Raw genomic sequence first — 72,089 nt, 5'->3', positions numbered from 1 at the left:
ATAATAATTTCTGATGCATTGATGCGGAAGAGTGAGGGGGTGGACAATCAGCCGAACCGAAATCTAACATCTTAAACACTTAATATAAACAATTTTTCACACACGCGTCATGGTATGAAAATAAAAAAATATTTATAATTCATATTTATACCGATTTTATATATCTCAATATTATTTATTAGTCAACGATATCTTTGCTCAGAATCGTTTTTCGTTTGTTCGTTTTGTATTTTAATAATTTATGCGTGGATATATTATTATTACTAATAATTATAGTAGTTGTGTTTGTTTTATTTCATTAATTTTTTTAGTATTATACCAATAAATTATATATTAATTAATAATTTTTAAATCATTGTGTTCAAAAAAATAAAAAAAAAATGTGATTTTAATTAGAGTCTTGTAATGTACCTACCTACATTTAAAAAATAAATAAATATTATAATAACTGTTGAACTTTTAGGGACATAATAGGTAACACATTCGTGTATGTAGTATTACACTATTTATATAGGTATATTTATATACCTCTATACGAGTATATGAGTAGGTACCTATATTATTCATAAGTGCGCACACGTCATCAGGATAGGCAGTTGACCATTCCGTGAATATACTTTTATGTGTACATGGTTATACATCCATAATCCCTAAGATATAGAATATAGATATTAGGTGAACAATAGAAGTTAAGTATGTGACACTAAATTAATAGTTACCTATAACTTATAACGTTGTATTTGGAAAAAAAATTACCAGTTATTAATTAAAATTGTATCTTATGACTATTATCAGTTATAAGTCATAAGTCATAACATATATTTCTATAAATTAAACCAAAATATTTATAGATTTATATTAAGTACCATGTATAGGTATGCACCTATTAATTATAATTATTCTACAAACAGGGACTGGATAAACGACGACGGCGTTTATATCTCGCGTATTTTATACATTTCTAGTCCGGAACTAAAATATGCGCCTACAACACTTGGATAGCACATTTTTCGTGACATTAAATATTTGTTTTAAGTCTTAAAAGTAAATTTAAGCCCCAAAAGAATATAAAAACAAACTTACTTTAATTATCGACTCCTTCGGCGGAATCCGTGACGTGTGTGAACTGCGACGCCCATGAGGAAACGCTCCAGAATACAGCCAGAACTTAGAATATTCTGATTTATGAAAAATAAAATTATACGAAACGCAGTAAGTTTTTTGCTCATATCTTCTTTGCTTATTGAAATTTTAGAATTTTTAATCGACTGTGTCTTCTGCAACGACTTTGAGATTTGCCATAGATTAAATAAATAAATGATAGATATTATACTAGGTATACGTCAATATGATGAATCCACGGATATAATATAATGCAACTTTTTATTTCAAAGAGTTCTGTGTTAAGGACCAATTTGTTCATTGAAATTTGATATGACAATAAACCAAAATAGTTTATAATTTTGAATTTGAATTATAATAATATGATATAGGTATTATTTAAATTATTATTTTCGTTTATCAATTTAATTATTGATTAAGGTGGTGAATAGCTATCAGAAGCACAAGAATATTTTTATAAGAGCATATTGTATTTTATGAATTATTAAATAAAATGTAATTACTGGATTTTAGAGTTAACATAAAGCCATAACGTATACATTAAATTCATCAAATACTATAATACCAACTATATTTTTACAATGATGTGTGTTTTTTTTTAAAAATATTTTTAATTATTTTTTCTTGTGGTCTGTGTAAACGATAAGTATTCGTAATAAAGATTCAATTTTCATATATAATATTATATTATAGGCACTCAGTATGTAATCATATGTTTATCTTTAGTTTAATTTAATTGTAGGTATTTAGTAAATAATAATAGGTATACGAAATTGTGTTTTCGAATAGCAATTTATTGTTTGTATTAATACCTACACCATAATAGGGAACTAAAATTTTGTAAATTATGTACAAATGTATTTTTGGTGTTTTAAGGCTGCTGTAAGATCAATTCATGAGAATCCTTGCATTAAATTGTTAGGATTATTTGATATGAATAATTATTTTATTACATATTGGTTTATTACATATTGGTAAGTCGATCAGAAACTATATTTACACTGAACGTTAATAGTAAAAAGCTATTAAAAAATCTATTATTTGTATTTATTTGTTAATAATTAAGACTTAAATATTAGCAGTAATCTTGTTCCTTTCACAAAATGTTTTTTAATTATTTTTAATTTAATTTACATTTATCCCAAAGTGATCTCTGAATAATCATTCAATGATGAATTTAATAGTTACATTCTCGGTTACATTAATTGGATTATAAATTTAAATAAACTACAGTTTCCAGCTTCTACTACAACATTATTTTATATTTTATTTTATGTTTTTAATTTTTTAAACGCAGTCTGCACCTTGTGTTGGTGATTTTACACGTAATATAATAAAATTGATACTAGTGATGAGTAGGTAAGTACCTTATTGTTTAATCAAATTACACAATTATTAACTAAAAAAATATCTATGAAGTATAAACATCCGCATTTCCATTAACTATAAATTCATAATTGTATGAGCTATACATGTTACATATATTTTTCAAAAAAACAAGAATAATTCCTATTTGATGTCACACGGGTTGAACTAGCAACTGACTGCTACGACAACTGTGCAATTTTTTTTAAGCATAATACGTCCAGAAAAGAGTTTGTTTTAAGACTGTCTGTCTTGATAGCAACTAATTTAATTTAGAGTATTGTTATATTATATTATAATGCAATTAATAATTATAGTAAAATATATAATTGCAAGACATTTAATACCTATATCTATAGCCATCTAGGGTATAAACTACACTAAAAAAGGTGTAAGTATGCTAATAAAATATATGAGGTGTATAATGTATTTATGTATATAAAAATATAAAATATAAAGATTAATAACATTATATTGTTTTAAATACTTCGCGCAAACCTAAGGTGATACCCGGCGTATAGTATAACATGCAAAACGGTGCGTATTAAACTTGGCGTGGTGAAACGAAGACGGTCTCGCGTATTTTATACATTGCGCTTTAAACTTATAAATGCTTCTACGTCACCTAGTTAACAGATTGTCCTCGGCAATAAATATTTAATTTAAGTCTAAAAAGTAATTGTAAAATAGTAGGTAATAATATGAAAACAAACTTACTCGTAAACATCTACTCTTCCGGTGAAACGTAGCTAGATCGCCGCCATCGCCGAAGAAACAGCTATCTTCATCCATCTTCATCTAATCATCTCACTCCGATGAGCTGAAACTTGAAAGTATCGAAATATTTTATGAAAATAACCTGATCAAACGAAATTTGCGAGTTTGTGTTACAACTTAGCCGGTTTAACGAACTGTCCGTTTATATTTTGTGGCCTATTATTTTTTTGTTCACTGAAATCAAAATATACAATATATTATATTTATAATACAATAGTATTTCTGAAACTATTAGAATTGTTAACCGTCGCCGACGAATTTCGACAATTGACGATTGCCATAGATATTATAAAATATATCATGCCATAGATATTATAAAATATATTATTTACAATGATAAATCCAAAGAATTTATATATTATTATATAAGTACTCAGTATACCTATACGGTATATTTATAAATCGTATGTTCTTTTACAGAAATCTTTGTGATCTGCAATGCACTTATTCTGGTTTTCTATTTCAATTAATACAGTTACGTTATAACTATAATATAATATAATATAGTTCGCATGCCAAATTTAACTAAACAAACTGGTCCGAAAGTTTATAAACATTCTAATACATTCTCCCGCCAGTTCCAATAGACAAAGTGTTTGAGAAGTTATATTTTTTTGGTACCTAATTAATTTACAATATGAATTATTATAAGTTACCTATGTAGGTACTTGTACAAAACTCGACTACCTGCAAATCATTGGTTTTTATGGTATAGCCTTACGAAGTTCACGATTTTCGGTGTTATACGCACCCGTACAACGCTTAAAGTTTACCGAGCTTAAGTATTACAAATTAATTTTTTTTTTAATCTAGGTAAATCAACGTTTTAAAATTGATGATGCAAAAATAAATCTGACACCCACCCATGGTGGTTTTACATAACAAGTCGAGGGATGTTTTTGATTTTAATTATTCGAGCAAGCGCAGTGTGGTACACCGGGTACATATGAAAATACCAAAAATTTCAATTAGTTATAATACATATAACTTAAAAATAAGACTGACCGTCAAGTTCAGACTTCCCTGTCGTTTTCAGTTAAAAACTAATGATTTCCGGCAATTATTTTTTGCAATATCGTTCTTAATTCGTTGTTACTTGTAATATATACATATGCCTATTTTAAAAATATTATTCGTCGGTAATTGAAACGTCTAAAATATATTATCATATACAAATACGATAATAAACAAATAATAATAATTCAACTTAACCGGCTACGGTATTAATAATATTTAATAATATCAATTTAAATAAAGGTGGATAAGTGGATGTCGCTCTGCTGTACAGTAGGTTACAAGTGGGTCACTGTAATGGATGGTGTTAAATTTGAATTCAATGATATAATATCATTGTATAAGAAAAACGATTCTGAGCGAAAACGGTCAGTCAGCCTATGATATTACCAAGTATATTTGATGATATTATTGTGAATAAAGTAATTTATATATAACCTATTTACGTGGAGCCTTGTTTTAAATTTTCAATCCTTAGCCATAGAAGTTAAAAATTTATAAAAAATTTATAAATTTTTAACCACAAAATAATTAATAAATTATACATTTGTCAATGGCCGTAAACAGCTCAAAAAGGTTTCAAAACGTTTGGCGTGGTCAGAAGTTCAAATTTCGAAAGTGGGGGAGCCATTGAAATGGACCTATCAAGTATTTTATTATATTGTTATTACCTAGTCCTAGTGGATGCCAAATAGGCATCTCACATTTATATATTATATTATTTAAGCTGTATTATTCTTGAACCATATTATTATCATTATTTCATTACCTACCATTACTTATCATTACAATAAAATCAATCATTAAATATATTAATTGCTCGGGTTATCTATTTTAATATCTTCTTTATTATTATAAGGTCGTTAGTGAAATATTTATATTGACCTTGCCTATTCACCTTGCCGTGAAGGCATCCTTAACTTTAATTATAAGATATTATTTTTGTTAAGAGCTGAACGCGACAGATGATATCCGTTTACTCCTACGCACATCAAATAATAAAGCGTAGATAGTTAACAGACAGATATAATAAATGGTAAGGAATAAGAAATAATGTTTTGTATATGTATATATATTATATGTATATCAATAATGATATATCAATTGTCAAATACCCAAATACACGACTAAGATGACGAAGGGGTCAACTGTCTATAGCGTTATTGTAAACCGACAATCACGTTATTTCATGAGTAATATTTGAAAGGACCACATCATATTATATGCGAGTTGTCAATCACATAGGTATAAAACAATGGGAAATGGGCATATATATAACGCGTACATAAATATATATATACAAGTTTATAGATATATTTATACGACGCATAAATAGAAACAGGAAAGTAGTATCTAATAAATGATTGACAACCATGGACACAGTGATAGGACTTTTTGCACAACTAAGCATGCAGGATATAGATAGCACTCTTTGTGCAATACGGATAAGTCAATAGGCAAGGGGCGAGGTAGGAGAGTAGGAGACCCTTATAAAAGCAGACCTAAAACGGCTTGTATTCTGACGTGTTCACAGTCACCCATTTCCATCACAAGCATCTTCACGACACTAAGCACCAGAATTATATAATTTGGACTTACAATTAATACATCAGAGTAAAATATTTTACAATTCAACGAGTTAAATTGTATTCAATCAACAAGAAGAAATCCTCATCACAACGGTCTTGCTACCCCTGCAACCCGGTAAACCGATCCGATTGTCAGTTTACCACAATATTAAACAAATTATTAAAAGAAAAAAAAGATTCGTGAATTTGAATCCAAAAGAATTTGGCAACATAACAATCGTATTCGTAACGATTTAGATTACATTTACTAAGTTATAGCTAATAACAAAATAGTACCTAATGTCAGCCTACGCTAGGGCTGTTCGATTATTTTGATTAATCAAAATTTCCTCCGATTAATCGACTTAATCGATTATTTTACGTATTAAAAAAAAAAACGATTAATCTAGTTTTGATTAATCGGTTAATCGCCATTCCAATTAATCAACCGATTAATCATTTTTCAATTAATCGTGCATAATCATAATCGATTTCCCCCAAAAATAATCGAACAGCCCTAGGCGTACCTAACTCCATTTTTTGGAATTTCGAGATTATTAGTGATTTAAATTAAGATAAAAACGGCATCGTATGATAAAGTCGTGATTGAAAATGTATCATTTATCCACCATGAAATTGATAACTAGAAATCGTCGTATCTCCGATGTAATGATTTTAAGAATTGTAATAAATGATGTAGATACGACCTTTGCAAATTATGGAATTAGGCCGACGAAATATTTAAAATGTTTTTTTCCTATCCTGAAAAATGTGTAATGTGTTTATGTTGTCTCGGCACAATATTTACTTCTCGGCCCTACTGATGTTAGTGACTAGCGAGTACTGAGAATTTAGGATATATTCTGAAATAATGGGGATATCATAATTCTGTTTTATTTTTAAGACTCACCAGGTCAAGACAAGACGAAGGACAACAAAATATATTTAATATTTTTATTTTATTTTAATTTTGGTAAAAAAGTTTAAAAAAATTATTTTGATTTTTTAACATTTTGTTTTTATTTATCTTATGAATTTTAAGTTTTTTTTAGTTTCGAGAAAAATTACGAATATTATTTATATTAATACCATAATATTATAATATAATAGTTAATATTAATGTTTTGATATTATCTCGTCTCGTTTTCTGATAAGACGTCTTATTTAACCATAATAAATAATACAAAATTGTTCTCAAAACTAAAAGAATTATTAAAAATCATGATGTTAATGAAAATAAATTGTTGAAACGTCAACATTTTAAAAAAAATGAACTCTACAAAATAGCTATCTTCAATTTTTTTAAAAAATTAATTAAGAAATTATTTTTTTAACTTCTTTGCCAAAACATTAAATTAAATTAAAATATAAAATATTAGTCCTTGCTCCCGTGAGTCTTATAAAAAAAAAATTATCCTAAAATAAAGGAGATATCGGAAAGGGTAAATACTCATGGGAAACTCGATTTATAATATATTATTATATTATATTATAGGAATGTTAATGACCGTCTATATAATAAATAATAATATACGGGAGGCGTTCTAAATCCCGACAATGATAATCCCGAATGGTCAAAAACCCGAAACCAAAATCCCGACAGTCTAAAATACCGACAGTTCAAAATAATGACCATTTGAAATATCGACAAAATAAAATAATTTTATCTTATCTTATAAAAGTTTAGTTTAGTACCTATATTATCTAAAACGCTCAATTATTTGTCCCAATACTTCGATAGTACATAATATACCAAATAAAACAAAACAGGCACATAGTTAAAATAAATCAATATTATAGGTACAATTTTGTCATTTAGTCTCTGTTTTGTTTATAATATTTCCAGTTCCGCAACACTCTACCCTACCGGAAAACACCTCCCCGTCTTTTTTTAATTTTTTTTTATTTAAAGATTTACAGGCTTCAAGAGCTATGGTTATTAGCCGACAGTGACAAAACAAAATAAAATAAAAATAAAAAGAATAACATTATTAGATTAGATTACAGTAGTTATAGGTTGAATTAACATATTTGATTAAAGGTTATTTAAGTAAGTTTACAATTATATATGGGCTTAATTTATATTTTATTAATAAGTTTGTCTTTGGTGATGAATTGGATGGTTTTTTGAGTAGATTCTTCATTGAGGGCTTCTTTGATGTTGGGAGGGAGGTTGAGGAGTGTGCGAGTTGGCTCGTATATTGGGCATTCTTCGAAAATATGTCTTATAGTGATGCGAGTTTGGCATGTGTTGCATATAGGGGGTTGGTCATTGCTGATAAGGAAGGAGTGTGTTAGAAACGTGTGACCGATTCTAATGCGAGTGATGGCAATATTTTGACGTCGGCTGAGGTTCAGGGGAGTACACCATTGTTTAATTGAACTTTTTATGTACTTTAGTTTGTTTGTTGGGGGATGGAGTCCCAGATGTGTTGCCATGACTTGAGGGTTTTGTGTCTAATTGATGTGAAAATGTCGTTGGAAGATATTTTATCAATGGTGATGTCGTGTACGTTTTGACTAGCTAAGGAGGCTGCTTCGTCGGCCATTTCGTTTCCTTTTATGCCTACATGTGGAGGTACCCACATGAAGTAAATATTTTTTTGGGTGTTTATTAGTTCCGATTGAGTTGTTTGGGTTAGGTTAGTCTTTTATTATCTCTTAAATATCATAGGTTAACCTAGTTTTATAATATGTCGTTACATAATTATCGGTTTTAGTTCAATAAAATGTACTGACTAAGATTCCTTATAATCAAAGACCGGATTTATATGCATTTAAAATGTTAAAATATGCATGCAAATATGCACTTAAAAAGTTCTGAATATGCACTTAAAAATCATAAAACATGCAAAATAATTTTTGATTATTACAGCTTTTTATTTATGGTAAAATCAAAACATTTATGACGAAAATATGCACTTAAATATCACAAAACATGCAAAATAAATTTTTATTACCTATTACAGCTTTTTATTTATGGAAAATTTATAAAATCAAAACATTTATGATGAAAAAAAAATAATAAACTACAATATTATATACAATATATTTTATGAATTTATGATTGTGATAAAAAATATATAATTTATTTGTTATTGGAAAAACAATAAGTAACAATAATATGTTCCATATTGATCTCAGTTAAATTATGACGGCGATTTGTGACAATATGTTTGTATGCAGAAAAACTTCGTTCCACATCAACACTTGTTATGGGTGCATATTTAAAACTTGACAACATTTCCGGGGAAAAGTGTTTGATAGAAGAACTTAAGTCAACATTCTCACCTTGGTGTATTTTAGAAATTTCTTTTAAAATTAGCAGGCCTTTGTTTTTTTTAATAATGTCGGAACATTTTTTTTTAATTAATACGCTATTTTCATTTTCTGAAAGATTATTGATAGCATTTGTAACTTGTTCAAATATTTCTAAAGCATTTATGAGTAGCAAACCTGAAGTCTCAAGCTTTTTAATACTTTCAACAATAACCGAAAAATTTGTTTTAATATAAGTTAAATCGTTAATTATATTTGATTTAGTTAGAATTTGCTTACAGTTTTTAATGCTTTTTACATCGTCTTCTGGTAGGCTTTGTATAACATTTTTAAAATTTTCGAAATTATCTGCATAAAATATTGCTGATTCTAACCAAGCACCCCATCGTGTTATTATAGGTTGGGGCGGTAATGGTTTATTAGGTAGCATTTCATGATATAATTGAATTCTATAAGGAGCTTTCAAAAAAATCTTTTTTCCGTTGTTAATTAAATCGTTTATTTCATGAAAAATATCCATAATATTTTCTGCAATCCGATGAATCCCGTGAGCAGCACAAGTCACATGAATAAGATTGGAATAAAATGGTTTTAAATTTTTGGCAGCCTTAACCATATATGGGGCTGCATCGGATAACATTAACAAAACTTTTTCGTCATTACCTCCCTCTGGCCATAATATTCTAAGACAATCATTTACAAATTTTGCTATAGTATTATTGTTTGTTTTTTCAAGAACTTTAGATGCTAAAAGATAAGATTTTGATGGTGAATCAACATTTAACTTTCCAACAATAAAATTCGCAACATATTTGCCTCGTGGGTCAGTAGTTTCATCGATACAAAAATATATGAATGAACTTCCTATGTTTTCTCGTATTTTTGTTAAAATATCTGTGTAACATTTGATTACATAATTCTTTCTTAGGGTACTTTCATCAGGTATATGTAGATGAGTATATTTCTCCAAAAAAGACCTAAAATTGGTATTTTGTAATTTATGCAGTGGTATGTTAGAAGAAATCATTGCTGAACAAAGTTCTTGGAAAAATACTGATTGATTTTCACTTGAAGTTGACTGTTGGTTAACGAATGTTTGTTTAGAAGTTGGAGTTTTTGAATATTTTTCGTGTGAAAATGACTTAACATGCTGATCAATTTGAAACTTTTTTTCTACTACGACTACTTTATTACAATACTGACAAAAAACTGAATTATTATTTAAGGTTTTGAAAACCTCACCTGATTTATTATACGGTTCAATCCATTTTCTAAGTGATGGTAATTTTGAACTTGGAAACTTTGGCATTGTAATTTAAAAACACAAACAATGTTATATAAAATTAAAATGTGTTTATTTAGAACTACGTTGACGTCGTTGACTATTGCCGAATGTACACTTCGAACTACAGTCGTTAGTCTGTCAGTCTGTGTTCTGTAGTATAAATAAACGATAGTCGATAACTTGATAATGTTAGATAAGATAAAACTATACGACGGGAAAATCAGTATACAATCTGCCTATTATATTTTTAAAAATATTTTCAATTTTTGTGTTTTGAACAAATTTGTGTATAATAATGGTACATACAGTTATAAAATTAAATAAAATATTTAAATATATACGTAATATGCAAAAACATGCATTTTTATGGAAAATATGCACTTGTACCCGAAATATGCAAAAATATGCAAAATAAAAATTTGTAACATTATTTATTTAACTATGATTGATGAAAATCCATTTACTGCATGTAATAGCTTATAAAAATATGAATATGCATAATATGCTAAATCCGGTCTTTACTTATAATAATAAACTTATACTATAAATGTTGACATGTTGTTCTATATTACATAAATATTTTCTTAACCTAGTTTTAAATTTTAATAATGTTGCAGTATGTATGGAAGCAAGTAAGCAACATACTACATACCTACATGTTTCTACTTCTTAAATTCTTAAATCAATATATTATACATTTATACAACATTGAACGAATGCTTTATACAACAGTTTCTATCGATATAAACCTTGTATGCCCAAAATAAATTAATAAATAGTAAATATTTAATGAAACGTACTTTTACGGAGCGTTTTCTCTTCAAAATATAATTTGAAAATGATGTGCCCATATAATTTACCTGACCTTCATATTAATTTTTATATAATATTAATCCTTACAATTTATTAATCTGAACAAATAAATAGTAAAATTAAAATTATTTTTATTTTTATAATTTTCTGGACACACGTACATATATTATACATGTACGTGTGTCCAGAAATTCATATTATGAATTATTAAATTATCTCATAATTGATTAAACAATACTAGTAAAACTATATTAAATAATATAAACAATGATAAAAGTTATCTGTAATAATAGAAAATATTTATACCCACATAATTTATGAAATTGATACATTTTTAAACAAACATACTACTATAGTGAATACTTAGTTAAACGACCTAGTGAAATCATTGATTCCAATTTACAATGTATAAATTATATTGAACATATTGCAGATATATGAAATTTACTACTTTAAGAAAAAACCTAATACATAATATAATATTTACTTGGGTAAGAACGTAACATTTTTTTTTTCGATTTGATATTTTTATGCTCATGGTGTCCTACCTACTTTCTTAGCACTCTAAACTATACATTTACTGTAGTTATTGACTATTTGTTGGTATCGTTGCAGTACATTTCAACAACAATGTATTCGACAATCGACATCAGTAAAAATTATCAGCATCATATAAAAACTTTTTTTTATAAATTATCACATGAATATTACCTGTGAAAGTTAATACTAGGTAATATAAATAGGTATGAATGAAAAAGCTAAAAATTATTAATTTTTTTTATAGCTTTCGACATTCAACTTGATAGTTACAAACTTTAATAATTTAACTATTACAACAACATAATATACAAGATGATATATTTAAGTGTTAACACTTATGATTTTGAAAAGTTTTAACTTTTTAATAAATTAATAATAGATTTATTTTTTTAGCCCCTAACGGATAGCTCAAACATGAATTTTTTTTAGCTCACGAATGAAAATATTTTTTTGTTCATTTAAATGGTTGGTGGTTTCCATTGGTTATCTGTATAATATATTATAATTATAATTAGTAGAAATATTACATAAACATATTTGGTATCAAAAAACAAATTTTGGCACGGGCATCGCAGACGGGACAGCTATATTTAATATAAACACTATATATAAAATAATGTATTGTAAAACTCGTATGTGTGAGTGGTGTGAAGGTTGAGCGGTTGTCCAGAGCGGACTACGGTAGATGCGACTTCTACGTCCTGTTTTTTAGACGCCCTTATTGTTTTCGTATTTTTATTTAAATATATCCTGTCAAGTGTAACTATTAACTAACAAGGCCGTATTTTCGGTGCGATTCTAGGAATAACAAAATTAATTCTGTTCCAAACTATTTATTAATTATACTTCTAAATAATTAGCATAATAATCGATGAACATGATGGCGTCGTGTTTAACCATTACTCTGAGCTGCCGGACATTAATCATTTAGTATATTAGTATAGTTCCTACCTTCAAGGAATTCTTGACCTGTAACAACGCCTAGGCGTTTGACACACTATTCATTTTTTAGTCAAAATTATTATTGCCCTTGTTGATTGATATTCTTCGAAATTGCGATAATTACGCATTTGGTATGCAGTTAAAGAAAACAACTGACTAGTTCTTATATTGATATAGATTTACAAATGATGCAGAAATACCTAAAGCCTAACTGGCTACTAATACACTATAGCCAAATCCTCAGCCGAATAAGATCTCATACACTTTTGAGTGCAGAACATGTTAATTGTTATTATTAATTAATAATTGTCTGTATTAATTTTAAAATAAATAATTTGATTAACTAACCAAAAAAATTAAGATTAATTGATTAATATAAAAACTATAATGTATACTTCATCAGCATAATTCATAACTAGTAAACCGAATGGTTCAAGTTTTGATTTTCGACATTATTTTTAGAGTAAATTATAATAATATTTGCATCTGAACATACAGTGTAGATATTAACTAAACAATACAAATTGCCAAATTATTAATAAATATATAAATAATTACCTAAATACCTACATTAATTTTAGGTTTTAGACTGACGGTTTTACTTTTACTTCACCCATTGTAGCTTCCTTGAGATTTGTATAGCTAATAGAATCGGGCCTGCTGAATACGATAAAAAACGGCTGATTCGTAGACATCTCGGAGGGGGGACTTTGATTAGGAACATTACATAAAAACAAACGTTTTTTGGTATAATAAATGATAATAGGTTATAATATGTATACCTATAAACGGGTCTTTTTAACAGCTGTAAGTCATAACACAAGAAAGAGGCGTACCCAATTATAAAATAAAAATTTTTATAGCTTTATTATTATAATTATATAGGTACTATAATAATTGTATTTATTATTGACTATTCAATACGAGCACGTATCATAATAATTTATGAGCTGAAATTATTTTATCTAGTTATTTATATAAGTTAAACTCAACATGAATGAGATTAGCCACATTGACGAGCGATACGACGAAATCAATTCACAACGTTAGTTAATTTACCTATGCGGCTACGTCTGTGCAGTGCAGTGTATTTATTATAAATATCATTTTTAGTCTTTACCTACCAATTTAAAATTCACAAATGTAATGATGCACTGAAAATGAAACGTGGCGAAAAGACTTTAGTTGATTTTTATAAATTTCTACCAGATACACAACATCCAAATTAAAAAAAAAAATGCTATTGATTATATATCTGTATTTGCTACAACTTATTTGTGCGAACAAACTTTTTCCAAAATGAATTCTCTTAATGAAAAAATAATTTCAAAAATGTATTTATACTATATTATATTTATATTTATTTTTATTTAAGTATATTGTAAAGTAAACAATATTTTATAAAAAAAATGTAAAGTAAACATATTTATATGCCTATATTTTCTTTTGGCCTACTTTCACCACAAAGTAATTTACTGTTAATGGAAATATTATAAGACTTTAATTATTTAAATTATTAAACACACGCACTAGTGAATTTTTATTCAAAATAATTAATTTTAATAAGTACTGTTGATTTTTCTGCCAACACTCAATTAGGAACTTCACTTTTTTTAATACTTACATATGGATATTGGTGAAAAATGTAACAGTAACAATAAACTAACGTTAGAATAGTGGCAATAAATATACAAACCATTCAAGTAATTTTAAATAAATTAAATTGACACTTCATTTGCGCTTAAGCTGTTGTAAAGTATAGTGGCCTGTATATATGTATATTATAGGTTATAAGTTAAAACTATGGTGCTTGGAAGTTATAGGAGCTAAAAAAATAAAATAATGCATGTAGGTAAATATGCACAAAAATTGTAAAATATGCATGAAAAAAATGTCAAATAGCAATAATATCCAAAAAAGCCATTTTCTGTTATTAAATTGTATTAAAAGAAATGCAAAATTTGGAAAAATAAGTTTATAATATTTAAAATGTGACAAAAAAACTGTATGTAATTTAGACATTTTATTGAACTGAAAAAAACAGTTAAGAAATTACATTCAAAAAGATAGTACATCGGAATACTCCACGGGGAGGCGCCGTCGGCATTTGCTGTCATTATACCCGAAAACGCGGCTGATGTTATTTTGGCGGCGTTCAGCGCTCTACTGCGCAAGGCTGTGGAGACGCACGCGATCTCCGGCGGCGAAAGGCCGCGGGATGGATATCGATTTTCTCGCTATCTGACGGAACCAAACGGCGTGTGCATGTGTACAACAATATTGTTTCCGATGTCGTCGTAACGTTAAACAATATCATCCGTCGTTCTCCCAGACGATAAATGAACGAATAAAAGTTCTCGCGGACGAGAGTACGGAACGTTTCCCCGAGAAAACCACTCGGACTTGTGTCTTTATTATTATACAGTTGAGTGATTGATAACTTTACGTTTGTAGACTAGTGGGAACAACGCTGCCGTATGATATGGCTTGGAAATTGTTGATAACCGTTCACAATTTCATTGTATTGGCGCAGTGCGGTGAGTACATATAATAATATAATTATGTGTGATATACCGTTGATACCAGCTTGTATACGCGTGATAATGTGATATTTTGCGTAAATATATAATTAGTAGGTATATATACATATAATATTATCTAAAGCCTTTAGAGTTTAAGCTATAGGCATTGGGTATATATTATATATAAATCTAATTAGTGGTGTATTTCAGTATTTGGTAAGTAAATGTATAGGTAAACCACCCCTTAATAATATTTATTTCCCTCAAGGGGCCTTACTACTGCCGTCAATTTCAGTTCAAAAGACCATAAGTTTTGACAAAACTAAAGTTAGTTTACGTTGTCCGATTTTTATTTGAACTCGTCGGAAAATTGTCTATAGATCGTACGAAACTCTTTGAAAAAATGTAATCTTATATTATTGTGAACTGTAAATTAAAACTAGAAAATATACATTTTTTCAAATTATAATTAAAATTAAAAACGGAAAGTGTTTCGTACGATCTTCGTACATTTTTCTGCTGAATTCAATTGATATTTTACGTACGTGAGTGGTATCCGCATCGCATTTCCCTCACACTAATAATCGTATACTACAACTAACGCATATAGATCCCGGGCGGCTAATACGAGATTGGAAATGGCCCAAATGTAGCCCCTTAAATAATAGCTGTAGCGAGGCCCCGTTTTCCGGCTTAGGTATATACCTAATATATCAATATAAAAATGTATACATATAATAATTATTTTTAATTTTTTAATTTTTGTGTTCGCTTTTGTCATAGTGGACTGGTCAGGAAAAATCTACCAGACAAACGCGGCTTTAGAAAAAGAAAACCTCATGTTTTGTTACGAGTGCAATACAATGGTAAACGGGAAAAGCTGCAGTGATTTCACAGACAAGGACGAGTATTTGAGATTCTCTACGAAATGTACAGGAGATAGAAAAACATGCATGGTAAACAACTACAATAATATTAGAATAATGACCTTAAATATTATTATCGGGTGATAACACTGAGCCGTGTAAAAACAATTGAGACAGCCTGTGTCTGCTGCAGCTGATGGATATCAATATGATAATACAATGGAACAATAGGTACACACCAAGTACACGTCATATTAGGAGTTATGACATATTATATAAGGGTATCAATATACCTATTGATTAGCAGTGCTTTACTGAAATTATTTTTAAAGTGTTTTGGTTCGTAAATATTTTTCAAACGCTTTTTATACGTGCCATACCCCGTGTAGTTACCAGCTGTGTCCGACGTAATAGCTAACAATAATAACAATCGACGAAACCACTCTGTAGATAATTATCATCAAGGATATAAAATAAACAGACGAGCAGTGAACATACAGGATTACGAATAAGTAATAATTATTGGGAAAATACGTTTCCAACAACGGGTATAGAACCGGAAACCTAATGTGCGAATGCAACTAAAATATACGTATAACTTTACTAAATTAGGTATCATGTTTCGTTAATCGTTAAGCACAACGTAGTATCTATAATATTAAAATTACACACATTTTTTATATTTTAAACTAACGATAATGCGTAATAAAATAATGTGGTGTATAGTACATATCGAATTATTCAAATTATAATATACTACTCAACCGATAAACCAATAGAATTCTCACTGCATTTTTTATACACTATACAATTTTCGAAATATTTTGATTTATTTTGAACTGTCTAAAGACATTTATAGTTTCCAATTTTTTTAGTTTTTTTTCTATGAATGTAAATAAAATTTTAATTGTTGGATAAAACAGCTTGAAAATTTAATACAAACCTCCTAATATGTTGTTACATTGTTACAATGACATTTAAAAAATATTAAAAATCCATAGTCACAATTTTTTTATAAGCATTTAAAGTTCAAATCTCGACAAAATACATACAGATCATGAAAATGTGCAAATTATTTTGAGTTAGAAATTCATAAATATTTTTCTTTTTAAAAATGTAATACAAGATTCCTCATAAGTTTGTCTACCTTTATCAAAAAAAAAAAAAAAATATCTACAAGAAAGTCAAATTAATTTTTGATGAGCGTTTGAAGTTCATATTTTTACAACATTGGATATTCATTCGATTTCTCATGTAGCCATTTTCTTATTTTGTTGTAATTCAAAAACGAATAACTGTAGATACATGAAAATAGACCATATCATTTTGAAAATATTTTGATTCATTTTGAGCTGTTGACAAATATTTTCAGCTTTCAAATTTTTTAGTTTTTTTTTCTATAATAAATTGTCAATAAAATATATACTATAGGTAATATTTCATACAAACATTTCTGTTTTTTTCTTAAAAATAGAGTCTACAATCATTAAAGAAGTGCATTATTACTAATCAAGTGTTTTAAAGTCGCTGAACTAAGTTCAATTATTTTTCCGACTATTTTAACATAAATTACATCTATAGTTCAAAGACTTATTTATAAAATTATATCACAACTTTTAGAGCAGTTTTTTTTATACGTTTTTTTACATAGATTTTGGTGAACTGTAGGCATGGATATATATATTTTAGTAGATTAGATATGCATGATGGTATATGACCTTAAATTGATATTTGATATAAAAAAATTAATATTTGTTAAATTATTAATTGAGATGTGAAGGTATAATATAGTTTAAATATTTAATAATCATGTAAAGTAAAATAGGTATTTACATGGTATGTTGCGATAAAAATTCAATAAAATTGTTTATTAACAATTTAGGAAATCAGAAAGAATGTCAGTCACGTACTGACATGCTGATTTACATATTAGGGGGATTCCATATACCGTTATTTTCTGTTTTTGTCTAACACACGCGTGACATAGGATTTTTGACGGATTCTTTGCCAAACATTGATCTAATGAAGTGATGAAAATTCTGAAAACAGATTTTAATTCGTCGTCAATTCTACTTAAAATCGACTTTCCCACATTTTTGATTTTTTGATTTTAACTTCTCCAAAAATTAAAATATGAACATTTTTAAATACTTTTTTTAATATGACATTTTTAGGAATTTGGGGAATAATATCAAATATGTGGGAAAGTTGATTTCAAGTAGACTTGACGAAAAATTCAAATCTGTTTTCAGAATTCTTATCGCTTCAATATATCAATTGGAATATTTGGCAAAAAACACGTCTAAAATACTATGTCGCACGTGTGTTAGACAAAAACAGAAAATCACAGTATCAAATCCCCCTAAGTTAATATTTTTTCCATATTAACTTTTAACTAATCGAGTTAAATGTATGGTTTGTTAACTGTTAACTTTAGACTTATCGATCTTGTGTTCTCTTAACTTAACTTGAGTTCATTATTTTCATTAACTTGCCCTCCATTGCGTAACATATAGGCGCAACTAGGGTTAAAATTCTGAGGGGGGGTGGGTTAGAGCTCACCTAACAAAACTATTTATTAATAATAATATCCCATAGAAGGCTTCTATCTAAATCGATAAGGGATATTTTTGGGGGAGCTCAATCATATTAAGAGTGGCAGGGGGGGCATTAGTTGTGCCACTGTTGCGTAAACGTACACATAACCAGCGTATGCTCTTCTGGCCATCCGTAAATACGACATAATATTATTATTACTGTTAATGAGATAAATGTATTAGGTACCTAATTGTAATGTAACACTTCGGTGATACACTATTGTATCCCGATATCCGAAAGCCATCTAAATATCGGGCGATTAATGTCCACGACCAGTCCCATCACCCCCCACGATCACGAAACGATCTCGTTTGGCGGTATGCTGCACGTTTTCGACGGCGTCTCGTTTCCGCCCCGGCCGATTCCATTATCCATATTGATGATTAATCATATACTTCAGCATGAATGATAAATGTTTTCCTTCTCTTAGATATTTTTAAGCACAACATCTGTTTTCAAATTATTTGGAGTTCGATCCGTCGAAATGTGAGCATCTAGAAAGGTGCCACGCAAGTGCGCAACACATGTTTTTCTACCATCCCGAAACACTTGTTGCGTCCGGTGATATTGAATTGACTCCATGCTACTTTTATGTGTTTGAATTGAGTCAATCTTATTATATTAATATCTTTGAATTGAGTCCGTATATAGATTAAATCTCATAACTACCTATAAGCCGGTGGTGACCTTGAACCTGGCACATTATATTACACATACCTAATTATTATTATTTTAAATGAATTGTCTCTTCATACTTACTATTATTACGATTAAAAAAAAAATGTATACAATCACACATAATTATTATTTTTAATATTTTAAATTTTTTAATTAATTGACTCTTTATACTTATTATTACGTTGCGTCCGATCTGCCAGAGATTCAGATGACGGTGTTTTTGAGTTCGTGATATTATGTCATGATCTTACCCCTCTACTCTACTTGTCTCTTACGAATAGTGTTGCCGCTCCCACGGTCCGTGTATGGTCGATGGCCTGAGTTAGCTACAGTATTCGCTATACCCACGGTCCTGCATGTGTGGCCATGGATTTTCAGCTGTATCCGCAGCAGGTCTATATGATAAACGCGGGTTTCGTCTTGTCATAGTGCCAAATTAGACTATTGAGATCCACCAAACCCGATGACTTTCCCACTGTATGTATTCTACTCTTGTCTCTTGCATCATATTATATAGTTTTCTGCGGTTGGCCCTTTTGCCATATGCAGTATATGTTAAATTGTTATAACTCTTAATTGCTTTCCCAGGGTATAGTCATAATGCTAAGACGATCCTGAATACAATTATATTATTATGTAATAAAATATTGCCGAGTCCTAGCGTACAGCGAAGCGTAGGACGACTTGATATATTTAATATTATAATTCTCAGAATACATCGACGAGGAGTTATACTTATGACATTAACAGTTGTATTATGATTGATTAGTAATAAGGAGAGATTCATTTTTAAGAAAGGGGTACGATGAAAGACAAAGGTTAACAATGTTAATATAGTAATATACGTACAACTAAGACGTGCGTATACGTATAAGCAAGATTAATATAATATACTGTAGTAAGCAAGCTACTACTTAATAGTAAAACAAATCCCACGGGTACATAATCATACTATACTATAATTTAGATACTGTAATTCGGCATATATCGGATAATAGAAACGGAAATAAGGGTTCCTTCTGTTTATTAAATAATATTACATTTTAATGTCTTGTTTGAGAAACGGATATTAGGAACTCATTGAACCATATAATTGCTCTGTATACCACAATGTTCAAAATATAAAAATATGAAACAGTAGAATGATTATTTTGATTACAACACTGTACGCAACGATAGTCATTATAAAAAATATTAAAATTATATTAAAAACGATTATATCAAATCGAATACACAGAATTATACTGGAAGTCATAAAATGCGTGGGCCGGAACGATGGTCACACACATCACATCCGTGAGTCGAGATACAGTAGCTATAGGCAAGGGGTACGGGGAACTGCATATAAAAGGGAGCCCGAATCGGCCTGTTTTCAGACGTGTACTACCACCCATTAGTGCAAGCACCTTCACGCCACTCTGTACGAGCATTATTTTGGACTTAGAAAATTATCAACAATATAATAAAATTCACAATAAACAACAACTGTCTTTTATTTATTATCAACCACGACTACAACATCAAACAAATTGTCTGCGACCTGCAACTATAATATCTTGGCAGCCACTTATCTACTATTAGAACTACGATAGTAGGTACCAAGTTACCGAGAATATTACAATACCTTTGGAACGACGAAATGTTATTATAATATTGTACGCATTTGTAATAGAATATAATATATTAATAATCAATCATGCTAATAAATAGCACTGCGTGGTTCATAATCAAAATGCAGCTACACGGGATGAGCGTGGGCCGTAATATTATAAGCATTTCCGAGAAGATTGTGGATGTACCTAACCGCATCCGTAGATAGGTACTCTTATCGATAGGCTGGGGGAGAGAGGTAGGACTATGTATAGGAGACCCCGAAACGGCCGGTTTTCAGACGTGTTTTACCCAAACTGAAACGAGCACCTCTTAACACGACAGTCAGTTTAATAAAACAATAATTTGGACTTGGAATATTTCGAACAGAATTAATTTGGACTTAAAAAAATATACGAGTGAACCGAATATTTTTCTGAACGATTAGGATTATTGTGTGCGAAATATTATAACTACGGTCATAATCGCACCAATTTTTGAAGTGGTTTATCCGAATGATAAAATTATTACAACATAAATTATTCAAATAAGACTACACAATTATTTTACACCCGAGTTCATCCTATTTCCCATTGTACGTCAACTGGTACGAGTTGCCTTACAATACAATACCATGATATTATGCGTACGGCCGGAGTTGTAGGCGTAGCATATTTATTAATATGCGAAAGGAGCACTATTTCATGGGTAAGTCGAATATAATATTGTGGCTATAACCCTGGGATGTTGTTCTATGGTCGTTTCCAGGAATGCGTAAAGGTTAACCCACACACTGCATCGGTGGCGGCAAAACGAGTCCGCACCACAATTATTTACCACCACCTCGTCGGTACAGTCAAGATAAAAGAATTTTACCGCCACCGCTGCAATGTGTGGCGACTTAACACATGTCTTAGGTCTTATAAAATTATATTATGTATTATCAAACTATAGGAAATTTAGTTTGTATAGCCATCTGCAGCACCGCATATTATTCTAAAACCGTATTTTATATTATGATACCTATATAGGCTATAATCACATCGAAATAATATACCAACGTGCTGAGTGCGGGTTAACATTTTAATGATATACGCCTATCACATTATATTGATATTTACCTAAACTCAAATAAAAACGTTATTGTATCTGTGTAGTTTTGTAATGAACCCAATAATACGCATGATATATTATTGTGATCGTTTCGCCTTCGGCTACATTAGGCAACATAAAGACTAGATAAATATTAGCACATAGAAATGCGACTAAATAAATCAAAGTCATATATCCTTTAGAAAGCCTATGGGAATATAACGAGAGGGCAATGCGATCTTAAAACCGCATTTAAATAGGTCCTACAACTTCACTTGAATCATAAATCATAAATATATGAATATAATATTTAGATATTGTTATGAAATATACATATATATAATATATATATATATATATATAATGCATAGTATCTAAATATTGACGGATGGCTAGACGTGTTACACCATAGTACAGACGAACTGAAAGAACGTGAAGGTTCACGAGGGACAACATAACAACTTTGTCAATTTGGACGAGTATTTTATGCAGAAGAAATTTAATAAACAACTTAACTTTTCAACAAAGTCTAATTATTTTGTCAAACCTACCTGAGAAATCCTTTACCAACGGTCTTGCTACCTGCAACCTATAAACTAAGTAGTTAATTCAATTGCTAGTTTATAACAGTATTATACTTCCATTAAAATCAAAATACACTAAACTTAACAGCACACTTCATTTTCATCAAGTATAATATTATTATTAATGAATAGTGTAACGGATAATATCCGTTAACTACTATTAAATAATGAGCATAGGTAATTAACAGACAGGTATAATGAATAATAAAAAGGTGGGTAAGTGGATGTCGATCTGCTGTACAGTATGTGACAAGTGAGTCACTGTAATGGATGGTGTTACATTTGAATTCAATGATATAATATCATTGTATTAGAAAAACGATTCTGAGCGAAAACGGTCAGTCAGCCTATGATATTACCAAGTATACCTATTTGATGATATTATTGTGAATAAAGTAATATTTATATATAACCTATTTACGTAAAACCTTTTTTTAAATTTTCAATCCTTAGCTATAAAAATTGATCATTTTATACATTTTTAACTACAAAATAATTAATAAATTATAAATTTGATAAATGTTGTCAAAATTTGAACATTAAATGCTTATAAAAAAAATTGTGCCTATGTATTGTAATATACTCGGGAGCTTGGTACCTACTATCGTAGTACTGATAGTAGATAAGTGGCTGCCAAGATATTATAGATGCAGGTCGCAGACAATTTGTTTGATGTTGTAGTCGTGGTTGATAATAATTAAAAGACAGTTGTTGTTTATTGTGAATTTTATTATATTGTTGATAATTTTCTAAGTCCAAAATAATGCTCGTACAGAGTGGCGTGAAGGTGCTTGCACTAATGGGTGGTAGTACACGTCTGAAAACAGGCCGATTCGGGCTCCCTTTTATATGCAGTTCCCCATACCCCTTGCCTATAGATACTGTATCTCGGCTCACGGATGTGGTTGGTGTAAACATCGTTCCAGCCCACGCATATTATGACTTCCAGTATAATTCTGTGTATTAAATTTGAAATAATCTTTTTAATATGATTTTAATATTTTTATAATGACTATCGTCGCGTACAGCGTACAGCGTTGTAATCAAAATAATCATATGGTATATATTTTTTATATTTGAACATCTGTCGTATACAGAGCAAATTATGGTTCAGTGAGTTCCTAATATCTACCGTCTCTTACCCAAGACATTAAAATGTAATATACAGAAAGAACCCTTACCTCCGTTTCTATTATCCGATTTATGCCGAATTACAGTATCTAAATTATAGTATAGTATAATTTATGTACCTGTGTAATTTGTTTTATTGTTAAGTAGTAACTTGCTTACTACAGTATTTTTAATATTTTTCAACTGCTATTATAACGATATATCAGGAGCCTTATATTAAATTTTCAAGCTTTTTTACCCAACAAAAAAAAAAACCTAACCAAATAAAAAAATTGAAAACTGACAATGTCCGTAAACCGCTCAAAAAGGTCAAAATATTTTCAAAATTTTATCGTGTATATAAAATGCTAATATAAACATTCAAAGAAATTTTCAAGTGTCTATAGTCATTCGTTTTTTAATTACAATAAAATAAGAAAATTGTTACATGAGAAATCGAGTGAATATCAAATGTTGTAAAAATATAAATTTCAGACGCTCATAAAAATTTAATTTAAGTTTCTTGTGGACATTTTTTTTTTTGATTAAGGTAGACAAACTTATGAGTAATGTTATATTACATTTTCAAATCTTATTTTCGTCATTTTTACGTATTTTGTCAAGATTTGAACAAAAAAATTGTAACTATGGATTTTTAATATTTTTCAAATATCATTGTAGCAATATATTAGGAGATTTGCATTAAATTTTCAAACTTTTTTACCTATCAAATAACATTTTATTCACATTAATAGAAAAAAAAAACTAAAAAAATTTGAATATGAAAATGTCCGTAAACAGTTCAAAACAAATAGAAATGTTTTGAAAATTGTATCGTGTATAGAAAATACGAATATAAACAACCAGTGAAAATTACATGTATCTGTAACGGTCATACGTTTTAGAGTTACACCAAAAACCAAAATCGGTTTTGTTGAAAACCAATTTTGCGTTAAAATTCCCGTTTTTCCTCAATTTTTATTTTGTTTTTCCCCGCGCTTTTGAAAAGTATTGGGAATTTTTTACTTTTACCTCCCAAAGTATCAAATAGATTCACATTTTCCTATCAGAAAAGATAATGTTCTAAAAAGAGATGACAGGTGCAAAAAAAAATAAAATACACACATCGTTGTAAAATCCATTCATTCATCGCTCCGCTCATAATCTAAAACCAAGATAAAATGAGGTGTATAAAAATAAGAAAACAGAAATTACGCAGTTACGTCAGATGGTACCAACAAGAACATAAAATAGAAGAAGGGGGGGGGGGGGGTACCGCATATAGTATGTATTTATGCGTATAATTATATATATTACAAGGCCATAAGAAGTCCCGAAATAAACCTGAAACCAATGTATAGATGTGTTCTGGATTCAGTACGAGACCGTCGGTTTGCGTCGATTAAATTTTTTTGAATGTTAACGGAGTACTGTACTAGGTACCTACCCAAGTTATAAATTAAATAAACGTATTTAATAAAGATACAACTATACAAGTCGTTTCGTTCGACTTCAATATTGGCGATTTTCAGTTATTGTTGACACCCACCCGTAGGCCGTAACTACTTTTCGAATGGGTGTCGACTTAGGTACATTAAATTCACGTAATGAGTGCCACTGATATATACACACATATTATACAGACACGCGTCGTTTTCTTATATTACGTTTCCGTCCTGAATGTACAACTTGTCTTCTGAGGGTTTTGAGTATTCAATCATGAAGAATGTAACTTGTAATATTATATACTGCGTGGAAAGTATAATATAATATAATACATAATATTATTATATAATATATATATATATGATCAACCCAGGTGTGACGTCTCGTACCGTTTACTGTATATTATACGAGCAGGTTATAATATATAGGTATCTACCTACGTAATAATATAATATTAATTGCAGAAATACAGTGTACACTGGACGCCTTGGAGTACTCTATAATATTATAACATGATATGATTATGATAAATTATTAATAACTGAAGTAATAGTAAATAATGCACAGGTTTCATATAATTTTCAATTTGATGGTAGTGGTGTACCGACACAGTTTTGCATCTGTCTTCCTATTAATTAATTCCAACATTATAAAGGCTTCGTTAATAAATGATTTTATAATATGTGGGTATAGGTACCTACTAAATGAGAAACGCGTATTGTATTGTAACAGTTACAATTTAATTAAAAAAAAGAAAATTTCACTCTTGATATATTTCAATGAAATTATGAAAAATATTTTCTCTTCTTTTAAACGTGTTTGATTATAGATGATTAGAAATAATATATTGATTACACACTTAGAAATAAAGAGAAACATATTATTTTTATTGATTTATTATCTCATATTTGTATATTCTATATGTAGTGCTGAAAAATATTCCTATCATTATTTTGAGAGTAAAAACATTTTTTTTTATGAGTTTTAAAATATTGTTGTATTGTCAGTGATCCAAAAGATAATAGTTTGAAATAATGTTGAAGCCAATTTCAACCAGTAAATAAAATAATAGTGTATATTTTCAGTAATTATTAGGTGTACAAAAGTCGTATATGTGTGTGTATGTGACTGAGTGATGTGATTATGTGAAGGTGCTATGGACTCTTTTATTTAATACTTAGAATATAATATAATATAGTATAATATGCATTCGCAGAGCCATGGCTCTCAACAATATGTCATGATGTTGAGTTGGTTTATAAGTTTGTAACTTAAGAGATAAAGGAATTGTTTAAATTTGATATATTATATATTTGTTAAAGGAATTCGATACCGTGATTTTCTGTTTTTGTCTAACGCACACGTGACATAGGATTTTAGACGTGTTTTTTGCCAAACATACCAATTGATCTAATGAAGTGATAAGAATTCCAAAAACAGATTTGAATTTGTCGTCAAGTCTACTTGAAATCGACGATCCCACATTTTTGATTTTAGATTCTGAGTGGAACGATGGATGTATTGATTTTACAATGATGTGTGTTTTTAAGATTATGAGCGAAGCGATGAATGTATTGATTTTACAATGATATGTGTTTTTTTTTATTATTTTTTAAATTTAAATTTTTATTTTTGTGTCTGTCATCACCTTTTAGGACAGTAAAAGTTCTTGGATTTTCTTCAACAGTAACTTTTCTGATAGGAAAGTGAATCTAGTTGGTACTTTGGGGGGTCAAAAGTAAAAATTTCCCAGTAGTTTTCACAAGCGACGTGAAAAACAAAAGAAAAATTAAGGAAAAACGGGAATTTTTACGCAAAATCTGTTTTCGAGAAAATCGATTTTGGTTTTTGGTGTAACTCTAAAACAAATGACCGTAGGGACATGAAATTTTCACTGAATGTTTATATTAGCATTTTCTATACACCATAAAATGTTGAAAATATTTTGACTCTTTTTGAGCTGTTGACGGTCATTGTCAGTTTTCAATTTTTTTAGTTTTTTTTTCTATAAATATCAATAAAATTTTATCTGTTGAGTAAAAAAGCTTGAAAATTTAATAGAAGGCTCCTAGGTTATTTTTTCAAAGGCAGATGAAAAAAATTAAAAATCCTTAGTCACAGTTTTTATTTATAAGCATTTAAAGTTCAAATTTTGACAAAATACGGAAAAATCACGAAAATTAGCAAATTATTTTGAGTTGAGAATTCATAAAAATTTTTCTTTTTAAATCTAAGATTTGAAAATGTAATATAACATTACTCATAAGTTTGTCTACCTTAATCAAAAAAAAAAATGTCTACAAGAAACTTAAATTAAATTTTTATGAGCGTCTGAAATTTATATTTTTACAACATTTGATATTCACTCGATTTCTCATGTAACAATTTTCTTATTTTATTGTAATTAAAAAACGAATGACTGTAGATACTTGAAAATTTCACTGAATGTTCATATTAGCATTTTCTATACACCATAAAATGTTGAAAATATTTTGACTCTTTTTGAGCTGTTTACGGACATTGTCATTTTTCAATTTTTTTAGTTTTTTTTCTATAAATATCAATAAATTTTTATTTGTTGGGTAAAAAACCGTGAAAATTTAATATAAGGCTCCTGATATATCGTTCTAATAGCAGTTGAAAAATATTAAAAATACATAGGCACAATTTTTTTTTATAAGCATTTAAAGTTCAAATTTTGACAACATTTATCAAATTTTTAATTTATTAATTATTTTGTAGTTGAAAATGTTTAAAATGTTAAACTTTTATAGCTAAGGATTGCAAATTTAAAACAAGGCTCCACGTAAATAGGTTATATATAAATTACTTTATTCACAATAATATCATCAAATATACTTGGTAATATCATAGGCCGACTGACCGTTTTCGCTCAGAATCGTTTTTCTTATACAATGATATTATATCATTGAATTCAAATTTAACACCAGCCATTACAGTGACCCACTTGTAACCTACTGTACAGCAGAGCGACTTCCACTTACCCACTTTTTTTGATTTTAACTTCTCCAAAAATTAAAATATGAACATTTTTAAATACTTTTTTTAATATGACATTTTTAGGAATTTGGGAATAATATCAAATATGTGGTAAAGTCGATTTCAAGTAGACCTGACGAAAAATTCATATCTGTTTTCAGAATTCTTATCGCTTCAATAGATCAATTGGAATATTTGGCAAAAAAACACGTCTAAAATACTATGTCGCGCGTGTGTTAGACAAAAACAGAAAATCACGGTATCGAATCCCCTTAAGCAACTTATAAATTATATGTAAAAATCTTACATATTTTCTTTGTTTCATACAACAAACAAACTTTTAAAAATGTTCACTTGGAATTTGACGACTATAAACTTTAAGATATAATAAACATTTTATTTTTATTTTTCATGGAAATGAAATATTTCATGAAATTTTAAAACCCTAATTGTAACGAATGATATCCGTTTACTCCTACGTATACCAAATAATAAGTATAAGCAGATAACATGCAGATATAATAAATAATGCAAATATAATTATTACGGCAATGTAAATCAAATAAGGAACATAGGTAATTAATAGACAGGTATAATAAATAATAGAAATAAGATACACAACTAAGATAGTCAAGGAGGTTAATTGGAAATCCATTATAAACCACCAATTACATTACCTAATAAGTTATATTTAGAAAAAACCACATCAGATATACGAAATTGTCAATCGCCTATAAAACAATGGGAACTGGGCATATATATATATATATATATATAACGTACATAAATAGAAACAGGAAAGTAGTATCTAATAAATGATTGACAACCATGGACACAGTGATAGGACTTTTTGCACAACAAGCGTGCAGGATATAAATAGCACTCTTTGAGCAATACGGATAAGTCGATAGGCATGGGGGGAGGTAGGGGAGAAGGAGACCCTTATAAAAGCAGACCTAAAACGGCCTGTAATCAGACGTGCACACGGCCCATTGCCATCACAAGCATCTTCACGACACTCAGCACCAGAGTTATATTATTTGGACTTAAAATAATTTTCACTAGAGTAAATCTTAAATAAATGTCTTTTACAACTCAACAAGTTTTATTATTTCAATCAACAAGACGAAATCCTCTTCTCCCCGGTCTTGCTACCTGCAACCCGGTAAACCACACAATCAACCCGATTGTCAGTTTACCACAGTATATTAATATTGTATTAAATGTACAAAAAACACCAGCCGATAATGTACCTATAATATCGAATAAAAATATTATTATGTAGGTATATATGACTGCATAATATTATACCAACTGCTTGGCTACTAGTATCGGTCAACATTTTCATTGGATATTTTACGCCGAATCTACGATCTTATTTGCTAAGATATCTGTAGTATAAAATAATACAATAACGAAAACATCATATGCGTTATAATACATTTTTGAATATTACGTTCCCCAACATGGTTGACGATAATATAACTATTGTTGTGAACCCCTGAATAATATTATATTATATTGTGTTCACATATAATATAATATTAACAGTATAAGGATAGTGTGTTGGTCGACAGCTCGTTGACAGGAATCCGCTGACTAGGCGATTCGGCGTCCGGCTGAACCGTAGGCCGACACACAGGGAGGACTGGAGGAGGTTAGTCAGTCGTATTAGAACAGAGCATTATACATAACGTATGTTTAAGAAGAACATTTTATAATATTTACACAACTAGTTAAAGTTAATACCCGAAATAAAACCTATAATTAATATTGATCTAATCGTGCGTTGAATTATTTGTGTTGGAACCACGGTTCCATAACACTATATTGAAGTTGTAATAATCATAATTGTTGTTAAAAGTATGACAAAAGACGATTTTTACAATACACCCATAATAACGAAACGTTTAATATAGGCTAAACATAATCTTCCTTTGAAAACACGAGAGGTTTATGAAGTAAAGCTGTTTTAAGTTTATAGCCGACAAAGGTCGTAGCGTGGTTGACATAGCGTTCGGGAGAGCGTTTGAGACATTTTATAATTCGTAAACCGCAATTGTTGTCATCCGAAATCCGATTCTACAATAACTACGGCTAAAACGAAATGTAATCGAGTAAAAAAAAAAAGATCCTAAGAAGAATTTCTTTCCTTTGAGAGTCGACGCGTTTGCTCGAGTATATGTATATTACATCGCCTATCGCTATTATTTTTTTTTTCATTGTGTTCATAACTATAAGACAACGAGTATACAACGTACTTTTCGTAAGATATTGTGTCGTTTCACATCTGTCTCATATTAATATGTGAAACGAAAAAATTAAAACGACCGCGGTAACGGGGAATAATAAGAGAAACTATACATTAGCATTTTTTTCTTTTTTAAAGAAATTTCGATGTTTTTTGAAGTCCAGAGGTCTTTGTCTACAGCTGTATTCGGACGGCCTAAGAAAACGAAATATTAGTTATTTATTATTACCTACATAATATGAACAACATTATAGACCTATATCAGCTATTTTTGATTTTCAAATTTTAAATCGATTTGTACATTATAAAAATTATAAAACAATTATGATTTTAGTATACATTTTGAATACAATTTTTTAATTTCAATATACATTTTAAATATTATTGAAAAAAATATTTGATTTTGATATCACTTGATTTCTTAGATAATATTTAAAATCGACCCATAATAATAAATCATTTATTCGTTTAACCCATCTGAAAATGCTGAGCAAATTTATATGCCACACGTCTTACTAAATTTAATCTAATATCGATTCACTCATTTTTATAAAAAAGTATATAAATAAATAATTTATTATATTTAATATGTTTGTAAAATATATTATGCATAATATATACTATATACAGGGTGTTCAAAAAGTTAGGAAACTTTCATTTGACTGATAAACAATAGTATGTTATAATTAATGAGGTGATTAAAAATTTTACCTAATAAATGCGCAGCAGTTTTATCTGTTATTGCTAGGTATAAACCGTTCAGGTAGGCATAATAATATGTAAACAGTAATAATTAAAAAACTTCCAAAGTTTTTGAACACCTTGTGTATTATAAAATATATTATAGGTATTTAACTGGATTTATTATGCGACAAGATTCGGTGATAGACGATCTTCATAGGCCCACCCGCCCCCCCCCCCCCCTTTGCGCACGCTTATGGTCGGCTCCTTTCATATGGACGGCTCCTTTTGTGTGGGCGTCACGTGTATTTTGCAAGTGTTTTTGTCGTGGTCGTGGAAACTTGCTGTTTTCGTAGAAACACTAAATTCATCTTCATAGTTATGAATTATTATAGTTTTGCCGAATTAGAAGGATACTTACGGATACTATGTACGTTTTCTAAACATGTGAATCTAGTAATTTTAATCGACCATAAATTTGTGACTTGGTCAACAGTTTCTTATACATTACTTATATTACCTACTTTTGATGCAATGTGTAAGGTAAAAAACTACTAGTCATATTCTTAAATATTCGTTATATGGCCGTTTAAATTAATTCGTAGAATTCATATTTCATAGCCCGCAACATTGGAAAGCATCGTGTTAAGTATTCCAGAAAAAAATATGCTAATGCATCGAAATTCAAGTCCTACTTTTATCCTACAATATTATATTATTATCATGGTGTGTGCGAACACGTTATACATTTATATTGTCATTTCTCCTTGACCCTTATAATAAATTGTGCCCAAACAAGTTCCGGTTTTACATGTAAAAATTAGATTGTGCGCAATCTAGTTGCAGCCTTGATATTTTTAAGATATAGCTGCCAATAGAAATTTAACTTTAGTACCTAACTATTTTCGACCACTCCTATATTATTTATTTGATATACTACATTTAGAAAGGTCGTTTCTCAACTTGTTTGCGGGAATTCACTTGATATTACATTTGCGTAGGTAGTGAAAGCTGTAGAATATTAAATATCATAATTAATATTATTACAAACGTATTTCGATTATCACCAATATAAATCAAATTTGTTACCTAATATTTTTCGAAAATCCATTAATTTTTTTAGTGCTTTAAATAATTGTATTCATCCATAGTCGATTCGTGTGAACGTTTCCCTTTAAGCCATGGGCTGAAAGCTGAAGCAATAACTGCTTTTTACAGCGTCCAATAAGAAATCGTGTCACGCATGTGTACAGATATCCGGGGGGGGGGGGGTCACTCCATAATACCTATATAAAGCGGTCCGCGAGAGCACACTATTTAGTATTTACCGACTATTTTCAGATGAAGATATTTTATCACTTGTTGCTCATTGAATCTTGATGCCAGTGACCAGTCGACTTTACATACGAATGAAGTATAGTTTCCGACTTGGACATTGTGCATTTGTGCGCCATCCTGAATTGTTTTTGAACTTAATTTAATTTAATATGATATTATTTATCACTCTAAAAAATAATTTTATTACTGCAGTTTACTATCATATTATAATTTTGAACACTGCACGTCGATTCCCTATATCAATCATAATATATTTTATAAGTCAAAGTTTTCATAAAATATCTACTGCTCATCATGAAATTATAAAAAAACATAGGTTGTCATAAAAATAGTAATACCTAATATTAAAAAAAGCTGTCAAGTAAGTAACCGCTGTATTGTATAGTACCTATATAGTTGTTGACTATCGGGTGTACATCATCATTGAATAGGCCCTGTAATAGTGTAATGAATGTGTTAAATTTGAACTCAATGATATATTGATATGCAAGGCTGGGCAAGTTAATGATTTTTTTTAACTCAGTTAAGTTAAGTTAATATGCACCAATAACAATAAGTTAAAAGTTAAAAGTTAATTTAATTTTAGGTTAACTCAGTTAAGTTAAAAGTTAATACACATTTTTTTTTAACTTTTTATTTAGTTAAAAAAAAGTTAATTTTTTTTACGCATTTTTATTTTCTTACAAACCCTGAAACCCAAAACTAATTTTTGGACTGTGACTAGAAAAAATGTTTATACTCTATACAGTATATTATTGAACTTCATTGAAGTTTTCATTTCCAAAAAAAAGAACAGTAATTACCTTACCTATATATAATAAGTAGTCAATAAATACCTAAAAATAATGAATTAATATTATTTAATCAAGCCTTGAAAACAGATACTATTTGTGTGTGTGGGTTTGAAATGGAATATTACTGTGTTTAATAAATAATCACTAAATATTGTATTAAATAGATAGGTACTAGGTATTACATACTTAGTAAAATACTAAAATATAACATATAATTTAAAGAAAAAGATAATAAATAAGTTGAAATAGTTGGATAATTATATAATATTTTATTATTTCAACATACACATTTTAGTCATATAAATATAGATATAGTTATTATATTTTATATAGTATATTATATTTTAATAAATTATAAACGTGCATACTGCATACTGTTTGTGTCGTCCGTGTATAACCAAAGGTTCACAACTGAACACTGGTAAAATTTCAGGACCACATCACACAAAATCATAATATCGATAATTGGTTTTTATTTATTTTTCGGCTTGTTGGATATTTTTTTCCCGAAATGGCGACTTCGGTTATCGATAACAATAATATACCCATAAGGGTATAGCCATAAATCATAATGCCATATAGTCATAATGGGACTATATTATTATGTCTATATTTTTATTGTTACTTGATATTATTAATTTATTTAATAATAATATAAAACCTTTTATTATAAAATATTGTCTGATGTATCACTATACAGGGTGTTTCTTTAAAGTACAGAGTGATTGGAAAAATATAAAATTTTTAAAAATTAACTTAACTTATTCTGTAAAATGAAAATCAACTCGTTGATTTCACGTTAATTAAAAAATAAGTTTAATAAGTTAATAGTTAAGTTAATGAATATCCAAAAGTAACTAGTTAAGTTAAAAAGTTAAGATAAAATTAACTTTTTAACTTAACTTTAACTTTTTAACTCGTTAATGCCCAGGCTTGTTGATATGTAGGTACCTACATTTTTGTAGGTTTTATAGGTATGCGACGAAAAAAGATTCTGGGTGAAGATGGTCTAACTTATTGGTAAGGGTAATTAACCAAGGTTATACCTGTAGTAAGCAAGCTACTACTTAATAGTAAAACAAATCCCACGGGTACATAATCATACTATACTATAATTTAGATACTGTAATTCGGCATATATCGGATAATAGAAACGGAAATAAGGGTTCCTTCTGTTTATTAAATAATATTACATTTTAATGTCTTGTTTGAGAAACGGATATTAGGAACTCATTGAACCATATAATTGCTCTGTATACCACAATGTTCAAAATATAAAAATATGAAACAGTAGAATGATTATTTTGATTACAACACTGTACGCAACGATAGTCATTATAAAAAATATTAAAATTATATTAAAAATGATTATATCAAATCGAATACACAGAATTATACTGGAAGTCATAAAATGCGTAGGCCGGAACGATGTTTACACCAACCACATCCGTGAGCCGAGATACAGTATCTATAGGCAAGGGGTACGGGGAACTGCATATAAAAGGGAGCCCGAATCGGCCTGTTTTCAGACGTGTACTACCACCCATTAGTGCAAGCACCTTCACGCCACTCTGTACGAGCATTATTTTGGACTTAGAAAATTATCAACAATATATTAAAATTCACAATAAAGCAGCAACTGTCTTTTTATTTATTAGCAACCTCGACTACAACATCAAACAAATTGTCCGCGACCTGCAACTATAATATCTCGGCAGCCACTTATCTACTATTAGTACTACGATAGTAGGTACCAAGCTACCGAGAATATTACATACCAAACAATTATTTTAAATTTTAATATTGTTATTAACATTTTTACAAACGATTGTATTATTTTCTCTGATTATCATTAAATAGTAGGTTATAGGTGCCTACTAAGAATTTTTAATTTCTACCTCCCAAAAGTACCAACTGGATCCATTTTGCTACCATAAATCTTCCTCAAAGTTGGTGAATACAGCATTTTTTCTATAAGAAAAAACTAAAAATTGTCTTCACACACAGCAATAAAAATTTGTTCGCCTCCGCTCAGAATCTAAAAAAAAACATCCATCGTTATTAAGTCAATACATTCTACATTCGGCTCGGAATCTAAAATCACTATAGGTAGTAAATAATTCGATTTTTCTTACAATGATATAATAATATTAATTAAGCAAGTGGCATTTCAAATGAAATGAGCATTTAAGAATTTTGTTTTTCAATAAATATAATAACCGACTGACAAAAAAATTGTTGTTGTGGTTTTTGCCTTCTGGTAGGTTTTGCGTCCCCTTTCGAGTCTTCTTTTCAGTGGGTTCTGTATTCACATATTATGTACCAACATATATGAAATCAAATAAAATAAATAAAAAAATATATATTGTAACCAATAATTTAGTATGACTTTGACAACAAAAATGACATGAGCGCGGTGTCCACAGGTGAAACGATATTCGTACACGACGAGCAACGAGAGCACCACTTCCGGCCAACAGCTCTGGTCACTGGAACGCAACTGTTCGGGCAAATGCGAGGACGGGTGCATCGTGATCGGCGAACGGATCAAGATCTACGCGTGTCAGGCGTGTTGCGAGTCGCCGCTGTGCAACGTGTCCAACGGATCCGACCGTCGGTCCTCGACTCCGTCGTTTGTCGTTTGTCTGGCGTTCTTGTTCTTGCTCTTGAGAACTGTCGTCGATCAGCTACAGTCGCCGTCGTCGAAACGACCGTCCGCCCCATTCTTTTTCCACTTCTTCGTCCTCGTCGTCCGCTCCATTCCACTTGTCATCAGACACTAGACACTTGACAAAAAAAATCAATACATATTTTATATTTTTATCAGCGAACCTATTCACCTCACGGTTTGCCGCTTTCGACACATCGTTGATATATTTTTTCCCCTAAAAAAAAAATAAATATAATATAATTACATATTTTTAGGTAGTACCTATTAGGTACCTATATTGTACGTATAATAGGTGTGTACCTATATAATACCTAGTACCTACCATATTATGCAATACATGTACCTATTATACCAATTACCTATACCTACTATAGAAGACATCAGAGGGGCCGAAACATAATCTAAAACTCGTTGACAAAATGCCTACCGATGAGTGATGAATGATGATCCACCTCCGTAAACCAATTATTTACACTTTTAAGTATTAACTAATAAATTAATATCGAAATAATAATATAGTAATATCGAACGAGGATAACCACTATAATAAGTACATACTATATCACATGACACGTATCAGTGGCGTATTTAGGTTTTTGTGTTATGAGGGAATATGATTGTATCCAGTAGCCCCGCCTCTAAAGTTAGAGTCCCTAAGTTAGAACTCCGAAAACTTTACTGGCGGGGCTACTGGATAAAATCATATCCCCCCCAAGACAACCCCCCCCCCCCCGTAAATACGTCACTGACACATTTCATAGGTAAAACACATTTTCAGCGTCTCTATATTATAATAGGTATATTATATGATTTTGATAAATATTTTGTGATTTACTGTGCTAAGTAAAATATTATTGGTATCTATCTACCTAGTACTTTTTATATAATATTATAATATAATATAATAAACTATGTTTTTTTCGTACTTTATTTTGTGAAAATCAACGATTTTTGTTTCCTATAAAAATGTTCTTTGTATTTGTAGCTATTTGGATTTTGCCAGTTGCCATTATATCTGTATTGTAATATAAAATTAATAAATAATAATATCTTTACCTATAGTATTATGTTTATATTATTAATTATTCATACATTTTTTTTATAGGTAACTTTTCTATCGACTAGTACAAACTAAACTTGTAAATATAACAAACATCTATAAATTTATAATTGTAATTTGCAGGTTCACAAATTTTATTTATTAATTACCTCAGTTAGCACTTAGCGCTGTGCATATTGTGCAGGAAGGTAAATTGTCATTACATAATATATCCCATTAAGCAAGACTATTGCTAGGTTGCATGAAAAATTAATTAATTTAATGGTTTCATAAAATTAATCTAACCTAGGCAACCTAAATATGGCCATTAATCATGTTTAAAGGATCATTAGCTCATTATTGATTAAATAAATATAATATAGTGATTGTTAATACTTAATGCAACCAGCCACCTGGAATAGGTATTATCATTACCTAATCATAATGTCATAAACAGATAAACATACTACCAGATAATATACGGTGGCTACGTACTCCAATAAATAAATTCTGGAAAAAAATGGCAAAAACATACCAAAGCATTATATTCCTTATTATAGTTAAAATATAAAATATGTATTAGGTAGAACTAATAACATGTTCAGGAAGAAGGTATCGTAAGTATAATCAATATTTATACATATATATTATATATATTAATAATATTTATTTGATAATAGTTCAAAACATTTAACACAATTGATGGTATTCAATGAGTTAGTTGTGTAATTATCACAGACAAGTTTACCTATTTCCTGTTAGTCTGAATAAAGGAAGATTCTTAAATGCTTACTACATTGTTAACGCTCATAAAAATATATCACAAAAAAGTACACCATTTTTTAAAAAATTGAAGAAAGTTTTAAAAATAAATAAATACATAAGAATTTAAATACATTTGTAACAAACCCATCATACCAGCACATTTTATATCAAAAAGTTATACAAACAAAATATATTTCTGTGAATACAAAATTAAAAATGAACCATTAAAATTTTTTTCACCATCACATAATTAAAGTACGTATTTAAAATCAAATCAACTTAAACAAGTTGAGTAATTTATCAATCATCATAGTGCCTACAACATCAATGTAATTATATTAATCCCACTACAAAAAAAATACAAGCAATTAAACATTGGCTTATATTTGTGGTAACTAGCAATTTAGCTGTGGAAGACTTTTGGAAAATGTTTTCATTACAATTACTAGGATAATCTAAAGTTAAGTCGACTAAAAAACCTAATATTTTGTATAGGGACCCAAATGAAAAAATATAATACATTAATACACGCCACGTTAAGTACACAATGAATGTTTTCACTATGAAAATGGTTAAAAATAAATAACCGAACATAATACAGTATTTTATTAAACAATAGGTAGGTATTAAAATAAGTTTCTCTTAAATTATTACAACATTTGTTTGAAAATAGCAATCATTTTATAATATTATGCCAACAAAATACCTAATTGCTTATAAAAATTATAATTATTCAGAAAATGTCTCACTCGTTTTTAGTTTTATCAGAGCATTTGCATACGATAAAAAAAATAAATAGTTTAGTTATAATATGAACAATTTTTAAGTATTTTTAAACAATACATTACAAAATACGGAGTTCAGGAATGTCACTTTCACTAAAGCAAAATACTTTACATTTCTTTTAATAGTATAGAACAAGGGTCAGCAAATGGTGGCCTGCGGACAAATTTATTACAACTCGCAGACAAGAAAATAAATTAAAAACCGATAGTATGATAGTATTATATGTTAGGTTTGCAGATTCGAAATGTGGCCCTTCAAAAATATTAATTGGTGATCACTGACATAGAATATATTCTACATATTACAGTCGACTTTCAATAATTCAAAGTTGATAGAACTCATGAAAAATATTGAATTACCATGATTAAAATTAACACTTTACTAAGCGGTTTTAAATATCAAGAGGGCAAAAACACAATTCGAATTACTGAGTTCTAAAATTTGTACCTATGGTAATAATTTAATAATTATCAGAAATAATAAGCTAAACGTATACACAATTTTAAGGTATTATTATTAGATAAATTATTAATGGTAAGATTATAAGAAAAATATTTTGGTGAATATACTTTCAATTGTTTAGCGTTGAACTTTGAATTGTCAAGTGTTGTAGGTTAGTTTTCCCCAAAATTGTACTACTAATTTTCTACTGTAATTAAATGAATTGTTTTTATTTGAATTACTGCGACATTTTTAAGGGAACAAGCAATTACTTTCAATTACAGAAAGTTTTAAATTATCAAGAGTCAACTGTGTAACTAAAATCTAACACATTTTTAATATTATTTTAATTCACATTATATACCATTATATAATATTGATATATGTCGAACTTGTTTTTATTTCAAATTACTTCAATAAAAATAATAAAAATAATGAATACATTTATAGTTAAAGATACCAAAAATATTGTATTTTGATTTAGTAATATTTTCCTGGATTTTATGAGTAAAAAAGAGAAGTATACTAATATAATATATAATTATAATTATTGGAAACCAAAAATAAATATATATAAGCAATTTACTTTAGTTTTGATTATACTTTTGAATGGTGTTATTGAGCATACTATTTATAAGGAAAAAATACCACTAATTTGTTGATTTAATAAAAATATTTATAATAATATATCTAATAGTTTTAATAGAAGTTATAAAATTTCCAACAGTAAAACATTTCATATATAATTTAAAATTGCTTTATAACGGAAATATTGTAATATTTTTTTTATACATTTTTCACAACAATATAAAATAATTAATAACTAAAACAGATAAGAAGCCAACATCTCTTTCATTTGTGTTGTTATTATTTTTTTTTAAATGTATTATTCTTTAAATGTTTCTTAAAAAAATTGTTCAACATTGTACATTTATAAAAAACAAAGTTTGTAACAGTGTCACAAATCAGCTCCACACATCAGCAGAATATCTTTTCTGTTGTTCCATTTTTTTAACGTAATTGAGTGCTTGACTATTGGTCATTTGACCTTTTTCCATGACAACTTTTTCAATAATATTATGCACATCCTTTGCCATGCTCCTTGCATCACTAAGCATTCGAAAAATTAATATCATATACATTTAAAATTATTTCACATTTTAGAGCAATGATACATACCCACAAACATATAAATGACCACTTTTTTCACCAATTATATTCCACAGTTCATCAGCATTTTGTTCTAACAAATGTGTCACATACTGCTTTTCAGGTTGGTCACGCGAAAATGCCAAATGTAGCTAAATTATTTCAAAAATAGTGAATAGTGAATTTGTTAAATATTATTTTGTCGAATATTATAGTAACAAATATATGTTAATAATGATGCAATATTAAAATACATTTTCAATTTACCTTTGTTAAGGTTCCATTAGCAACATATTCTTGTAATTCATTTTCATAAATGAAGTCTTCATCCTTCTTTCGACATCCAAAGTACAGAACCATTTCTCCTATTTCTCTGCCTATATAAGAAACAAAACATTTAATTAAAAAAAAAAGCGGGTATGTGATGTTGCTCTGCTGTACAGTAGGTTACTTGAATTCAATGATATAATAGCATTGTATAAGAAAAAACGATTCTGAGCGGAAACGGTTTGTCAGTCTGGGTATTTTATATTGTTATTATTTATTATGGTCTGTAAGGTAAATTGATATTATAATATTATAACTTTTTATTCGTTTCTATGATCATAACAAAGCGTTAGAATTAAAAATCTCATATTAAGTGGTTTTTTGTAATTTGTTGGTGGTTTTTCCCGTTGCATTAAATAACTATAAAAAATCGAAAAATGACCTATCTAAAGTACCATCTTGATCCAATTTGCTAAAAGATAAGATACTATATGTTGAAATCGAAACATTCCTTCTGGTAGAAATTTTGTATACAGGATAAAAAAAAAAAAATAAATAAAATAAACACTATAGTAAAACCACTAGCTTCCTCGCTCCACTCAGAATCTAAAATATATCTTTAATGCATACATTTACGGAAAATATAATCAAAATTATAAACTACAAACCTTCTTTACGTGCATAATCTCTTTCTTGTATAAAACCTCGGAATGGTGCTAATCCAGTACCGGGACCAATCATTATAATTGGAGTTTGACTCTTAGGGGGGCAATCTATAAATATAAATTGTATCAAGGCCTAAGTAACCCAACATTTTGAAGAATCATAAGCCAACATTAAGCATATAATGTGATTTTTTTAAAATTTATATTTAATTATTTTCATTTAAACTACATAAAATATTTACCTGAATTGAGATCGTCTAATATAAATAGGTATAGTAGGTTGTGGAAGTTCGTCATTGGTTGGTTTCAGTTGGGCTAATAAGTTAGTAGCAACACCTTTATTGACACGATTAGTAGGAGTAGTGTAGTCTACTAGAACTGCTGTAATATGAATAGATTTTGGGTACACTTTTGGTGACGAGGATATTGAATAATAACGACACTGCAATCGTGGAAGTAGTTCACATAAATGGTCCAAATTAGGTTTGACACTCGGTAAATCTTCCAAAATATGAACAATATTACGGTTATCACGCAAAATCCATTCATGAAATTCTTTTTTGCCCTCTGGGGTTGAGCTTGCCATAAGCTTTAATTTTTCTTGATCCTAAAACCAAACGAACAAAAAAAGTGGGTAAGTGGATGTCGCTCTGCTGTACAGTAGGTTACAAGTGGGTCACTGTAATGAATGATATTAAATTTGAATTCAAAATTATAATATCTTTGTATGGGAAAATTGATTCTGGGCAAAGCGGTTAGTCAGTCTATGATACTACCAAGTATATTTGATGATATTATTGTGAATAATATATAACATATTTACATGGAACCTTGTTTTAAATTTTCAACCCTTAGCTATAAAAGTTGAACATTTTATAAATTTTTAACTACAAAATAATTATTCAATTTTTAATTTGATAAATATTTTGTCAAAATTTGAACTTTAAATGCTTATGAAAAAAAATTGTGCCTATGTATTTTTAATATTTTTCAAGTGCTATTATAACAATATATCAGGAGACTTGCATTAAATTTTCACGTTTTTTACCCAACAAATAAAATTTTATTGATATTTATAGCAAAAAAAACTAAAAAAATTGAAAACTGATAATGTTCGTAAACAGCTCAAAAAGAGTCAAAATATTTTCAAAATGTTATGGTGTATTTGTTCATTTGTTTTTGAATAACAATAAAATAACAAAACCACTACAGGAGAAATTGTGTGAATATCCAATCTTGTAAAAATATATAATATATTATAGCAATAATTTGCTAATTTTCGTGATTTTTCCGTATTTTGTCAATATTTGAACTTTAAATGCCTATAAAAAAAAACTGCGACTAAGGATTTTTGATATTTTTTAAATGACATTGTAATACTATAGTAGGAACCTTGTATTAAATTTTCAAGCATTTATCATGTTTAGAAAATGTGAATATAAACTATTGAAAATTTCATGTATATACGTTAATTTGTTTTCAAGTTGCACCAAAAACCAATATCAATTTTGTCAAAAACCGTTTTGCGTAAAAATTCCCGTTTTCCCTTAATTTTTATGTTGTTTTTTCCCTGCGCTATTGAAAACTATTGGGAATTTTAAATTTTGACCCAATGCACCAACTAGATTCATTTCCCCATCCAACAAGATACTGTTGAAGAAAATCAAAGCAGTTTTACTGCCCCAAACCGTGATGACAGACACACACAAAAAAAAAAAAACACATCATTGTAAAATCGATACATTCATCTTTCCACTCAGAATCTAAAATAATAAAATTTCATAATAAATAAATTAATGGTAATACAACAAAAACAAACCTTTGGATCACTTGCATATTCTATTAATTCTTTCATAATATGTGTGCGTGGATTTGAAGTTATATCCAAATAATAAGTTAAGGCTGTTCGATAAGTACAAGGACAAGGAAATGGATGTTTTTTACTGGATTCCTCTGCAAAAAAAAAATTAAGTAACATCAAATTTATATTAAACATGAAATATTACAAACTATTACCATCAGTGTTCAACAATGAAAATACAATATCTAGATCTGCATTTAACAATTCTCCAATTTTGTCTACTAATTCAGAAGAATTTTTGGGATAGACGGCCACATGATCTCCTGTGTCATACCTCATTTTTGATCCATCAATATCAAACTCAATATGCATACAAGAGCGATCACCTGACTTGTGGAGCTCACGATTAACTGATATTTTGGATAAATATGGGTTCTTAACATCAAATGGGCTGAAAAAATATACATCCAAATCAATAAATTATACACATAAAATCCTCATAAGGAGGATGCCAATCTCCCATGACGTGTTGTATCCGTTATACAAATGTACAACATAGAAAATTTACATTCAGCAGAATCAAATTTGTGTTGTTCGTTTTAATATTATGTGAATCGAGCACTCACAATCGACCGATCATCAAACTTAAAGTAACATAATTTTAGACACCCATAGTCTTTTATTGATATTGTAATTTTAAAGTAAGTTATAACTATGTAAAATATTATAATTTTAAAATTCTCATGACTATATTGTAACATCTAGATTCTAGATAATATTATAGCCCCGGGGAGCTGTAATGCAAATTGTGGTTCTCTCCTCGGTCCTCGATAATACGAAGAAAAAAAAGGTAATATTATAACCTTTTAAGTTTAAATATGATAATAAGTCAATCATTTTAATATAAATTAATGTTAAATACACAAAATGTTATGATACTAAATGTACATTTTCTATGTTGTACAATTATAAAAAGAAGAATACAAATATGGGTTTGGTGTCCTCATATATAAGGTAATAAACTCAACATATTTAATAAAACTTACAATCTTTGGTTTTCATAAGATTTAAGTCGTGATATTTCACCCGAAAATATTCGCTCTGGTAAAACTTCAGAACAGTCTACTAATTTGTATTGTCTAATATTACTTTCTTCACCAGTTTCTTCAATACCATAATGGGAGCAAACACTATCCCATAATTTTTCTTTCCAAGAAACAAAGTCATCTTCAATACTAAAATATAAGTTAATATTAATTTATGTTTATTATTTAAATACTATAACATTAAAATGAAAAGTTAAGTTGAGTTAGAAAGGTTGTAAAAAAAACACATATTAATACAAGAATTTAAATGTTTATGTTAGAGAAAATTGTTCTAGGTTTATCTAAACCTTAGAGGTGAGAACTAAATACTATTTATTTTTTTCATAACACTGCTAGAATTTTGTCATCAACTGGGTGTTTAAATTTTTTTCATAAAGAATATTCTTTTCAATTTAAGAAACATACTCGGCGACCAGTTTTTGTTGGTTGGTGTCATGCAAAGCTTGTCTATCATCCCCATGGTGCACATGGTCACCAAGAATATTTCCTAACCCAAATAGAGTATATTTTTAATCCTAGCATTGATAATAATAATAACATAATATATTATCTATTTAATTATAATAACAAGTCCTTTGATTGAAATGTATATTTTTAAAATAATATTTTATATTAAATTTAAATATGGTTTATGATGAAAAATAATATTAATATTTACTTGGCGTCATCATCTCCTAGACCAATTTCATGAACTCTAGTAGCACCCAATTCTTCCAAACGTTGATCAATGTAAATAGCAATTTCGTTATAGTGCTCATAAGTCTTATTTCCCAATCCAAATACCTGTAAGAAATAGAAGATAATTTAGACAATGAATAATATCTAAAAAAATCTATCTATACTTTGTTCAGCGAGAAAACCTACCGATCAAAATTGGTCCACCCGCGCAGACCATGCCACAGGGGAACCGGTTTCAATAGCAGGGTGACGCGGGGATGCGCAGAATCGGAAGTTTCTCTTGCTGAACAGAGTATATTATATAAATATATGAAACTAATAATAAATAAATAATTATGAATCTATATGCTAGTTGGTTCTTAAATACATTTGTGAGCTCGGTAATAGTAAAAGTTATAACAAAAATGTCATGATAGTTGATTATAAATTCATAATAGGAAAATATGTGTGGAAAAATGAGATAGTTCAACTAAAAAAAAAATAAATATTTAGATGTTATCATAATGAAAAAATTATATTTTATAAGTTGCTGGCTTTTTCCATACGGAAAACATATAACATGCATCAAACTCATGAATCAGTATTTTATAATTTATGTACTTTAATTTACAATTAGGTTTGTATAAATTGTATGTGTTTGAAACCTGATCAGTATATGTTAATAAAAATTATTATTGATTGGATTAAAATATACATTTGTTCACTATTCATGAATGTCAAATATAAATAGGATGAAATAAGCTATAACTTTGTGGTGACCTCCACTAACATCGGTATGAATTAAATTTAATTTAATTAACGCACGTAGACATTTTCTCAGATACCCATTAGTATAGGTAACATACAAGTTAGACAAGTAATAACAATTTTAATAAAAATACTGTTTTCTAAATAATTAAGTCCAAGATTTAGACTAAAGGTCTATTATGGTAAACTTAAAATGGGCAGTTGGGAATAAGAATATCAAGTAGAAATTATAAATATGAATGAATATAATAAAATTCAGTAACAGCAAGGAACAGCAGATTACTATTCTCCCTAACAATAACAATTTGAATTTGAAATTACCTTAATAAGATACTTACTGCATAATTCAATCCTTCTAGGTCGGCATCACCATTTTGAAGCCATTCGTAGAAATCCATTGCATTATCAGTCGGGTCTCCCTCACCATAAGTTGCTATACAAAAAATTGCCAATGACTTTTTTATTTCTTTCATTTCCACCAGGTCTGCCTAAAACCATAAATTAAAACAATTACAAAAATTAAACTAATAATTAATATTCATTATATATTATTAATGTTTATAGTTGGTTTATATTTTTAACTAACTTTTGATAATAATATAGTTTAGATAGATAAGAATTTTGTTAGTGATATAACACAAAAATATTTCAACAAATGATTCAACATAAAATGGTATAAGACATAAAATAAAATAATATTTTTTATTAGTTACAAATTAAAAGTTAGTACTGTATTGTAAATACATAGTGTCATTTGAAAATCAGTTTTTTATTATACGCTAAATCAAATTACTCATACTTTTTCAGAAAAATTCAACGAATTTAATTTTAAGTTATTACAGCGCCATAAACTTTAATAATAAATAAATTTATTTAAACGGTATGGTAAACCAATTAAAATACTTCATCTAATGTCTATATTATTTATTTTAAGTGCCTAATAAAAACACATTTAATACTTATACATTTTGTATATAGTAATACATCCAATAAGGTAATTCATTAATTTTAAAGTTATAGATGAATTTTGAATACGTAATATATTTTCAAGAAATAAAATTCTTGTTGAGGATTAAAAATAAAAATAATTTTTTGACTAAAAATGTAGACATGATATATAGATACGATACATGTTACTAAATACTGAAAGGTGTGTTGCAATAATAAATTTGAAAGAAAAAATTGATTCAAAAAAAAGGGAGGGGGAAAGTAATTCGTCATTGAGTAGGTTTACTGTAATTAATGTGTTAACATAAAAAAAGCTAACAAAACATTTGATGATGATTCCAAGAGTAATATACAATTATTTGTTTTTGTCAAAAAATGCTTTTGAATGAAAATTCCCATTTTTCCTTAATTTTTTTTTTTTGTTCTAACGATTGTTTAAGAGGACATTACACCTGTATGTGTTGTCTCCGTCTTACAAATGTAAAACATAGCAAAAACTATTTTTGGTGGGTAAGAACCACTCAGGCTGTAGTACAAGCTAAGCAACCAATTTTTCACACTATAAAGAGAACATTTACTGTGCAATGTTGTCATTATTTTATCAATATCAGAACTAAAAAAAAAGTTATTCAAGTTTGAATAACTCAAAAATAATGAAATTTTAAACAATAAAAACTTTTTTTGTATTTTTTATTAAAAACAAGTTGCACAGTCAATGTTATTCTCTTTCTAGTGCGAAAATTTGGTTGTGGTTGGATTACAGCCAGAGTAATTCTTACCTGCGAAAAACCTTTTTTTTTTTTACATTTGTAAGAGAACACACATAAAATACTGTCAATTTCAATTTTGACCTCTAAAAAGTATCAACTAGATGCAATTTGCTATCAGAAATCACTCTCAAAGTTGAAGATTGAAGCATATTTTCTACTATTTATCGTGTATACATTTTTCAAAAAATTTGGTTACCAAAATGTTACTAATAATTAAAAGTTGATATTATGTCCGAGAGTAGTTGATGTCAGTCACACTCATGATAATGAAATAAGTTTATGGTAGGTACCTATGATTCTTTATTTTAACACATTGTTTATGCGTATTGGGTTCATATATTTTACATTGTAACATTGACCTTTAAATATCTTAATATATCTATTTTTATACTTACAATTATTAAATAAATAGGTTAAGTAAAAAAATTTTACAAGAATGGGGAAAATTAAAGCTAAAGAATACTAAAAAATTAAAAATTAAGCAATTATAATGAAGCTGAACACCGCGTCGTATATTACTAGCTTATTTTTATACATAAATACAGTGGAACCTCAGTATCTTGAAGTCTTAATTAAAAGCGCGTATAATATGAGAAATTAAGAACCTCTTGTTAAATAATAATATTTTACAGTTCTCGGAGCTAATTCAAGGGTTGACTACATTTACTTTCTACTTTCATTTACCCAAAATTGGGAGCCAATTCAATGACCGCCCTTCAAAGTAGCTACTAGACTCAATTTCCAGCAAATATAATAGGCTACTTGAAACTTTTAAAGCATTTCTTTTGCCCAAAAACTAATGTTTATAGCAAAAAAAAAGAAAACATCTTTGTAAAATCAATACATTCCTTGATACACTCAGAATCTAAAATGTAAATACAATTTGGAAGCACTCTTTAAAATTAGATAATGTTACGACAAACAGTGGAAAAAACATAACATCTGCTTCAGAATAATGATCCAAATGGCTGTCATATAGTATGCGGTCTACCGGTGAATTTACGAGTATAGTATGCGATCTACCGGTGAATTTACGAATATAGTATGCGGTCTACCGAAAATAAATAAATTAAAAACTATATCATAATATTATAGTATAATTAAAATAGTAGTAATACCTAGTAAAAAATTAATTGTTAAAAATTTGTTTGTCAAAAAAATTATTGTCAATGAATATAAATAAATATAATATAATATGTTATACAAAAATTTCCGCCATATCTCTCAAAAATGCATTAAATAAATCCGATTTATTTAATCCTCGCCACCATGTTTCCATGAAATACCTGCAATAATATGTATTATTATTTGGTTGATTCGTCACTTCTAATAATTAAATAAAAATCTTTTGCCAACATTTTGAGTGTATAAACTATAAACTGTGGTGTCGCGCAATAAATGACGTACTGAGCTATTGAGCCCATACTTTTACAAAATGTTGAAGTATTGTTATCTGTGTATAAGGCAATAAAGATAAAGTGTTGACCGAAAAAAAAAGTGTAGAAAAACTTAAGCCTATGTAAAAACTGGCCGGTCGCAGGTAGACCGCATCCTACAGCGGCCGGTAGAACGCGTTTGCCAGTAGACCGCATACTATATGACAGCCGATTCAAATAGTTTGCTTTGGTTCCTGATTTATTTCAAAGAGTACATCTGAATTGGTTTCCAGTTAGTATAAAATAATATACTAAATAATATGGTTGAACCATGTTGATGACATTTTTCTTTTCAATTTTTATACTACCTATGTAACAAAAGATTAAAGAATTGTTTACTTTTAGTAGGTAAAGATGAAATGGTTTGAAAAAATTACAAGATAATGATTTGATTTATAGTTAATTTTTTGTGTAAAATACAATTATCAAATGAAAATTAGAAACAATTACATGAGATTACGTTAGATAACATTATAATATATGAATAGCTTGATATCATGCATTTTCCTTATGATATAATATATATTGATTATGTAACACATTACACATAAAATATTAATATCGTTTAAATGAAATATAATGATTTAAAATGTTTAAGTAATTAATTCCAGTAGAAACTAATTCAAATGAACAATGAACCAAATAGTTACACATTTAAATAATCCAGGAATCAACTTGAACAACAGATAGTTAAATATACAATAATTGTTTCGTAAATTTGGATCTTGATTTTTTGGGCGAGAACCAATTTGAATCTATAACATTTAGTAGTCTTAACACAAGTACACAACTAAATAGAATTATTGAAAATCATAATTATTGACATTTAACCATTATTGCCATAACTCATAACATTTATAGGTTACTTAAAATTATAATTTATAATTCTAACAAGGCTGAAATATTTCAAGATATATTATAAATTATCAAAAATAAAAAAAATTATGGATTTAAACATTTAGATATGAAATGTACGAAACTGAATAGGTATCTGCATAATGTTATAATATAATATTATATGATTATTTATTATTATAAATGAGTTTTAATATAAACTAATTTTAGTATTGTGATATCTACAATACTAGATTATGATTAGGTTACCATACCTAGATTACCATCGAGTGTAAATATTAATTATTGTTAAAATTAATATCAACATATTTTATTAATTATATTGAAATATGTTACAAAACCATTATAATAATTAATAAAATATACATAATACTAAATCGAAATGTAAATATGAATAGGTTAGGTTAGTTATATTTACATTTACTGTTAGGATTTTAAAGTAAATGCTTTTATTTTTTTAAATAATATAATTTTCTTTTTATTAAAATAGAACAACTTAATTTTACTTTTTTTCACATATGAATGTTTTTTTTTTTTTGCTTTTTTCTGTATGAATACTATTATTGATATTTCTTGTTAAATTATATTGTATATTAATATGTATTACAATAATTAATACTGCTTCAAATTTTGAATCCTAGACTAATAAGATTTAGCAGTGGTGCCGAAGTCCATATTAAGGTCGGGCCATACCTTTTATTTACACCATAGCTTTATTATGAGTAAATATACGGTATCTCTACATTAAATAATTAAGATATTGAGGCCATGAAGTTTCAAAATCATTGCCCTAACACATTTTAAAAACTTCGGCACCACCGAGACCTAAATTTATAATTTATTTAATTGTTTAAATTTAACACCCCAAAAAATAAAGATAACAAGAAATGTACCATACAAACTTAAATCTAGTAATATACAAAAAAAGAAAATTCATAGTAAGAAAATACAATAGGTACAATAGGGTTATGCATATTGACCGTTTCTAATGAGTTCAATATAGGCAATTTTCTATTTGTGTTCATGCTTATGTAAATATTTGCGTAGTAAGTGATCATTAGTGGGAGTGACTGTGTATAAAATAAATAGCGAAGCGCACCTGCACGTGCACGTACATGTCAATAACGCAGCACTTTACACATTAATTACAAATGTGAATTTTAGTGAAATACTGAAACTTAGTTTCGTATTTCCAATAATATAGCTTATTGAGCGACATTACAGTATGAACACTTACTATAAAAATTGAAGAGAAGAAGTTTATTTAGGCTTGTATGGGAGTCGATTTTCGATATTTTACTTTTTGAATTTGAATTATTGAGTTAAGTAATTAAAATAACAAAAATTGACTTTAAAAAACAGACATGGATTAACTTATCTTCTACAATATTGATAATAGGCGTATTTACTCTCAAACCGCTCAATAAACCATATTATTGGAAATACAAAAATACATTTCCATAGAATTTTTGAATACTATTCATAACAATATTTTTTAATTTAGCTAGAGTCAAAACAAAAATCTTAATTAGGTATATTATTACAATATTTCAAAAGTCGGTACTCCAGACTATTTGCATTTAAGTTGTTAGAGTACTGAGGAACCAGAAAGGGAGGATTGTTTCTAGAATTAAAAGCTGGTACTCTAAAGTAAATTTTTTGTAAGAACTTTGGGCATATTAACAGTCCAGAAATTAACTTGTAAAGAAAAGCTACAACATTATATAATATTATATTGTACATATTAAAAAAAAAAAATTATAATTTTAAGATGACTTTAATCGTTTTTAATTAGTTATTAAGATCAGAGAATGATCATCGGCCTACTACGAAACTGGAAATTTCCTGTTTGTATTAATATGCATTTTGGGCAATGAGGCAATTTTTTGAATAGGTACATAAATTAGAATAATGAATAACAATACCTATTATACTATACTAGACTCAATAGTGTTGCTTGGAATTCAGGAAACTGGAAAACCATATAACTTATAAAATGTATTAATATATTATTATGTAAGTACTTGGACGGGCATGATAATTTAAAGTACAAACTCAAAAACACTCACAATGTATACTAGTATTTTTTTTTATGAAAATAGATTGTCTGATATATTAGAACATGCATGTTTCTAGGTTTCTAAGGCATCCTACAGTTACAACTATGTACTATTAGTAATGACTTCCTGTAGCCGGTTTTATCAAAAAATATAATAGTTTATGCTTTAGTTAAAAATATGTTTTTATAGATTTTGCATTTCCAAATTATTTACTTAATTTAGTAATTTAAATATATTTTATGCTAATGTAATAATTAAAATATGTTTAATGTTCGACTATATATTTTTCATTACAAAATAATATTGTACACTGTGACATTGGATCACTATAAAGAAAAAAAACCTTGTATTTTATGGGCACAGTAGTTAAATGACCTTCAACTTCTATTTCAATTGAAACTCTCAATTTTATACTTGTTACCAAATCATTTTACAAACTGTCAACATTCAATATCAATTATTGGGCATAAGAAATCATCAAATAAATTTGAATTTCAGCATTATCTAGGGATAAATTATTTGAAACTAAATATTACACATAATCAACTTCAAACACATATCAAATAAAATAATTAATGGCATAATTGTACCAAAAGATTTAATTATGTTGCACAAGTTGAAAAAAAAGTATCAAAAATGTTATATTATAGGTTTTATAGTATAATTTTTAAATGCGCGCATTTCCATACCAAAACATTAACGCATATTAAAATAATACTTATTATTCTGTCATTAATAAACACAAACATATGTTAAACATTTACTCAATTATTTAAACTTATATTTACCATATCACATTCTTCAGGATCGGCTACCATTCCTTTCATTTTATATCTGGCCCCTTCTTTGGCTATTCTTCCAGCAAATTCTTCTGCAGTCCCAGTTTGACTTCCATAAAATACTACTAAACTACGACCGGTTGATTTTAGTTTTTTTATAAAAGAACTATTGGAGGTCTGCTCAATAGAACTCAACGAAGATGGCCTGAACAATTCAAATTCAATTTTTAGTGATTGAATATAATTTAAAATATAATAAATCTATATGATAGCCATATAAATTATACAATAACTGTTTAACCATTTTAACCCGACATTAGTCGCTCAAGTGCTATTTTATTTTCTATAGAGGTATTGCATCAACCTTTGGGGCTTTATTATTTCCCCAAAATAAGTTAACCGAATAAAGTATATAATTGTAGGGGATTGGTTTAACTTGGATCCCTTATAAATTTGGTATGCTGATACTAAGGGTGTATAACATTTAAAAATGTTTAAAGCAACCTTTGGCTATTTTTTAATTTGCAGTTTACCTTCAATTTGTGTACTACTTAACTAAAAATATGAATATAGTATGCGGTTTATTAAGTTTTGTGTTCTATTTTTGTTTATTTATTAACTTTAGATAGAATATGTCATCATAGCATTATTGGTATTATCATTATTTTTAATCAATTTATACATTTTATCTTTGATTTTCCCAGTGCCTATCATCGATAAAATCAATAGGTAACGTATGTCGCTAAATATAAGCGAGTGGTAGTGAGGCGAAGAGAGAGTGTACAACCTGCATAACAACAGTATAGATTGTTTAGTGTCATTGGTGGTACATAGAACTTAATAGTATATCACAAAGATGGGCAACTGGCAACTGTACCATTTTTAATTGGCCCGTGCTACATTTCATAATACTTTATAAAAAAATAAAATGATAGGATTTTTCTGTAATTTATTTTATTATATTAATAAAATTATTAAAATCGATATAATGTTTATTGTAAAATGTAGATACGAATTCTTATTTAATATTGAACTATTGAATGTCATAATATTATATTATTTATAGGGGCATAGTTAATACACTTTTTTTTTTTTGTTATCAATATTTTCTGGCCCACTAGATTTTTGAACTCAAAAAATTGGCCCTCTTGTAACATTGAGTTGCCCATTACTGGTATATTAGATAAACTCAGAAGCAAGAATATATTAGAAGCAAACTTTTTAAAATGCTTGTAAAAGAATTGTAAAGCATTTTTTTGACTGAAGAATCCACAGTTAAATCCTTGCAAGATTATGCCCTGCTACCTTGTTCAACACAATGCCACAAATGTGGTAGTGAAGTGAAACCGTATCAAAGAAATGACCGAGGAAAACTACAAGAAGTTTTCAGCTGTGGAAAAAAGGTTCCTAACTACCCAAATGGTACTTAAAGAAAATTAATTTTGTACATACGCCAACACAAATAGCGGAAAAACTAGTGGACTAAGTCTCAGTGAAATCATTGAGATTGAGTACTTTTAGGTTACTGAAAATCAACTTGTTCAAATAGTAAAATTAATAGAAAGATCTAAAAATACTGCTTTTCACTGAATTCATCTCTGTAGAAATATCTCTGAACGTCCTTTTTAACAAAACAAAACATTTTGGAGATCCTGGTAAGGTATTTCAAATTGACAAAATATGTTTGTTGCCTGGTGAACGGAAAATAATAAGGGGAGCTTTTGACTTGCCGTTTTAAAAACTGCATTTAAATTTAGACAAGATGATGAAGAAGACACTAATCAGTAATAACAATTATGGTTGAAGAATTGGTGGACCAAGAGAAGTTGGATTATGTTATGTTTTAGAAAATGGTTAGACGGATGTAAGATTTTTTACTGTGAGTAAGGCTTAATTTTGGGGAGGGCAGAAGTACAAAAAATGGCTAAACACAGTGTAAAACATAGGGAAACTATGTCAACTGGGGGGGGGGGGGGGAATGCTCCTTTTGTACCCCTTCACTATTAAAGCATTTTGTGGGTCCGGAAACCAGTGCTAATACACAATGAATAGTAAGTCTTTGGAGGTCTTTCAGATTTTATTCTTAAGAATTCATTATTATTATTCTTTTTCTTATCTTGCATACCAATTATATTATAATATTATTGTACTAGTTGGCCCATGTGTTACAATTACAGAGGTGTGATAAATGGTATAATATGTTCTTGAAGTATGTAAAAAAATTAATTTTTTTATGTATGTTCCAAAAACCATAGAGGAGCACGTTAAGCTATTACGTTTTAATATTGAATATCTGAAAATGTATTTGAAGAAGGGATTATTTTCTACATCCTATAGTCGAAAAAATGTGTTTGTTAAGTGCATTTCTATTAGTCACAGTTGCCCATGATGTTGGTGAGCTGCGTATCCATTATTATTATTATTAGAGACGTTGGCCAATGGTAAATTTTTGTTTCAATTTAAACATAGTTTTTAACGAAGTAGGGCATTTAACGAAAAGTGATTGAACGATGTCAGAAGCAGAAGCAATAACGCACCGTAAGGTGTGCGGTTTATTGAATATGGTACAGTATTCGTTGAGAAAAATGGATGTTGACATTAGAAATAATATATATGATTATAATCTTAAATTACAAAATTTCAATTTATAGTTTGAGTAATTGTTTTGAGAGATTTGTTAGGAGTTATAGACATACTCAGTACAATACTACAATTCAAAACAGCTACATTAGGGAAGATTGAAATTATTATTAATAGTGTCAGTCAATGAGTCATATCAAAATATGAGAACAGATAAGGTATTTTCAGAAATATGGTTAAAAATCGTAAAATGTTGAGAAAAAATTACATATTATTGGACGTTTCCCATCCAGCTAAGTGAACTTCTATGTTCATACTAAGACTATGATATTCAAAGAAAACTATTTACAAACACAATTTTTACAGTGTCAAAACAAGATCAAATAATTTAATAAATTTCCATTTGGAGACCACTACCAGACCTAGCTAATGACATTGTTTTAGACAAAATATTTAACACACTTGCAACGTTGCAACTATTGATAGGAAATTATGTTTAACACATTTTAAATTTTAATAAAATAAAAAAATAAAATATGTTAAATTTTTTTTCAAATTAAGGTATTGTGAATAATAGTATAATCTAAATATTGGTAATATGTCATGTCAGGGGGTATGGAGGGAAAATCTCCCTAAGACTATGTGAGCGATACATAATTATTATAGCACCCCCCAATATTTGAACTTTAGTTACGCCACTGGGTAGACCACGTTCATTGATAGACTGCATATTATGAGATAGTCCAACCTTCATTTAATTAAATTTTTCATACACATAGGGTTGCTATGCGGTTTGTATTTCTTTAGTATGTTTATACTTTTGCATTTGCAATATAACATTATAAATTATTATGTTACAATATTGTTATCAGTTATTACATTATTAATTTATATTAAATTTTAAAACTACCTGAAAGACTAAAAAAATAATACAATAGAGTAGGTACTCAGACGACAAAAATGATATTTAAATATAAATAATTTATGATAAAGCTAATATAACAATGTCATAGAAAGCAATTTATGTATATGTTGAAAAATAAAGATAATACTTACTGAATAGTATAGGGTTTTTTTTCTGAAGAACTTGACTGTTTATCTCTTTTTATGTACCAAAAATATGCAACTGTTACAATAACCACTAAAAGACCAATATCTAAAGTACTAATCAATGGCTCTTCTGAAACAACAGTTGAAGCAATTTTCTCTTCTTTAGAATTCTCCATTTTAATTTTTAATTTCAAAAACTTGGTAACTGAAACATGTATTAAACAAAATATTATATTTAGTTAGGTAACAAGTGGTATTTAATTTGTATGGGGAATTTTTAGCTTTTAGGTAGGTATATATTAATATATATTCTAATTCTATATAATATATAGTTAGACTACTAATTATTATAATTCATTTTTAATTGGTAACGACTACAGAATATTAATTGAAAAGACCTTTAACTTAACCTTGTGAATTTAAATAATCAGTATTCACTAACCAGGAACATGAAGAGTTTGAGGAGGGGTTTCAACCCCTCCACCAATGAAATGTTATATGAAAACATTTATAACTTATAATTTAAAAATTATAACTATTTTTGTAACTATGTTAGGTACAGTTTTAATAAAAAACTAGTAACCTACATTTGTTAATGGTTATGCTTATGATTTACAATGCCCCTCCCACCATTAAATGTTTTTTTTTTATTATAAATTACTATCACTAATATTTAAGTAAGTTTTATGATAACTACCTATATACAGATTTGTATTTACATTTGTATCATGGTCAATTAAAATTTAAAAGACAATAATAAATCAGTGAGTAAGTCACTTCTAAATTTGTACACAACATTGAAATTACAGCTTCACTTCAAAAATTAATTATGAAGGTGGCAAAATAACTAGGTACTTTAAATACTTATTTTGCTACTTACTATTTTTTTACTATATTTAATATTTTGTTTATAATCATTAGGACATATTAGACATTCATTGTTTTAATACAAGAGCAAATTTCTTGCTTATTGCCTATTGGTGTTATAATAGATGAGTGGATTAAAGCCACTTAACTCTACTTATATAAATTGTAAATATGTATACAGTAGAAGGTGCTTATTACTTATTAGGAACATTTTTGGACTAAGTTGAAATGTGGCAAACAACCTATTGATTCTAATGGGCGATTGGTTTCTTCTTATAGTAGGCCGACCCGTCCTTAGACATTTTGTTTCAATAGCGCTATTATATCAATTATCTATGTTCCTATTAAGAGGCTTATACTCTATATTTATAATAAAGTAATACCTATTTACCTATTTGATATCTGTAAAATAAAATATTATTAAAAATATTCTGCAAAGTTGATGGATAATTATAAATAATAAACTGATTGCAGTATTATAGAACGATTAAACACATTTGATATTATATAATAATATCCAACATTCACAAACACCGTATGACCAAACATGAGCATTAAGTTCATTAAATCATGTTGAGTCAAACAAATGCAGTCACTGAATGCAGTAAGCACAACGAAACAAGAAAAACAATATCCTTCAACAAATCAAACTAGCACTACCACCAGTCCAGCAGTCCAAAAATTAATATTTTGAGGTACTTTTAACATACAAATATAACTGATCTTATTTTAAAAATAACTATACAATTGATATACCTATGTCAGTAATTTTAACTATAGGTAAAGTGAGTCATAAAATGTAATATTGGTGTTTAAAGTGAATCAATCACTTTTTTTTTGTGCTTTATTGTAGCGCCATAAAAAAGTTAATAATATAAACCAAATTCATTTACTGTCGCTGGCAATCATGTGACGCGGTAGTAAATAGTAATGATCAACTATGGGCGCTGGTGGTCACAAACGTATACAATTTGAGAATTACAGCTGATGACTACCGGCTGTCACATAGTAGAAGAAATTATACAACAGATTTTTAAGTAAGTATAATCTGAATTTAAATTTAAAGCTACAGCATTGATGTATGAACTTTATCATATTTGTAATCCCTATTTTAACATTATATCAATATAATATTTAAAATAATAATAATATAACATAAAGACACTAGTAAATGTGTATTGTAGCCTGTATATTGTATAAAAAATTTATTTCGAGGACATTTTAAAAAATGAAAATATTATGTTACCTACATATTATTCTCATAATATTACCAACCATATCCTCAAAATAATATTAGGTAGTTATCAAAGTAATTAATTAATTCATTTTTTTAATTTGATTCAATATAGGTTATCTAAGCAAGATAATTAATTTAAAGATTTTTATCAAGAAATTATTTATATACCTATTGTATATTAGTAACATTGCTATTTTATCACCCTCCTTAATTAATAAATTTGTTTCAAGTAAATATAAATATGGTTTGTACAAACGCTAGGTATACATTGAAACAGAGTTAAAAATAAAAAATGTATAGGTATTTACATGTATTTGCTAACTAAAATTATAATCATTAACATTAATTTAATAGGTTTTGTATAGTATTTCAGGTACACATTATAGTACGAGTTATAGTATTATAGCTACATTTCTATTGTAACGGATGATAACAAATTTATCAAATATTTTGACTGAATAATTATTTAAATTCCCATCTATTTTGTTTTAATTATTATACTAATAGAATTAATAACTTAATAGATTAGGGAAACAGAGACTTTCATGACTTTATGATTGGTTTCAATTTTAAATAGGCAATGAATAATAATAATTTATATATTAAGCATAATCAGAAACCAAAGACTTCAATGGGCTGAACATGCTTTGCGAAGTCGGAAATCGGAATCAACTTATAACTTATAAGGATGGTTATGGACGAGAACCCAGTTAATAAAAGACCACCGGGGAGACCCAGATTGAGGTGGGAAGATGTCATAAGAAAAAACGTGGAGGACTGGATTGGAAAGCACGAGCGGCTGATAGGGAAGGCTGGAGAAATGGATGTGTGACAGAATGGTCTTGGTGGCCGACAAACCCAAGAAGAAGAAGATGGGATATTGGGTTTATAGAAGATAAGTTATTTATAGACCGATAAGATGCATTTATATTTAAATACTTATGATCCTGCATATTTAATTTACTCTTTTAAGTAAAGGATTAAAAAAGGGATTGATTTTGAACCATTTAAGTAAATCATACTTACATAACAAAATTAAATATATATATTTAGACAAATTAAAGTTTTATTTTAGTGATGGCATCTTAAGAAAAAAATAAAACAATTCAATATAATGCAAAAATAGTCTTAATGGTTTAAATAATATTAGTTTTAAATTTTAGATCTCGACTATAACAAAGTAAGTATTTTATCAATATTATATCATAACCTACTAGAATACTTTTTGACTTCAATTAGCTTATGTTTGTCTTAACAGGCAGTGACACACTGACACCATTGATGACCAATCCCTATAATCTATATCCGCAATAGGTACTTGGATTTAGGTGGTGGGTTACTGAGTCCTCAGCCTCTAGTTCCTACCTAATCAAAAGCAAAATTTCAATAGTAAAAACTGCTGATGCTGATGTCCTCTATTGTCAGTTTTGTGATCATCGACACAATGAGCAAATCACCCCCATACTCACACCATTCCATTCAATATGTATTTAATAACGACTATGCATATTAATTTATTAATATAAAATAAGAAAATATTCTTGTAGTTCTTATCTGGTTAGTTCAACTACAATTTGCATAAATAATGAAGATTCTAATTTCAAAACTGAGAGTGCTAAGCACACCCAAGATTCCTTCCAAATTACACCTATATACTTGATACATTTTAATTATTAGCCCAAATTCTATTATTATTAGGAACAATTTATTATTTATTGTAGTATACAATATAATTAGATTTAAATAGACAGGTGTTGTAAATTAAATAAGTACCTATACAATTGTTTTTTTTTGTTGTTTATCAATTGTTCATAAGGTAGTGGGGTATTGTATACATTTTGAATGTTATTCATTAATATTACTTTAAATTGATTTCAGTGATATTGATAATAGTTGCCTATATTTCACATATAAATATAAATACATATTTTATTAAAATTATTAAAAGCACCTATATGTACCTACAAATAATTAATAAATAGTATTTTAACACAATTTCAACAAAGTTAATAGTTTGGTATTTGTAATAATGTATTAGTAACCTACTTATCTATATTATAATAGGTAATTGTCTAAAGGTAACAAATGTATGAACTAAGTGGTGACTGCCAAGTAAGTACCTTTCTAACATAGAATTTGGTTTTGTTAAGAAATTCAATTTTCAATATTAGAAGATAAGATTATTATTCAGACATAGATTGGTAAGATACATATAAAATATAGTAGATTGTATTCACAATATTAACTATAAGCAGTACCTATATTAAGGTACCTAGTACATTTTTAGATACCTACCTATTTTTAAATTTTTAATATCAACTGAATTGTCAATAAATTTGATATAATTTAAAATAAACAACGACACTTCGGTTGAAAGCATATTATTATGAGATTACATAAGTACTAACTTATTTACTTATGTTTTGATAGTCTTTAAAACGTATACATTCAAAACCATGTAACTGGTTAGTGGTTTTGTATTACATTAGTTCCAACAATAATATTGAGAAAATTACGGATTTAAGCATTACCTAATCAATGATTAAATATAATATTATGCTGGTTATCTTCAATTTGACATTGGAAAAAAATGAAATCACATTAACACGATTTTTTCATTCAACACAAATGTGTTACGTGTCTGCTCGGGGATAATAGTATTAATATTTCGTGGACACACATTACCAAATAGGTAAGTGTCATCACGTCATAACTATATCAATTTTACCTGTAGAATGGACGCAGGTACAACTTACAGAGCGAGTAATAAGAGTCTGATTTGCAATGTACATTATGTTTAGCGGTTTTAATTTTTTATTAAGGATACCTAATAATACGTCTGCGTGTAGGTAAATCCGAAAACGACAGAAACCAACACAACAAACGTCAAAAGTAATGACTAATGAATAATGATTAAAATTAATCATGATAATATGCAAATGCCAGAATGCGACGGGTCGATTTGGCCAATACAGGATTACGTAGAATAATCATAATAATAATAATATGATACTAAGATTATCATGATAGTCGATAGGCAAACCCTGGGGCATGGACAAGGTTAATATAAATAGAAAAAATATATTAAGTACTTACATTAACCTTGGGGCATGGGTAGATACCACATACTTCTATACTACACCATATAGACATAATATATTGAAGTACCTACTATAATATAGAAATCTGTGGTAGGTACTTACACTATTATTGACGACCAAACGGCTGCTACTTTTCATAAATCCAAAGAGATAACAGCACGGGTGTAAAATATGATATCGCCGTCGGTATGTTGTAATACAATTATATTTTATGGTCAACACACCATAATAATAACAACAATTATTGTATATAAAAATAATAATACAACGATATTATACTAACGATACGACAATAATAATGATAATGTTATTTCGTACTCAGAACCGGATACGCGTGCGCGACGAACGCCGAAACGAAACTAGCGAAGTAGCGACTACAAGTAGAATAATATACTACTACTACTACTACTACTACTACTACTACTTCTACTACTACTAGTCCTACTACGATTACACTACGGTGACGTCACAGCAGAGGAGGCTCGCGGACGTCGTAGATTCGTAGCCGATCGTGTCGCGATAACGAAGACAATATTTGATTTGATTATCGAACAACGAAAAAATTCGAATTTCTCTTTTACCGAAAAATGTTTCTATATAGTTCTCGTTCTCGCGCACCCGCGCCGCGTAGGTATAATATTATAATATATTTTATAATGTATAATAATAATAATTACTATCGATAATAGTGATAATACTACCGCTGCTACGCTCCCGAAACCGATTTAGTACTAAATTCCACGATTCACGAATGTCATCACCGACTCTAACTGCGACTGCCGACGAGCGGTTTGCATTGAAATCGGCACATCCGCACATGCGCGCGCACTGTGCGTGCGTCTTTAATATATAATATTATACGCTTACACGGCCGAACCGATTACCTTACACCGAATATTTCACTATTAATATTGTCATTTATTATTTTTCAATGAGTTTACGAGTGTAGTGTAATTAATACAATTTACGCACAGTGTACATAATATGTTGGTTATGGATTATGCGATTTTAGTGTATAATGTATATTATTAATATTATTTATATTTTATAATAATGTGTATGAATAAAACGAATAGATTCTATATCGTGTGATTTGCGAGGAAGTGTTTTGATTTGAAGGTCATCGTGAAGTAATTTGTTCGTTACGTACCAGGGAGCTTTGGCAATGATACGGAGACAAATTGATTGAAAAGCTTGAATCGTTTGAGTATTGGATTTTTTGGCTGGGCCCCAGAGTATGGTGCCATATGTCCAGATGGGACGTAGGAGACATTTGTATATTAGAATTTTGTTTTGAATGTTGATGTTGGATCTTAGTAAGGGCCTTAGTTGGTGAAGTCTGCTGTTAAACTTTTTTCGTTTGTCCATGAGATGAGGACCCCAAGTAAGTCTTCTATCTAGTGTAAGACCGAGATATTTAACTTGGGTGCAATGTGAAATAGTATGAAAATTAGTTACATTTTATTTTTATTTTGTCATCCAGTCTAATAATTTCAGACGTTTATTTGAGGTATTTTAAAATGTTTGTAACTTCTCTGGCATTAAAAAATGCTCTGATCATAAACTCCGATGCCCGATGTATGGTTTTGGAAGCAAATTGGATATAGCAGGTACTTTTAGGAGGTCGAAATTGAAAATGCTCAGTGTTTTTTAAAATAATTGGAGAAAAAAAATGAAAATGTATTAAAATTGTTTGGTAACTAGCATCCGTCCTCACTTGATTGTATTTGATTAACTAAAATTTTTTTTCTATAAATATCAATAAAAATTATTTATCCGGTCAAAAAGCTTAAAAATGTAATACGTAAGTTTTTATTATAGCTAAAATATTAACAATACATAGGCATCATGGTTATTTTTATAAGCATTTAAAGTTCAAATTTCGTCAAAACCACAGTTAATTTGTAGTTCAAAACTTATAAAATATTAAATGTGTATAGGGTTGCCATACGTCCCGGAAAACCGGGACTGTCACCGGTTTTTGACTTTGTGTCCCGGTGTCCCGAAAACATTTTTCGGGACGTCTATATGTCCCGGTTTTAGGAAAAAATTAAAATTGTTTAATTTCTACAATTTTATTTTTAAAAATAATAATTGAAATCGAGAGTCAACATGTTAATGTTAAAGATAACGAATAATTGATAAATCCATAGGCTAAATATAAAATAATAATACCGTAATATTCGAGAACAACAAACAAGTCATGTGCGCTGTGCACTATGCTGCAGTTTACATGTTTTATTTTTATATTTTATCGTCTTATCGATAATCGATATAGCCATACGGGTGATACAGAGACAGACTAATGACTTTTACATCAGTAGAACGTAGGTCGTAGTCACTAGTCACTCGTAGACCGTAGCCTAGATTGTTCGTATTTATTATTTTATTCGTTATTATGGCACCAAAAAGAAAATGTCACTTTCGTGATGAGTTTTCCGTTACTTGGAGTTTTATAAAAAAAGGTAGAAATGAATTTGAAGCATATTGCACTTTTTGCAAAAGCTATCTTCAAGTTGACCACGGTGGAAAATCTGACATAGTCGATCATATTAAATGTAACAAACATAAAAAAAATTCTCAAAGTGTAAATATTAATGAAAAAGTGACCAAGTTTTTTGTAACTCCTGATACAAAAGAAGAAAAATTGGTAGCTGCTGCAGAGTTGGTTAATGTTTATAAGGTAATTTTTCACCATAATTCATTTAATTCACTGGACTGTACTACACCACTTTATTCAAAATTATTTCCCGACTCAAAAATTGCTTGTAAAATGTCAACCGCACGAACTAAAGGCACTGCAATAGTAAAATACATTTTAGCTCCACATACAGTTGATATATTTAAATCAGATTTAGAAAATACAATTTTCTTTAGTTTGGCGACGGACGCTAGTAATCATAAATCAGAAAAAATATTTCCAATTATAATTCAATATTTTACAAAGTCAGATGGTACAAAAAGTCAATTAATAAAAATGAGTTCTCTTAAAAACGAAACTTCAGAAACAATTTCGCAATATTGTATTGATACATTAAATAATTTGAAAATACCTTTAAAAAAATGCATTGCATTTTGTGCAGATAATGCAAACACAAACTTCGGAGGAATTCATAGAAAAGGACAAAATAATATTTTTTTTAAACTAAAAGAAGCCATTCAAAATGAACTGGAAGGTGTTGGCTGCTCTGCTCACATATTGCACAATACTATTTCTACAGCTGCAAATACGTTTAGTTTTGATGCTGAAATGATCATATTTAAAATATTTGGGTACTTTTCTATTTACACTGTAAGAACAGAAAAATTAAAAGATTTCTGTGAATTTGTGGATATCAACTACAGAACTATTTTAAATCATTCCAAAACTCGGTGGGTATCATTGCTACCAGCAGTAGAAAGAACGCTATCTATGTGGCCTGCACTAAAATCATTTTTTCAGTCCGAAGAGAAACCTCCAAAAATACTATTAGACACATTTAATAGTCCGATGAGTGAAACATATATGTGGTTTTTACATGCACAACTCGTTATTTTTAACAGGAACATTTTATTGATTGAAAAATCTAAAACGAGTATAATTGAACTAAGAAAAATATTAAGCACCATTTCAGATAACTTAAAAAATAGACAAATTAATAAATTTGTTGGTTTAAAAGTTCTAGAAATGTTGAGAAAAGAAGAAATATCTGATCAAGTAAAACATACATTTTATGAAGAAGTTGATGAGTTTTACAATACAGCAATTACGTATTTAACCAAATGGTCGGTCTCAACAAATCACTTTCATGTTTTTGACTGGATGTCTTTATTGGAGCCGATAGCATGGCGTGACGTAGAAGAAACAATAATTTATTTATCTGATAAAAACATACAGTTAGATGATTCTTTATTGTTTGATCAGCTAACATACTTAAAAAAAAAAATCGAAGAATTCAAAAACAGTATATTAGATTGGGATAATAAAATTGCTAGTGAAAAATGGCAATGTTTTTTTAGTGTGTCAATACACGATGAACAACACTCAGAACTTTTAAAAATTGCTCAGTATGTTTTTGCAATACCAGCCCACAATGCTAACGTCGAACGTGTATTTTCTTTAATGGAAATACAATGGACTGACGAACGAAATCGTCTTCAGCTTGATACCGTGGAAAGTATTATAATGTGCAAGTACAATTATAAAAAGACTTGTTCCGAATTTTACGAGTATGTTAAAACACAGCCATCTTTACTTACATCGGTTAAATCATCTAAGAAATATGAATGGTACAAAGAAAATGAGACAGAAGAGCCCAGCCACCCCGGCCCAAGTACAAGTAAATAAATAAAAAATGTTGTTATTTTATAATTATAGTATATTAATTTCATATTGTTAAATATTATAAAACAATAAATTTTAAAAAAAATTTTACATTGTCAATTTGTTATAGTAATAAAGTGTATAAGTTATAACACTATAACCTATTGTAGTATTGTGTCGTTATTTAATACATATCCAATGGCGAATATAGTTCAATAATATTTCTAAATTTATTTACTATTTTTCTGTCTGTCCCGGTTTTACTTGATGAAATTATGGCAACCCTAAATGTGTATAGCTAAGGCTAGACAATTTAATACAAGGTCTTTCATACAAGTAGTTCATACTTTTACCGAAAAATTACAGATAATTTTAGGAAAATTGGTATGCAAATACAATGATTTTTCAAAAATTAATTCATTCTGGTTAGACGTATATGAAATTTACGTCTTGCTTACTATAGTTAACAGTTGAAACTTGATAAATATATTTTTTTTTAGGTAATAATAATACGGGCATCCGAGGGGCTTCAGCCCGTTATCCCCCCCCCCCCTGCGTACGCCACTGGGTATTAATAGAAGTTATAGTGGTTGCGTACCGTTCGTTTATACGTTTATACGTCTATACTTCATATTATGTTTATAATATGGTAGGAACTATATTATATTATATTTTGCACTCTTAAAATCGAAATGTATATTATCCAGAGCTCACTAATTCGACTCACCCCACCCCCCAAGTTATATTACAATTGTGATAAATAAATAATAATATTAACACAAAATATGCTAAAATTATATTTAATCCATTACCTGAAAAGGAAAATGTTGTTTGCAAACAAACTATGGCTATGACTATGACTATGTTGCAGGGGTTATGAACTGTGGTAGGGGTAAGGTTGGTACGGTAGGTTGATTTTTTACGATTGTTTTAACGGTTGTTACGGTAGGTAGCAAACACGTGTATGTGTGGCAAGGTTTTTTTTTAACTACTATGAACCCGGGTGGTCACCCATCCGGGAGCTAGTAGCTGTGGCCGTTACTTACTTCCTGTCGCATTCCGCGACTGGTAGCAGCCAACGCGCCACGCCAAGTCACGACGAAGAACTTTGTATTTATATTTTATATTTAAAGATTAAAGATAAAAACTAATATTTTTTTTATCTATTAATATAAATAATTTGGTTTATGTATGAAGATATCAATTTCTTCAGATTTTTCATCTTTACCCCCTTCGAGGATTTCCTGCGTCTTCGCTCGAACCTTATTCGCGTTCTCCGCTAAATTTACAGGCCGCGCGCGGCCGTCCTTTGTTCCCGGCGGTCCCGCCGCGGCGGAGATAACGTGCAAACCGAGTGCCGCGGTCGCGCGTGTTTATCGATAATTTTTTAGAAAAATCGAGTTTTACCACTTTACGTCACGTAGGTATTACTATATACAGGCATAAATACATGCGTCGAAAAGTTCGATTTTTTATTGATATATTTACATGTTTTTTAACATGTAAATAATTTAATTTTTAAGCGAGTCATGAGTACTTGACGATGTACAAATAATTTACAATTTTAAAATACTCATAGCTCGCTTTAAAATTAAAATATAATAAAAAGCCCATAAGGTTGTCTAGGATAATAATCTTACCTTGAGATTTGATAAGAGGCCAATTCACTCTAATTTTTAAACCAACGGAGCTACACGTGTTCTGCTGAGCGTAGAATTTACTAGTTACGCACTTGTAAGACGGAGACAACAGACAACACATGCAGGACGGGGGTATCACGTCCTCTAAACCGGCATACTTGGCTCATAGCGGTTCTTTTAATTTGAACGGAGGCCGTGCTTGTGTTTACTGATAACATGACGATTGCTACTATAATTAATATGGTCGATGATCACATAATAATTAATAATATTATCGATAATTCGTGATTGGCGTACAATCTAACCGCGAAATAGTCCTTACGGTATCTACAATGGCTACAGCACACTAAACGAGCCAGTAGTCACTAAAAGTCTAAACAACTAACAGTCGCATCATTAGATATCTCCTATGCAAATCTTACCTATATTTATTTTCCATGTGTGAGTGTTATACCTATACGGCCTATACGCAGAAATGGATTGGGATTTGGGATTTCATACCGGCCCGGGAATATTAATATTTATAGCGACCATAAAAGTGACATAAAAAAAATAATGAAGGCACTAGGCTTAATAATAGGCTACAATTTTACCGTATTTATCATAAAACTTGACAATAATTAAAATAAAATATTCAAATACAAGTCCTCTCTACCCGATATGGCGATATTATATTTTTGAGATATTTTGGTTACAGAATAACCTACCTATGTTGAACCTTGTTTTAAATTTTCAGTTCTTAACTAGAAAAGTTAACAAAATAAAAATTTATAAAATATGAATTTCAAACTCTCATAAAAATGTAATTTGACTTTCTTGTAGATATTTTTTTTTGAACGATGTAATCTATGTATTTAAACGAGTTAAGTACAATGGTGTAATCAGAATGTGTCGGTCGGACTTAAAAATCCAGGGTTATAACCTTTTGAAGTTTGCAATTTTGAGTATTTTACGTCTACGCAGATGATTCCATATTTCCATGAATCTACTCGAAAAAGTATATACAACTTTATTAAATAGTATGTACCTAATTATTTATTTTAATGTATGCATGCATTTATACATGTACCTACTTATATTATACAGATTACAGATCACAATGGTTGGACTGCGATTTATACTTTATGATATAAATCAAAATATTATTTTTTTGGTGGGTGGTGGGGGGGGGATGATTCAATCTCCTCCCCGCACAAACATGACCAAATTACGCCACTGATGGCCCAACCAGTCCCTGGCCAAACGATCATACGATTCGTGGTACGAAATGGCGTGGGTTGATGCCGACGAGGAAAGCGATAACAGTGATTGGTAACATAATTCGTGAAAACTACGTGAAAGACGGTGGCGCATTTCTATATTTTACTATTATCAGTTATATCACTTTCGCAAAATTAATTTCGCTGCTCTGACCTAGATATACGGATGGCGGATGTATGTATACGCTGTGTAGGTACTATACCTAGTATATTATATGCACATAATATTTTTTATTGTAATAATATCGCCAGTGTGTAAGTATACTTACATTGTAGTTACGGAGGTATATAGGTTACATAATATTGCTATAAAGTTCAAGGTAACTACAATTTATATAGGTGAATATTATAGGATCTTTTATTCTAAATATTATTATCCTTGTGGAAAACGGTGACCATTTCTATTCACAATTTATTGTGTGAACTCTGAACGTTTAATAAACGATTACTCCAAACTCCAAAGTCCAATGCAAACGTCATAATATCATGACAACAATATTGAAAATATTATAATTTATAAACATCAATTTGTACTTTTCTTAAAACGACTGTACGTTATTTTTAAATATATTAATATAATAATATGGCAACCAAGACGGTACCTGGGGGTTTAAGGATTCACCCTCTCTCCCAAAATTTTGTTCTGAGTACTGTCTTTAGCAATAATAATGCGTACATTTTTTTCTTATCTATATTTTTACCTATCCTACAAAGGTAAAATATTATAATAAAAAATATAAATAATAATGTATTTAATATTAATTGTAAAAGTGTAATAACATAACATTATGTATGTACATTATTATTTTTACAATTGGAGTTATCTTATCTTATAGTATATATAAAATTGGTAGATATTTCATACTTTCATACTAACAGGTGTTTTTTTAAGGTTAATTAAATTATAATTCTAAATAGTGTTCAATGTACTATATATTATAGTGCAGTGTATTCAATTACCTAGAAATCTTTAAATGTATGTATGCACTTGTGCAATACAAAAAAAAATTGTTTTGAATAATATGCACATTTAATTTTAATAACAAGGAAATTTGATCAAAATATGTTATAAAAATATAAATATAATTTTTTTTTCTGAAAAAAAAACTGGTGGGTAATTCAATACCTAAAAAAAATATTTTATGTTTAGTGTAAACATTATAGGAATGTACGATGAAACAAATTAAAACTAATAGGTATTTAATCAAAGTTTTAACATAATATATTAAGTATAGTTATATTACATACATTAAACCTGTATTATAGTACCTGTATTATACCTGTATAATAAACTGACGTTTTATAGTTAGTTGATTAATTTATGCCATAAGACATAAAAAATTACGTTTTATTGAATATTAGGAAAACAATTTAATTAACTCTGTTCCTATCTATAGCTTCGTTTATTAGGTAATATACTAATATATGAATATTTATTCAATAGACTATTTTTTTTCGAGAATAATAACTAGAATGTTATGTCCATGTGATTAATTGCAGACATTGTAGTAATATAAAACTAATAACATCTGGTATACTATAATCTTATATTGGCACAATATATATAATATTATAATTATCTAATATATAAAATTATCGTGTCACACGTGTCACGTTACTGGTCGTACTCCTCCGTAAAGGCTTGACCGATTCTTTTGAATTAATTTTGTATATATATTCAGTAGGTCTGAGAATTAGTTGTAAAGTATTTTTTCAACCTTCTACCACCCATCCGGGGAGGTGCTCAGACGGGAATTTGAGTTTTACGGTGGAAATTTTTGTTTATAAATGGTTGCTATAATGCTATATGTTATATAGGAGAAATAATTAGTAGAAATTAGTATTTATTTATTATTGGTTGCCATTGGTTATTCGGTTATCAGGTCCATACATTATTAAGATCAGGTACAAGCTTGCATCAAATCGAATTTTCAAACATTGCCTATATCAAGGTGGGGATGATTTGCACTTACTGCAATGAGTTACACCCAAAAGGAGTTGAGCAATCATAATTTGTTTAAGAGTTGCCAATTTTTACAGGCAACAAAGTGCACGGGATCAGTTAGTAATAATATATTATAATATATTATACAAATAGGTAATATAACATAATATATTATAACAATGATACATATTTTACGTATATTATAAAATGTATATAATGTTATAATGTACGATACTAACAATACTAACAATCAAAGACCAAAATAAAATTCCACTAGTTATTTCCATAACTATTGTGTTGGAGACTGAAGTTAATTTTATTTTTGAATATATACCTATTCAATATATTTTTGGTTAAATACTGGCACTGAATGCGTCGATTTGGTATAACATCTACATTATTACAATATTCAGTCTACTACTTATTATTTTACTGTGTGAAATCTACATACAAATAAATTATCTATTTATATTATTAATGTAACAGGCAATAAAGTATGAAGAAAATAACTGTATTTACTATTATCATTGATTAAAATTGATTAATTATTAATTGATTATTATCATTTAATACTAGTATTTATAATCAATGCTATTATTATTACAAAATATTATACCTCTAAAGAAACCTTTAAAAAAATATTGCAGTGGCTCACTCAAATAAGAATAAAATATTGTATTATTTGCAGTAAGTCATAACTAGAGTTAGGATGTTTATGCATAAACAATCATGATTTTGCATGTTTTTTTTTAGGTTGTCCTATTATTGCTTGTATTCTTAGGTAGAATTTTTTTTATGATTCTCTAAATCCAAAAATCCAAATTGTATTTTACATATATTTGTGTTTTTATAAATTTAGCATAATAGTGCTTATTATTTTGGCCTTTTTTTGGGATGATGGTATTAAGGGAACCTATTGAATCCAAAGAAGAAGAAGAAGATGACATATATATTTATGGTGGATTATGGTGGACAATAAAATAGTTATTATGATCAAAATGATTGGATTAATTTTCAAAATTGTATTATTTATTTTATAACTCTAATGGTATCATGGACATTTTATAAAACTCAATATAAGTATAGTTGGCTGGGAGTTATTTGGAAATAGCTTGATTTTTTAACGGGTAATTATAATATGTCGACCGTTCAAGGGTTACACCGAACAGTTTTTGGAATGACACTTTTGCAATTAAAAAACAATCTTTATACTTATTAATTTTTCATTGTATATAATATCTTGTGTTTCACAAATTAAAAGTATTTTAATTTTATATACCCTATGATTTTTAAACCTACACTATTAGATGTAATATTGAATGAAAGTAAGGTCAGGTGAGGCAAGTGCCTAATCGGGTTATAAAAAATACAATATTTAAATTTTAAAGTTATTTTATGAAGATAACGATGTTTAATAGTAATCGAATGTTGTATAATGTTGGTTACACTTTAGGATATCAAACACAGCAGTAATTACTATCCGAGAAGCTATAGCTGATTATAATCAGTTATTTACTCGTATTTTTTTAATTTCAAATTAGGTAAATAAATGTTATTTTATATTTATAACACTATTTCATTTATGAATGGTGCCAATTGTATGATACAAATGAGTATTAGCCGATTATGCACTTCCCACGTGCAAAATTCCACACGGGGAATGTGCGACATGATTTATGGGGAAAATGCGACATGCCTTATTTTGTTAAATAGTTAAAAAGATTTTATAAACATTGTTTGTGACTAAAATATTTATGAGTTATAAATATTCATTTTTAAATATGTAAATAGTTGACAATCATACTTTGAATATGTGTTAACATTATATCAATCAAAACTTAAAAAACTAATATTATGTACCTATTAACTATAAATTTAAAAAAACTTTG

The 72,089-nt window shown here is 28.6% G+C and overlaps 1 protein-coding gene and 1 pseudogene across 1 annotated transcript; one reads left to right on the top strand and one right to left on the bottom strand.

Moving 5' to 3' along the window:
* Positions 1-14,937: 14,937 nt before the first annotated feature.
* LOC132949581 (uncharacterized) lies at positions 14,938-36,981 on the top strand (annotated as a pseudogene).
* A 629-nt stretch (positions 36,982-37,610) lies between these two features.
* Positions 37,611-60,759, bottom strand: LOC132949582 (NADPH--cytochrome P450 reductase-like). The gene is made up of 13 exons (XM_061020551.1): positions 60,681-60,759; positions 55,855-56,053; positions 52,228-52,423; positions 45,709-45,858; positions 44,604-44,728; positions 43,886-44,074; positions 43,055-43,290; positions 42,858-42,991; positions 41,280-41,645; positions 41,042-41,144; positions 40,374-40,483; positions 40,137-40,258; positions 37,611-40,067 (listed from the first exon to the last, which is right to left on the bottom strand). Exons 1-13 carry the CDS (start codon positions 60,742-60,744, stop codon positions 39,923-39,925), a joined length of 2,139 nt encoding a protein of 712 aa, XP_060876534.1. The 5' UTR covers positions 60,745-60,759; the 3' UTR covers positions 37,611-39,922.
* Positions 60,760-72,089: the final 11,330 nt, after the last annotated feature.

This window comes from Metopolophium dirhodum, chromosome 7, assembly GCF_019925205.1.
Source record: "Metopolophium dirhodum isolate CAU chromosome 7, ASM1992520v1, whole genome shotgun sequence".
NCBI classification, from domain to species: Eukaryota; Metazoa; Arthropoda; class Insecta; order Hemiptera; family Aphididae; genus Metopolophium; species Metopolophium dirhodum.
Note: the sequence above shows the minus strand (reverse complement) of the source record. Positions and strands in the feature narration are given on the sequence as shown.

Excerpts from the sequence above, each read along its gene's own strand:
- LOC132949582 (XM_061020551.1), bottom strand. The coding sequence starts at position 60,744 with ATGTACATTGCAAATCAGACTCTTATTACTCGCTCTGTAAGTTGTACC. Across the intron at positions 43,291-43,885 it reads TCTTATGAAAACCAAAGATT|CCCATTTGATGTTAAGAACC; the intron begins GTAAGTTTTATT and ends ATATTTTTTCAG. Across the intron at positions 41,646-42,857 it reads AATATGCAAGTGATCCAAAG|GATCAAGAAAAATTAAAGCT; the intron begins GTTTGTTTTTGT and ends GTTTGGTTTTAG.